At 44.8% G+C, this 72,089-nt stretch overlaps 1 long non-coding RNA gene across 1 annotated transcript; it reads left to right on the top strand.

Moving 5' to 3' along the window:
• Positions 1–44,667: 44,667 nt before the first annotated feature.
• On the top strand, positions 44,668–70,460 carry LOC143990078 (uncharacterized). The gene is made up of 2 exons (XR_013277140.1): positions 44,668–44,875; positions 70,226–70,460. It is a non-coding gene; the product is annotated as an uncharacterized LOC143990078 (long non-coding RNA).
• The last annotated feature ends 1,629 nt before the right edge of the window (positions 70,461–72,089 follow it).

Genomic DNA, 72,089 nt, shown 5'->3' with positions numbered 1-72,089 from the left:
CTCTTCGGTTCTTCTGCCGGGCCACCGCGCCTTCTTATAGCTCTTTTACAGGCGGTGGCCCGGTCTTCTGTCGCCGCCGTAGTCGCCGTCGCCTTCCGTTCTTCTTCTTCTTCTCCAGGAGATGTTGCCTCGACGATCTCTCCGGCCGGAATGCCAGAGCCGCGCTGCACGGCCACTTATATAGTGACAATGGGGCGGTGTCACATGGTATATGTCACATGGGCTGGTCACATGGGTTGATGTCACATGGGGACTAGGACATCGTAAGGGGGCGGGGTCACCATGTGACACCAACCCATGTGACATATACCATGTGACACCGCCCCATTGTCACTATATAAGTGGCCGCGCAGCGCGGCTCTGGCATTCCGGCCGGAGAGATCGTCGAGGCAACCTCTCCTGGAGAAGAAGAAGAAGAAGAAGAACGGAAGGCGACGGCGGCGACAGAAGACCGGGCCACCGCCTGTAAAAGAGCTATAAGAAGGCGCGGTGGCCCGGCAGAAGAACCGAAGAGGGGGACAAGACCCCCGAAGTCAGGAGAAGAGGCCGGCGGGGAGGAAGAAAGCCGGACTCCTCCACTAGTAAAAGAGCTACAAGAAGATAGCGGAGGAGTCCAGCGAGAAGACCCCCGAAGACGGAAGACCCCCGGAGCTGTGCAATAAAATATTTTAACCCTGTGTTGTGGTTTTTTTTTGTACTTTTTTTCACAGGTGAATGGGTAGGGGTACATTGTACCCCATACTCATTCACATAGGGTGGGGGGCCGGTATCCGGGGGCCCCCTTATTAAAGGGGGCTCCCGGATTCCGATAAGCCCCCTGCCCGCAGACCCCGACAACCAACGGCCAGGGTTGTCGGGAAGAGGCCCTTGTCCTCATCAACATGGGGACAAGGTGCTTTGGGGTGGGGGGGCCGCGCGGCCCCCCCTTCCCCAAGGCACCCCCCATGTTAAGGGCACGCGGCCTGGTACGGCTCAGGAGGGGGGGGGGGGGGGCGCTCGCTCGCCCCCTTTCCTGGCCGGCCTTGTAGCGTGCTAGGACAAGGGTCTGTTGTGGACTTGGGGGGGACCCCACGCCGATTTTTTCCGGCGTTGGGGTTCCCCTTTAAGTCCATTCCAGGCGGCGGGGTCAGCGACGTCTCCTTCGCGGGCCCCGCCTACCTGGAGACGCGCTCGAAATGAGCGGACTTTCCTCCGCGTGTGTGGGCGAGTTCGTTCATTTCAAAAGTAGGGCGGATTGTATGGCGGACTTAGTCCGCCGTATTAGTCCGCTCAAAAAGTGCCGTGTGTGGGCAAGTCCGTTCATTCGAAAGTATGACGGACTGTCTGTCGGATTGTCTGACGGACTTAGTTGGCCAGACAGTCCGCCACGTGTGTACGCGGCCTTACACTGAACTTCTGCTATGATCACTAACATCCAGTCAAAACCCATAAAAGTCACCACATGAGGTGTGAAGCAGCCAATCCTGGAGAAGAAAGGAGGAGGGGATCTGAAGTACACAGAATGTCTCTCTCAGGCTCCTGCATGAGATATGTAAATCACCTGTCACTCACAGCAAGGGGGAGAAACTGACTCCTATTTCTCTGTCAGTTTTTATCTCACTGAAAAAAGATAAGAGGACTGCTCAGAGCTGGAATAACTCTTCGTAGCAAGACTGGGCACAGAAGACCTGAAATCCTATACAAGGTGCAAGCCTTAATTAACCACTTCAATACCAGGCACTTAGACACCTTCCTGCCCAGGCCAATTTTCAGCTTTCAGCAGTAACGCAAATTGAATGACAATTGCGCGGTCATCCTACACTGTATCAAAACACATTTTTTATCATTTTGTTCCCACAAATAGAGCTTTATTGTGGTGGTATTTGATCACCTCTGTGATTTTTATTTTTTGCGCAACAAATAAAAAAATACCGAAAATTTAGAAAAGTAACACATTTGGGATGAATTAGAGCGGAGACTGCGAGCCAGGCCTTCTCGTCCAACATCTGTGTCTGACCTCACAAATGCTCCTCTGGAAGAATGGTCAAACATTCCCATAGACACACTCCTAAACCTTGTGGACAGCCTTCCCAGAAGAGTTGAAACTGTTAGGCCGCGTACACACGCGGGGACTGTTCGCCCAACTTTGTCCGTCAAACAGTTTCAGCAAACAGTCCGCTCAAAATTAGCATGGACGGACATGGCCACACACGACGAACGAACAGTTTGCTGAAACCGTGCGCGATGACGTGAACGGCACGTACGACGGGACGAAAAATACGACGTCCTATACACTGCATTATAACTTTCGGCGTGTAAATCCTTTCTGAGCATGCGCGGAACTTAGTTTGACGAACAAGCCTACACACGAGGGGACTGTTCGCTGAAACAAAGTTTCAGCGGACAGTTTTTCGGAATTTCCGAAAAACCTTGTTCAGCGGACTGTTCGCTGAAACTGTCCGCTGAAGCCCACACACGAGCGGACTGTCCGCCGAAACACTGTTCAGCGGACAAAGTTGGGCGAACAGTCCCCGCGTGTGTACGCGGCCTTATAGCTGCAAAGGGTGGGCCAACTCAATATTGTACACTACGGACTGTAAAGGCAGGCGTCCCAATACTGTATAGTGTATGTTTTATTTGCTTTTAAATAAGCGAGAGGCAGGGAGACATATATACAGTATCTCACAAAAGTGAGTACACCCCTCACATTTTTGTAAATATTTTATTATATATTTTCATGTGACAACACTGAACAAATTACACTTTGCTACAATGTAAAGTAGTGAGTGTACAGCTTGTACAACAGTGTAAATTTGCTGTCCCCTCAAAATAACTCAACACACAGCCATTAATGTCTAAACCGCTGGCAACAAAAGTGAGTACACCCCTAAGTGAAAATGTCCAAATTGGGCCCGATTAGCCATTTTCCCTCCCCGCTGTCATGTGACTTGTTAGTGTTACAAGGTCTCAGGTGTGAATGGGGAGCAGGTGTGTTAAATTTGATGTTATCGCTCTCACTGTCTCATACTGGTCACTGGAAGTTCAACATGGCACCTCATGGTAAAGAACTCTCTGAGGATCTGAAAAAAGAATTGTTGCTCTACATAAAGATGGCCTAGGCCAGTGATGGCGAACCTTGGCACCCCAGATGTTTTGGAACTACATTTCCCCTGATGACTCATGCACTCTGCAGTGTAGTGGAGCATCATGGGAAATGTAGTTCCAAAACATCTGGGGTGCCAAGGTTCGCCATCACTGGCCTAGGCTATAAGAAGATTGGCAAGATCCTGAAAAAGAGCTGCAGCATGGTGGCCAAGACCATTCAGCGGTTTAACAGGACAGGTTCCACTCAGAACAGGCCTCACCATGGTTGACCAAAGAAGTTCAGTGCATGTGCTCAGCTTCATATCCAGAGGTTGTCTTTAGCAAATAGGTGTATGAGTGATGCCAGCATTGCTGCAGAGGTTGAAAGGGTGGGGGGAGGGGGGGTCAGCCTGTCAGTGCTCAGACCATACCATGAATGCCAACATGTACTGTGATATACTGAAGCAGAGCATGATCCCATCCCTTGAGGAGGGCAGTATTCCAACATGATAACAACCCCAAAAATACCTCCAAGATGACCACTGCCATGCTAAATAGTGATGGCCGAACGGTTCGCCCGGCGGTCGTTTCGCGGCGAATTTCCGACATTCGCGGTCCGCACGTTCGAACGCCTTTTTCCGTCGTTCGCCGCGGCGGACTTACGTGTTTAATGTATACAAGAACTTTAACCTTTGGTGACACGTTTATCATGTGATACAGGACAGCCAATTGAGACATGACAGCACATGGACACTTGTACATTCCCCCTAACCTATAAATACACCCGATCCGGTGGCCATTTTACATTCTTTCTTCTGTTAAGATAGGGACAGGTTCCTGTGTGGAGTAGGGAGAGATAAACCACTAGCTATTTGGTACACAAAAGTTCTTTTCAGGACTGGTATAGGTGTTAGGTGTTGATAGGTTTGCTGTGCTGCTGATTCTTGCAGCAGCCTGAGTGTCTTTTGTTAGTTTAGAGAAAGGGAAAGGACGGTGTATGCTACAGGGACAGCCAGATTAGTCTTTCATCATCATCATCATCATCATCATCATTAGCTGTTACTATCAAGGTCCACAAAAGAGCTGTTCCAGTAACCACTAATCGTTCTCTTTTTTTGCCAATTTGTATAGGGACAGGAAGGAAGCAGTGTTGTCAGGCAGTGAGGGTAATTTTAAAGACTTGCTGTTATTATTAGTTCCACAAAGGTTCTTTTCAGGACTGGTATCAGTGGTACAGTAATAGGCTTGTACATGTATAATATTCTTTCTTCCAAATATAGAAAGGATATTATACTTGACTGCTGCCCTTCTGCTGCAGTCTGCTAAACATTCACAACTCACTTGTTCCACAAAAGTTCTTATAAGGACTGGTAACTTGGTATAGGGTGCTACGGTACATAGGCTTGAGTGCGGTACAGTCTGCTGTTCTGTAAGGACCGCTATCGGTCCACAATAGATAGGGTTGACGTGCACCACTGCTGACCGCTGCCCTATACTGCAGCAGTCCTTCAGCGGTATAGGGACTGACGTACAGTCTGCTAATCACTAACACACAACCTGCTTGTTCCACAAAAGTTCTTATAAGGACTGGTAACTTGGTATAGGGTGCTACGGTACATAGGCTTGAGTGCGGTACAGTCTGCTGTTCTGTAAGGACCGCTATCGGTCCACAATAGATAGGGTTGACGTGCACCACTGCTGACCGCTGCCCTATACTGCAGCAGTCCTTCAGCGGTATAGGGACTGACGTACAGTCTGCTAATCACTAACACACAACCTGCTTGTTCCACAAAAGTTCTTATAAGGACTGGTAACTTGGTATAGGGTGCTACGGTACATAGGCTTGAGTGCGGTACAGTCTGCTGTTCTGTAAGGACCGCTATCGGTCCACAATAGATAGGGTTGACGTGCACCACTGCTGACCGCTGCCCTATACTGCAGCAGTCCTTCAGCGGTATAGGGACTGACGTACAGTCTGCTAAACACTAATACACAACCTGCTTGGTCCACAAAAGTTCTTATAAGGACTGGTAACTTGGTATAGGGTGCTACGGTACATAGGCTTGAGTGCGGTACAGTCTGCTGTTCTGTAAGGACCGCTATCGGTCCACAATAGATAGGGTTGACGTGCACCACTGCTGACCGCTCACCTATACTGCAGCAGTCCTTCAGCGGTATAGGGACTGACGTACAGTCTGCTAAACACTAATACACAACCTGCTTGGTCCACAAAAGTTCTTATAAGGACTGGTAACTTGGTATAGGGTGCTACGGTACATAGGCTTGAGTGCGGTACAGTCTGCTGTTCTGTAAGGACCGCTATCGGTCCACAATAGATAGGGTTGACGTGCACCACTGCTGACCGCTCACCTATACTGCAGCAGTCCTTCAGCGGTATAGGGACTGACGTACAGTCTGCTAAACACTAATACACAACCTGCTTGGTCCACAAAAGTTCTTATAAGGACTGGTAACTTGGTATAGGGTGCTACGGTACATAGGCTTGAGTGCGGTACAGTCTGCTGTTCTGTAAGGACCGCTATCGGTCCACAATAGATAGGGTTGACGTGCACCACTGCTGACCGCTCACCTATACTGCAGCAGTCCTTCAGCGGTATAGGGACTGACGTACAGTCTGCTAAACACTAATACACAACCTGCTTGGTCCACAAAAGTTCTTATAAGGACTGGTAACTTGGTATAGGGTGCTACGGTACATAGGCTTGAGTGCGGTACAGTCTGCTGTTCTGTAAGGACCGCTATCGGTCCACAATAGATAGGGTTGACGTGCACCACTGCTGACCGCTCACCTATACTGCAGCAGTCCTTCAGCGGTATAGGGACTGACGTACAGTCTGCTAAACACTAATACACAACCTGCTTGGTCCACAAAAGTTCTTATAAGGACTGGTAACTTGGTATAGGGTGCTACGGTACATAGGCTTGAGTGCGGTACAGTCTGCTGTTCTGTAAGGACCGCTATCGGTCCACAATAGATAGGGTTGACGTGCACCACTGCTGACCGCTGCCCTATACTGCAGCAGTCCTTCAGCGGTATAGGGACTGACGTACAGTCTGCTAATCACTAACACACAACCTGCTTGTTCCACAAAAGTTCTTATAAGGACTGGTAACTTGGTATAGGGTGCTACGGTACATAGGCTTGAGTGCGGTACAGTCTGCTGTTCTGTAAGGACCGCTATCGGTCCACAATAGATAGGGTTGACGTGCACCACTGCTGACCGCTGCCCTATACTGCAGCAGTCCTTCAGCGGTATAGGGACTGACGTACAGTCTGCTAATCACTAACACACAACCTGCTTGTTCCACAAAAGTTCTTATAAGGACTGGTAACTTGGTATAGGGTGCTACGGTACATAGGCTTGAGTGCGGTACAGTCTGCTGTTCTGTAAGGACCGCTATCGGTCCACAATAGATAGGGTTGACGTGCACCACTGCTGACCGCTGCCCTATACTGCAGCAGTCCTTCAGCGGTATAGGGACTGACGTACAGTCTGCTAATCACTAACACACAACCTGCTTGTTCCACAAAAGTTCTTATAAGGACTGGTAACTTGGTATAGGGTGCTACGGTACATAGGCTTGAGTGCGGTACAGTCTGCTGTTCTGTAAGGACCGCTATCGGTCCACAATAGATAGGGTTGACGTGCACCACTGCTGACCGCTGCCCTATACTGCAGCAGTCCTTCAGCGGTATAGGGACTGACGTACAGTCTGCTAATCACTAACACACAACCTGCTTGTTCCACAAAAGTTCTTATAAGGACTGGTAACTTGGTATAGGGTGCTACGGTACATAGGCTTGAGTGCGGTACAGTCTGCTGTTCTGTAAGGACCGCTATCGGTCCACAATAGATAGGGTTGACGTGCACCACTGCTGACCGCTGCCCTATACTGCAGCAGTCCTTCAGCGGTATAGGGACTGACGTACAGTCTGCTAAACACTAATACACAACCTGCTTGGTCCACAAAAGTTCTTATAAGGACTGGTAACTTGGTATAGGGTGCTACGGTACATAGGCTTGAGTGCGGTACAGTCTGCTGTTCTGTAAGGACCGCTATCGGTCCACAATAGATAGGGTTGACGTGCACCACTGCTGACCGCTCACCTATACTGCAGCAGTCCTTCAGCGGTATAGGGACTGACGTACAGTCTGCTAATCACTAACACACAACCTGCTTGTTCCACAAAAGTTCTTATAAGGACTGGTAACTTGGTATAGGGTGCTACGGTACATAGGCTTGAGTGCGGTACAGTCTGCTGTTCTGTAAGGACCGCTATCGGTCCACAATAGATAGGGTTGACGTGCACCACTGCTGACCGCTGCCCTATACTGCAGCAGTCCTTCAGCGGTATAGGGACTGACGTACAGTCTGCTAAACACTAATACACAACCTGCTTGGTCCACAAAAGTTCTTATAAGGACTGGTAACTTGGTATAGGGTGCTACGGTACATAGGCTTGAGTGCGGTACAGTCTGCTGTTCTGTAAGGACCGCTATAGGTCCACAATAGATAGGGTTGACGTGCACCACTGCTGACCGCTCACCTATACTGCAGCAGTCCTTCAGCGGTATAGGGACTAAGAGTTTTGTCACAGGGTCATTTAAAAAATGACATGCAGAGGAAGAGGCAGGCCCTTCCGCAGGGGTGGTAGGGGTAGGGCAGGAGCAACAGGCTTGAGCCAAAGTGGGAAGTTGCAGAAGGTGCGTTCAATTACTTTAAAGGATGCACCAGACTTGGTTGAGTGGCTCGCTCAGCCTTACTCTTCTGCACCCTCCTCATCCTCTCGATCTGCACCCTCTTCTTCACTCTCTGCTATGTGCACCCCCAAAGACACTACCACCAACAACACGACCACCACCACCACCACCACATACCTTCCGCTTGAGTCACTGGAATTATTTTCCGATCCATATCAAGAGGACATTTCTGATGCGCAGCCACTCTTGGTATTGGATCAGGAAGAGGAGGTAGCAACAAGCGCTACTCAGCAGTCTGACGCCAGTACCCAGATCAGCCCAAGGAGGAGGTTGGTCCCCGGTGTTGCTGCCTACTCCGAGATCTCTACTTATAGCGGTGGGGAAGGTGACGTTGATGATGACGTGTCTAGTGATGTCACGTGGGTGCCCACAAGAGAGGAAGAGGAGGGGAGTTCAGAGGGAGATATGGACCAGCAGATAGGGAGGAGAAGCAGCAATGACTTACATTGCACAGCAGGGACAAAGCAGACTGCAAATGTATCAGGAGCGAGTCATCGACCATGTACGGTCACATCTGGCGCTCCCAGGACACCGGCACATGGCTCCGCAGTGTGGGCTTTTTTTAACGTGTCCGCTGCTGACAATAGCGTTGCCATCTGCAATCTTTGCAGTCAACGCGTTAGTCGCGGTAAGCCCAATACTCACCTAGGGACGACCGCCTTAAGAAGGCACATGAGCAGCCATCACCGAGCCCAGTGGGAGCAACGGAACACACAAAGCCACACTGCAGGCTCTCACCGTCCAGCCTCGTCTTCTACTTCTCCTTCTCCTCTCTCCTCACAATTGTCCTCCACTCCACCTTCCATCACGCCAAGCTCACATTTTTCTGCAAAAAGGCAGGCTTCCGTGGGCCTAATGTTTGAGCGTAAAAAAATGATGATGCCGGATAACCCTCTTGCCCAACGGTTGGCGGCTGGCTTGTCAGAACTCATAGCCCGCCAACTACTGCCATATAAACTGGTGGACTCGGAGGCCTTTCGCAAATTTGTGGCCATTGGAACACCACAATGGAAGGTCCCAGGAAGGAAGTATTTCTCAGAGAAGGGCATCCCAGAGCTATATGGCCATGTTCAGCGGCAAGTGAATGTATCTCTGGCACACAGTGTCGGTGCCAAGATACATCTGACCACAGACACGTGGTCTAGCAAACACGGGCAGGGAAGGTATATCAGTTTTACTGCCCACTGGGTGAACCTTCTGACGGCCGTCAAGCATGTAACCCGTGGCACCCGTGTAGATTTGGTTTTACCGCCACGGATTGCATGCAGGCCTGACTCTTCTTCTCCTCCTCCTACTCCATCCTCCTCCCTCTCCTCCTCAGCTGCCTCCTCCTTTTCCGCTGCTAGCGTCTCTTCCACTGCACCGCCCAAGCTCCCCAGAACCTATTCCACATGCCAGGTGAGACGTTGCCATGCCGTGCTGCGTCTGTTGTGCCTGGAAGCAAAGAGCCACACTGGCCCGGCACTCCTTTCAGCTTTGCGTTCACAGGCAGATGAGTGGCTAACACCGCTCAATTTGACAGTTGGTAAAGTGGTGTGTGACAACGGTGCCAATCTGCTTAGCGCATTGAAACAGGGCAAAATCACGCACGTGCCGTGCATGGCACACGTCTTAAACTTGGTCGTGCAGCGATTCCTTGTCAAATACCCTGGGGTCCAGGACATCTTGCGGCAGGCAAGGAAAATCTCGGCCCATTTCAGAAGATCTTACACGGCCATGGCTCGCCTTGCTGACATTCAGCGGCGACACCATCTGCCGGTCAGACGTCTTATTTGCGATTGCCCGACGCGATGGAACTCAACCTTCTATATGCTTGATAGGCTGCTCCAGCAGAAACGTGCAGTTAACGTCTACCTGTATGAACTCTGCGAAAGAAACGGTTCTGGGGAGCTGGGTTTTTTTTCACCGCGCCAGTGGCTGCTCATGCGCGACACATGCAGACTTCTGCGGCCATTTGAGGAGATCACCAAACTGGTCAGTCGCAGCCATGGCGCCATCAGTGACATGGTACCTTATGCCTTCTTTCTGGAGCGTGCATTGCGTCGTGTCATTGATCAGGCTGTGGAGGAGCAGGAGCGGGAAGATGAGGAAGTCGCAATGCTGGATGAATTCCCAGGGGGGGCTACTCTATCTGAGACAAGTCAACAACAGGAGTCTGATGAGGAGTCAGAGGAGGATGGTGCCGGGGCGGATGAGCAGGAGCAAGAAGAGCATGCTTTAAACCTTTCTGGGATCCCTGTTGTGCGAGGATGGGGAGAGGAGAATGAAGAGGACGACATTATCCTGGATGATGAGCAGGAGCCAGGCCACCACACCGCTTCCACTTTAGTGCAAATGGGGGCCTTCATGCTCCAGTGTTTTAATAGGGACCCCCGTATAAAAAGCATGAGGGTCAAGGACCAGTACTGGGTGGCAACGTACTTAGACCCCCGGTACAAACACAAAATGGCGGAAATGTTACCGCCGTCGCAGAGGGCTGTCAGAATGCAGCACTTCCAGGCCTTGCTTCGAGAAATGCTGCATTCTGCTTTTGCGTGCGCTGGCAGAGGAGCAATTCCCACTCCCAGAGAAGGATTTGCGGGTACCAATCCAACAGCGCCTGCAAGAAGAGGCCGGTTTGAAGATGTGTTGGTGACTTCGGATATGAGGTCATTCTTTCAGCCGACCCATCGACAGGTGTCATCCGGATCCAGCATCAGGGAACGCCTAGACCGTCAGGTGTCCGACTACATTGGGTTAACGGCCGATGTGGACGCTCTGAGGAGTGATGAACCCCTAGACTACTGGGTGGGCAGGCTTGACCTCTGGCCAGAGCTTGCCCAATTTGCAATCGAACTGTTGGCTTGCCCCTCATCCAGTGTCCTGTCCGAAAGGACGTTCAGCGCAGCAGGGGGGATTGTGACCGATAAGCGTACTCGCCTAGCTCACCACAGTGTTAACTACCTCACATTTCTAAAAATGAATGAGGCATGGATCTCGGAGGAATTCAACACATGTGACCAGTAGACCATGTATATGTCTATAAACTATTTTTTTAATCAAGCACACAGACCTTCTTAATTCATTTGGCTCACTTCCTTGACCCAAAAAAGCACACCGTACTATATGCCCCTACCCTCCTCTTTGAAGAGGTTGAGCGGTGTCATATTTCTACTGGGGCTGCTTATGATATCCCTGTGCTGTGCTGACTTCCTCCTGGGGGTTCTTATTATGAAGGGATCACACTATCCCTGTGCTGTGCTGACTTCCTCCTGGGGGTTCTTATTATGAGGGGATCACACCATCCCTGTGCTGTGCTGACTTCCTCCTGGGGCTGCTTACGGTGCTGCTGTCAGTGCTGTATGTCACGGTGCTGCTGTCAGCGCTGTATGTCACGGTGCTGCTGTCAGCGCTGTATGTCACGGTGCTGCTGTCAGCGCTGTATGTCACGGTGCTGCTGTCAGCGCTGTATGTCACGGTGCTGCTGTCAGCGCTGTATGTCACGGTGCTGCTGTCAGCGCTGTATGTCACGGTGCTGCTGTCAGCGCTGTATGTCACGGTGCTGCTGTCAGCGCTGTATGTCACGGTGCTGCTGTCAGTGCTCTGTATTACGGTGCTGCTGTCAGATGCCTCTATCACGGTGCATGTGTCATTCCGGTATGTCACGCTGCTGGTGATCATCTCCTGCACCCTCTTCTTTGCCTACCCTGGTCCCTGACCTTCCCTCTCCTCCATTGCCTTCATTAGCTCCATAGTCCTGAATTGTTAGAACAATTTCCCAAATAAAATAAAAATGCTTGTAGTTATCGATCCCAAATTCACCTCATACATGTATTATGTCATTGTCCAGATGGTGGGACTACGTTTTACCCCCTAATAATTACCACGTGGCCGCAAATTCGACATGAAGGTTTGCAAAGTTCGCCTCCCATTGAAGTCAATGGGGCCCGCGGCGAACGGTCGGTTTCGCGAACGTTTGGGTCCGTTCGCATTTCGCGTTCGCGAAACGTCCCGTCGGAAGTTCGTCCATCACTAATGCTAAAGAAGCTGAGGGTAAAGGTGATGGATTGGCCAAGCATGTCTCCAGAGCTAAACCCTATTGGGCATCCTCAAATGAAAGGTGGAGGAGCGCAAGGTCTCTAACATCCACCAGCTCCGTGATGTCATCATGGAGGAGTGGAAGAGGACTCTAGTGGCAACCTATGAAGCTCTGGTGAACTCTAAGGCCGCGTACACACGGGCGGACTGTTCGCCCAACTTTGTCCGCTGAACAGTGTTTGGGCGGACAGTCCGCTCGTGTGTGGGCTTTCAGCGGACAGTTTCAGCGGACAGTTGGACGGACAAGGTTTTTCGGAAATTCCGAAAAACTGTCCGCTGAAACCTTGTTTGAGCGAACAGTCCGCCCGTGTGTAGGCTTGTTCGTCAAACAAAGTTGCGCGCATGCTCAGAAAGGATTTTCACGCCGAAAGCTATAATGCAGTGTATAGGACGTCGTATTTTTCGTCCCGTCGTACGTGCCGTTCACGTCATCGCGCACGGTTTCAGCAAACTGTTCGTCCGTCGTGTGTGGCCATGTCCGTCCATGCTAAGTTTGAGCGGACTGTTTGCCGAAACTGTTGGACGGACAAAGTTGGGCGAACAGTCCGCGCGTGTGTACGCGGCCTAAGGCCGCGTACACATGGGCAGATTGTCTGTCCAACTTAGTCCGCTGAACCGTGTTTCAGCGGACAATCCGCTCGTGTGTGGGCTTCAGCGGACTTTTTCAGCGGACAGTCCGACGGACTTTGTCTTTCGGAATTTCCGTAATTTTGTCCGCTGAAACTTGGTTTTGTCCGTCCAAACTTGGTTTCAGCGGACAGTCCGCTCGTGTGTAGGCAAGTTGGACGGACTAAGTATGGCGCATGCTCAGAAAGGGTTTACACGGCCGAAGGTTGCATTGCAGTGTATTGGACGTCGTTTTTCTAGTCCCGTCGTACATGCTGTACACGTCATCGCGCATGTTTTCAGCGGACTGTCTGTTCATCGTGTGTGGTCAAGTCCGTTCATTCAAAAGTTGAACGGACTGTCTGTCGGATTGTCTGACGGACTTAGTTGGGCAGACAATCCGCCCGTGTGTACGTGGCCTAAGAGAAGATTACATACAGGTGTAAGAGCGTGGTCCCTAAGCTGATACACAAACCAGAGGTAAGCAGAGAGACAGGGCATAAAACATTACTGCAGATTCATGACAGTGTGCATATTTTTAGCACTGATCACTGCATTAGTGTCACTGGTCCCCAAAAAAAGTGTCAAAAGTGTCAGTTAGCTGTCCAATTTGTCCGCCGTAATATCACAGTCCCACTATAAATCACTGATCGCCACCATTACTAGTAAAAAATAAATGAATAAATAAAAATTCCATAAATATATCCAATAGTTTGCAGACACTATAACTTTTGTGCAAACCAATCAATATACCCAAATTTGGATTTTTTTTACCAAAAATATGTAGCAGAGTACATATTGGCCTAAATTAATAAAGGAATTAGATTTTTTGCTGTTTTTTTTGTTTTAGAGCAGAAAGTAAAAAAAAAATATTGTTTTTTTTATTCAAAATTTTCTGACTTTTTTGTTTATAGCTCAAAAAAAAAAAAAAAAACAACGCAGAGGTGATCAAATACCACCAAAAGAAAGCTCTATTTGTAAGATAAAAGATCACAAATTTTATTTGGGTACAAGGTCGCATGACCATGCAATTGTCTGTTAAAGTAACACAGTGCCGTATTGCAAAAAAATGGCCTGGTCATGAAGGGGGGTAAATCTGAAGTGGTTAATGTTATTAAAAATTACCTTTCTTTTTCCATTTGCTATTACTGTAATTTTCTGTAAAATTCAATGCATTATGGCAACCTGGAGCCAGTGTTTTGTACACCTTTAGTGTATGCAGCACTCCTAGAAATGTCATTCCTACCTCTGTGATTGGCTCACCGATTTTCCTGTAGTAGGATACAAGACCTGTATTCTATATTGGAGGGGGCAATAGGGATGTGATCCCTTGCAAGCCATTTAACTTTTGGACTCCGCTTTCCCGCTCCCCTTATTGGTAGAGCACAGTGACGTATTCCAGCCACACAAGTCTGGGCCCATCTATGAGGGATATGGGAGAGGCGGTGGACTTCACACTTTAAAGAGGACCTCCCATGTGGACTATATAGGTATTTATTTGTAATGTATATCAATTGCTCACTAGCCATGTAATTATGCTATGTTTGATGTATATTTTGCATACAGCATACTATCTTCAGTTCATTGCAGTATATTATGTATGGATATATATTTATATTTGTCTTTTTTTCTAGAATAGACAATAAACCTTCTGAAGAAGACCCCCGAGAGGGTCGAAACGCGTAAAGGGTTCATATTATCTATTATCCATTTTTTACTGTAATTATAGCTATAATAGGGTTTAAGTGCTATAAATTTTGTACACATATGTAATACCATACATTTTTATCCACATAGTGGAGTTTTGTCCCTGACCATTGTGTCATTTGTTTAATCCTCTTTTTTTATTAATAAAAATTTTGTATTATTAATCATCTGTGTCATGTCGGCATCTATTATATATATTTACTAGCATCTACAGGTAATATATGCTGTTAAAAACCCCACCTTGGGGATATTTTTTCTTTTTTGTTTACAAGACCTGTACTGGTATACTAGGCCACTGCTTGTTCCAGTTTTAAAAGTGTATCTGTGGTAAAATCGTATATTCATTTTCATTGTATTTCAATAATCTCTAGCCTATGCCTAAGGTCACTTTCACACTGAGGTGCTTTACAGGCATTTAAGCAGGGCTTTTTTTTCAGCAGGAACTAGGGGGGACTCAGTTCCACCACCTCTGGCTCAGGTCTTTTGCTCCCTGCTCACCACTAGACATGTGCATTCGTTTTTGTCCGAATGCATTTTCGTCTGAATTTCAGGTATTTTCGTTATGGTTTTGACAAACCATAGCGAAAATACAGAATCCAAAAAAACAAAAGATCCGACGTAAGTAAATGCTTTATTTTCGTTTTGACAGTTCGATACAGATAGGAGATTTGACGTGACTCTGACAATAACAATCTGTGTCTATTGAACTTGTATCATAACAGTCCATTCATTCACACAGGGGCAACACGACTTCCAGCACGACTTTGGGAGGCAACTTGGACACAACTTGAGTGTGAATCACAGCCCGACTTACAACACGACTTTAATGTAAAAAAATTAATAAATGTCATGGATTCCCCTTCAAGAGCATACCAGGCCCTTCAGGTCTGGTATGGATATTAATGGGAACACCGTGCCAAAAAAGAAAAAAAAGGAAGAGGATCAGAGGAAGAAGAAGATAGAGGAAGAAACCGAAGGATGAAGAAAGGAAGAATGAAGAAGACCAGAAGAAAGAAGATGAAAGAAGACTTTAATAAAGGACTTGTCAAAGACCGTCTCCTGTCATTTTTAACACTTTTGTCACTTTTTTGGTGAAATGGTAGGGGTACTTCTGTACCCCCTTACCATTTCACACAGAGGGGGAGGCTGGGATCTGGGGGTTCCCTTGTTAAAGGGGGCTTCCAGATTCCGATAAGCCCCCCGCCCTCAGACCCCCACAACCACCAGCCAGGGTTGTGGGGATGAGGCCCTTGTCCTCATCAACATGGGGGCAAGGTGCTTTGAGGGGCTACCCCAAAAGCATCCTTCCAATGTTGAGGGCATGTGGCCTGGTACGGTTCAGGAGGGGGGGTGCTTTTTTTTCAATTTGACGCAGGGTTCCCCTGAAGGGTCTGGTATGGATATTTAGGGGGAACCCCACGTCAATTTTTTTTTTAAATTTTTTTTTATATCAATGAATGAATTGTCGGCTCCCGTAGTACAGAGAACACTCATTGAGTGTTCTCTGTATTACGGGAGCCGACAATTCATTATAGCCTCAAGTGATTTTAAAAGACTTTTTTTCCTGCAGAAATTACACTTTGTGCAGGGACATTTCTAAACACGGGAAACATGCGCCCCTTTACAGGCATACTATAGACACCCCCCAGGTACAAAATTTAAAGGAATATTACACTTTTATTGTTTCACTTTAATCATTATTAAAATCACTGCTCCTGAAAAAACGGCAGTTTTTAAAACTTTTTTTTGCATTGATCCATGTCGCCTGGGGCAGGACCCAGGTCCCCAAACACTTTTTAGGACAGTAACTTGCATATTAGACTCTAAAATTAGCACTTTAGATTTCTCCCATAGACTTGTACAGGGTGTTTCGGCTTTTCGAATTTGCCGCGAACAGGCAATGTTCGAGTCGAACATGAGTTCGACTCGAACTCGAAACTCATCCCTAGCTGGGAGGTACTACAGCCAGATGGGTGGTTCAGCTTAATAGTGCAACAAAGGTAAGACACGTGGCAGATGGTGAGCTTTTAAGGAGGGGGAAGAAGATGAGGGCAGTGGAGGGAGGGGCTGTATGCAGAGAGAAGAGCTACTATTTGATGCCATTTGGCAGGTATGTGTGTGTAGCGGGCATGATGAGTTCCTGCACCTATTCTCTGAGAAAAAAAGCCCTGCGTTTAAGTGCTAAATATAGTGCCTGCAAAGCGCCTGTAAAGCACCCCTCCTGTCACTCCAGTGTGAAAGCCTGAGAGCATTCACACTGGGGCGGTGCGCTTGCAGGACGAGAAAAAAAGTCCTTCAATCAGCATCTTTGGGGCGGTGCAGGAGTCTTGTATACACTGTTCCTAAACCACCCTGCCCATTGAAATCAATGGGCAACGCTGCTAAAGCGCCTCCAAAGTGCTTCGGCAGCAGCACTTTGTGGGCGCTTTTAACCCCTTTGGGGGTTAAAAGTGCACCACTAGTGGCAGCAAAGCACCGCTTAAACAGCGGTAAAGCGCCGCTAAAACTAGCAGCGCTTTACCGCTACCGTCCCCCACTGCCTCAGTGTGAAAATGCCTTTGCAGTCAGAACAATCCTGTTTAAAAACCTACTTTTTGAAGAATCCCATGCATTAAAGTGGAATTAAACCAAAAACTGTAATATATTGCAGCCTACCAATCATTAGACGTGTTGGCTGCATTCGATTTGGTTTCCCCTGGTTATCTGGCCAGTATCACACCTCCTGTATTAGAGTCACTCCACTCTAAACGAAGGAGCACAGGGGGTACCTTTGGACAGCAGCATTGTCAGTCTGGGGGGAGCAGGGAGTTAGATGTACTAACAGATTTAGATACACTAACAAATTGAAGCTGAACTCCAGCTAACACTTTATAAGCAATTACAGAAAACAGTTTTGTTCTATTTGGGATAAAGGTTTTACATAAATAAATTCAAATTGATCATTGTAAGCACCTCTGTCAGTAGTAATCAGTGTGTCTCAATCATGTAACTGCCACTTCTGCAGGACAGATTGTTCTTTTAAAAAACAACAGATTTATTAATTAGATCATTAATCACTTGCTGACCTGCTCATGCAGATATACTGCAGCAGGTCGGCTCTCCTGTGCAAACTGACATACCTGTACATCAGTCCGTAAAGGCAGGATAGCTGGCACACGGGCTCGACGTCCGCCAGTGGCCAGCGATTACAGCAAGAAGAGGCAGAATGGGGAATTGAGCATTTCCCCATTCTGCCTAGTGATATAACAGGGTTCTACTGTCCCCATTGATCGGGAACAGTGATCTCTGTCATGTCCCAGTGAGCCCATCCCCCCTACAGTTAGAACATGCTGAGGCAACACATTTAACCCCTTGATCCCCCCTAGTGTTAACCCCTTCCCCTGCCAGTGTCATTTTTACATTGATCAGTTAATTTTTATAGCACTGATCAATTTAATAATGTCACGTGGGTGATTTGGGGTCAGAGTTGTCGCAGTCCTGCTAAAAATCACAGTAAAAAGCAATTAAAAATATATAAAAGTCCCTATATCTTTCCCATAGTTTGTAGACATCATAACTTTTGCGCAAATTAATCAATATACGCCTATTGCGATTTTTTTTACCAAAAATATGTAGAATAATATACATCGACCTAAACTGATGAATAAATTCATTTTTTATATTATTTTTGGATATGCATTATAGCAGAAAGTAATTTTTTATTTTTTTTCAAAATTATTTTGCTTATAGCGGAACCCCCCCCCCCCCCCCCGAAAAAAACGCAGAGATGATCAAATACCACCAAAGGAAAGCTCTATTTGTGGGAAAAAAAGGACGCCAATTTTGTTTGGGTACAATGTCTCATGACTGCGCAATTGTCAGTTAAAGTGAAGCAGTGTTGGATCGCAAAAAAATGGCCTGGTCATTAAGGGGGCAAATCCTTCCAGGGGTGAAGTGATTTAAGCGATTGTAAAGGTTAGTTTTTTGTTTTTTTTGTAAAATAAACATGTCATACCTACCTGCTCTGTGCAAGGGTTTTGGAGAGCAGCCCCGATCCTTCTCTTCTGGGGTGTCCTGGTGGTGCTCTTGGCCCCTAATCTTCATCAGATGCCCCCGCTGAGAGACACTTTCCATGGTGGCACTTGTGCGGGTGCGCTCCTGCGTCCTGCTGCTGCGTCCATTGACACAGACAGCAGGACTCGGCCCTGCCCCCAGCTCCCGTGTCACTGGATTTGATTGGCAGCAGCAGGAGCCACTGGTTCCTGCTTCTATCAATCTATCCAATGAGGACCTGAAACAGTGGCTGGAGCTGCTAGGCTGGTGCTCGTCGCTGGAATGATCGGGTCCAGGTAAGAAAAAAAATAGGGTTCTGGGAGGCATCTGCAGCACAAAGTTTTTCACCGTAATGCATTAAATTTTTTTTTTATTTTTTTCAATAATAAAAAAAATGTCCTCTTTAAGACCATTGGGTATAACAGCAAATCTGCTATAGGGTGGTCCTTAACTGGTTAATATCACTTTAACTTCCATAACTTCTGTGGTACATATTCACAATGCCTTTGTGTATATGCGCTGCTTAGGTCATACATTTCACAGAGTCTGCCTTGTGCTATAAGTAGGAGTTTCAGGAGTTGTTCTGACAAAATGTCAAACCTGGCAGAATGAGCAACCCGCGTCACTTCCATTTTCTTTAAACCATCACGAATCGCAGATTTTGACGAATTGCTGTTTATTTTCACAAATTGCTGTTTGAACACAACACTGGCAACCAAATAGAGTCCTGTGCACGATATTATGAGCGGAGATTGTTACTCCGCTCCGAAACTAACCATAAAAATGGCCACCTCCAAGGCAGCGACAACTTTGTCCTCGTTAGCCGCTGTGCTGTGAAAACAGCAAAATCTTCCTGTAGCGGACTATATTCGGTAACTAGTGTTGTGTCCAAACACCAACTCATCCAATTCGGTCAACCAGGCGCTGTGGCCAATCAGGAAACAGGTCTCACAGACCTGCCTCCTGCTTGGCGGGGAGGTACTGTACTTTGATCATAGAGAAAATTCATTCGCAATCGTCACACAAAAGGGTGGGATCGGGACGCAGTGCTCTGCGCCCCCAGTCCACCCTATTTTGAAGCCTATTAGAGCCTCTGGCTCTAATCACGTGCTTCAAAACGCACACACCCCCCGCCTATTCCCGCCATAGTAGCTCATGTGTCCGGCATCCTGAAAAGGGCCCGGCACATGGATAGGGAGGGCAGTGAAGGTGTTGGGGTGGCAGCGCCCGTGCACCCACAATGCATGGGCCCCGCAACTGGTTAAAACAGAGGAACATTTATTTAGAAAAACATTTTTTATGCTTGACACGTTGCCATAAAGCAGTGTTTCTCAAATCCAGTCCTCAGGCCCCCCCAACAGGTCATGTTTTCAGGTTTTCCATTATTTTTCACAGGTGATTTGATCAGTTTCACTGCCTTAGCAATTACCACAGCCGTTTCATCTGAGGGAAATCCTGAAAACATGACCTGTTGGGGGGGCCTGAGGACTGGATTTGAGAAACACTGCCATAAAGGGACTTCATCTGCAGAGGGAAGTTCATCCTTTTGATCTGTAGATGATGAAACAGATGCAAAAAGAAACAATTTCTTTTTACCTCTCTTTTCAGGGCTAAGCAATGTTGTTGATAAACATTGCCCAGCTGCAGTGTCCTGACAAAATAGGCAATTCTGCAGAAAATCCCGCATTGGAGGAGAGTAGGACAGCCCTGCCACTGTAGGAGAGGAGGAGACCCCTGCCACACAGCGGGTAAGTGCCGCTGGACTACGCGCCGGTGCCATGGGTGGTCAGTGGTCCAGCGGGTGTCACTGTGGTCAGAGCCGCGGGTGGTCCAGCGGGGTGCCCCAGGTGGTCAGTGTCGCGGGTGATCCAGCGGCGGGAGGGGGGTGGTTGGTGGATGTTTGCCGCCCTCCGCAAAAGGAGAACCCACCAGCCGCCACTGGTTTTAACCCCTTATTAACCCTTAATTTACTCTAATAAGCCTTAACCGGTTAGCAACCACCCACCATAGATATACTGCGGCAGGGTGGTTGCTTTGTGCCAGATCATGTACCTAGTATGTGATCTGACACTCCCAGGCCTAGGGTGCAAGTCCCGCTTGTGGCCCGCTCCTGCTATGAATGTACACAACCGGAGCCAATCAGCAGGTCCGGCTGATGTGATGTCTGCAAGGGACCCAAGAATCGTTTGTGAGAAAGGTTGAACTGCGGTCTGACAAGACAAACTGTTGTTCTGTGAGAGGGGAATATGATGGTCCTGTGTTCCTGGAACACAGATTTTTTACATTTCCCCAGTCAAAGCACATTCCCACACTTAGTAACTCCTAGGGAACACATTTAACCCTTTGATCACCCCTGATGTTAACCCCTTCCCTGCCAGTGTCATTAATACAGTGACAGTGCATACTTTTCAGCACTGATCACTGTATTAGGGTCACTGGTCCCCAAATAGTTTCAAAAGTGTCAGGTGTCCGATTTGTCTGCGGCAATATCACAGTCCTGCTATAAGTCACTGATCGCCGCCATAACTAGTAAAAAAAAAAAAACAGCAAAAAAATAAATCCTATCGGTTGTAGATGCTACAACTTTTGCGCCAAACAATCAATATACGCATTTTTTTTTTTTTTTTTTTACCAAAAACATGGAGCATAATATATATTGGCCTAAATTGATGAAGGAATTGCATTTTTTTATATTTTTTTATTGGGAATGTTTTATAGCACAAAATAAAAAAATGTTTTTTATTTTGTGTTTTTATTTTATGTTTTAAAAAATGTGTGTTTATTTTATTTAAAAGCTATTTTATATAAAAGTGTTTATTTTATGTTTTAAAAAATGTTTTTTTTTTTTAAATTGTGTGCATTTTTTTGTATACAGCGCAAAAAATAAAAACCACATAGGTGATCAAATACCACCAAAAGAAATCTCTATTTGTGGGGGGGAAAAAAAAGGGCATCAATTTTATCTGAGTACAGCACCGCGCGCCTTCGTAATTGTCAGTTAAATTAACGCAGCGCCATATTGCAAAAAATGGCCTGGTCATGGCAGAGCTGAAGTGGTTAATTAACTCCTTATTCTCCTTCTCCATTTAATTATTATTTTCTCTGTGATTTTGTTGTTGTTCACTTCCATTTTATAAACTATTAATAATTTAAACTTTTTTTTGTTTGTTTTGTTCGTTAATATTTTTACACCTTTAACATATATTTACATATTTCACATTGAAAAAAAAAAAGCGCAAAATAAAATAAATAAATGTATTTCATTTGTAAATAACTTTTCAATGCTTTGTACCATTGCTGACAGCTGAAGTTCAAACAAAACAGTTGCAGTAGGTATTGGTAAATGGTATTGCAGAACACAAAAAAAAAAAGTATCAGTACTCATACTCGGGTAAAGTAACGCAGTGCCATATTGCCAAAAGACCTTCCTGGTCATGAAGGGGAGCTGAAGTGGTTAATTAATACCTTATTCTCCTTCTCCATTTACTTATCTTCCTGCTGATTTTTTTTTTTTTTTTCACTTCCATTTTGTAATCATTTAAACTTTTTTTTTGTTTGCTATGTTCGTTATTATTTTTACACCTTAAACATATATTTACATTGAAAAAAGCACAAAATGAAAAAAATAAATAAATGTATTTAATTTGTAAATAACTTTTCAATGCTTTGTACAATTGCTGACAGCTGAAGTGAAAACAAAACAGTTGTGGTAGGTACTGGTAATTGGTATCGGTGAGTACTAAAAAAATAAATAAAAAAAAAAAAAAAAATATTGTTACTCGTACTCAGGTAAAGTAATGCAGTGACGTATATTTTACACCTTTAAGATATATTTACACTTTTCCCATTGAAAAAAAGCGCAGAATAAAATTAAGAAACGTATTTCATTTGTAAAAAAACGTTTCAATGCTTTGTACCATTGCTGACAGCTGAAGTGCAAACTAGGTATTGGTAATTGGTAATTGGTATCGGCGAGTACTAAAAAATAAATAAATAAATAAATAAATAAAAAAGTAGCGTTACTCGTAAAAAATAAATAAAAAAGAATGGTATTAGTTGGTTGTAGTTTTACACACACATTTAACATACCCACAGGGCTTTAGCATATAAAGACCTCTTAGTATACAGTATATATTATAGTTAGAACATTTTAATAAGCCAAACATGTGCTTTAGCTGGACTCATACATTTGCATTATATTATGAGTATTGGTTTACTGCAGTATTCCTTCTAAATGGCACCCCAATGAACCTTTTGCCCATAAACCTGTGTTGCAGTGCAAAGCAACACACAGTGACTCTAGTCTATACCATATGTTGTAGTGTGTTGAATTGCTAACAATAGTTTATGGGGCATTTTTCATGCATTTTGCTGTATTATGGAGCCCATTGAAATGAACAGTATACCGTATATACTCGAGTATAGGCCGACCCGAATATAAGCCGAGGCCCCCAATTTACCCCCAAAAAAACTGGCAAACTTATTGACTCGTGTATAAGCCGAGGGTGAGACATGCCTGTCCATCCCTGTGTGTGTGTCCGTCCATCCCTGTGTGTCCGTCCATCCCTGTGTGTCCGTCCATCCCTGTGTGTCCGTCCATCCCTGTGTGTCCGTCCATCCATCCCTGTGTGTGTGTGTGTCCATCCATCCATCCATCCCTGTGTGTGTGTGTCTCCATCCATCCATCCCTGTGTGTGTGTGTATCCATCCATCCCTGTGTGTGTGTGTGTCTCCATCCATCCGTGTGTGTGTGTGTGTGTGTGTGTGTGTGTGTGTGTGTGTGTGTGTGTGTGTGTGTCCAGCCTACCTGTGTCCCGAGCCTTTGTCCCGAGCCTCCGTCCCGTGCCTTGCCTCCGTCCCGTGCCGTGCCTTGCCTCCGTCCCGTGTCGTGCCTTGCCTTGCCTCCGTCCCGTCCCGTCCCGTGCCGTGCCTTGCCTTGCCTCTGTGCCGTGCCCTCTTCGTCGGCGCCTCGGCGGCCATTGTAAAATTCAAAAGCCGCGCCTCCGCCTTCGCCTGTGATAGGCGGAACACTGAATTTCCCAGCAGCCTGTGTTCCGCCTATCACGGACATCGTATCATCCTCGTCCGTAGTACGAGGATGATACGATGTCCGTGATAGGCGGAACACAGGCTGCTGGGAAATTCAGTGTTCCGCCTATCACAGGCGAAGGCGGAGCCGGAGGCGCGGCTTTTGAATTATAGAATGGCCGCTGTCTGTCTGCTTGACACGCTGATCGAGCGGGCAGACAGCGATGACTCGAGTATAAGCCGAGGGGGGCACTTTCAGCCTCAAAAAAGAGGCTGAAAATCTCGGCTTATACTCGAGTATATACGGTAATACACACGGTCAGAATTTCGGCCAGCAAAAGATTAATGAGAGCTTTTAGTCGGAAAATGCGACCGTGTGTATGCTTCATCAGAATTTTGCTGGCCAAATTTCCGCCAGCAAAAGATTGATGCTCCGTACACACAATCGGAATTTTGGTCGGAAAAAGCTCTGATGGTTTTCCCGACGGAATTCCGATGGGATTTCGCTCAAGCTGTCTTGCATACACACGTTCACACCAAATTGCGACCTTCAAGAACACGGTGACGTACAACACGTACGACGGGACTAGAAAAAGGAAGTTCAATAGCCAATAGCCAATAGCTTCCGTCTTGTAGTTGAATCTGTGCATGCGCAAGTTTTTGCACGTCGGAATTGCATATAAATGATCGTAATTTCCGATAGAAACTTTTTCCGTCAGAAAAATTGAGAACCTGCTCTCAATCATTTGCGGGTGGAAATGGAGCATACACACGGTCGCATTTTCCGATGAAAAGCTCTCATCGGTCTTTTCCTGGTGGAAATTCCGGTCGTGTGTACGAGGCATAAGAGCAGGTTCTCCATTTTTCATCATGTGTATGCATGTGTATGCAATTCTGACGCGCAAAAACTCTTGACGGTCGGAATTTGGTGTGACCGTGTGTATGCAAGACAGCTTGAGCGAAATCCCATCAGAATTCCGTCGGGAAATCCATCAGAGCTTTTTCCGACCAAAATTCCAATCGTGTGTGTGGGGCATTAGGTGCGTTAATGCACCGCAAAGATAAAAAAAAAGAAGGGGCCTTCATGGTGTTAAAGCCCAATACCTAAAACATTTTATTTTGCACTGGATAGAGCAGGAAAAATACATTTTTACTCCCTGTGCCTTCTTGTCCTGTTGGCACCGGCTCCCCTCATTTCTTTTTCTGGTGGCACAGGGACAGGAAGTAAGAGAAACACTCCCCAGTGGAATCAGAAAGAGAAATACAAACCAAAAAGACATTTTAACTCTCTCCACTCTATCCAAAATTAAGTGAAGTGACTCTGCCATGTTACCGAGATACCAGGAGATAGAAAGACATGTCTAAAAGCAGCTTTAAAATATCATATTTCTGCCCGTCAGTTAATGTCCTATCCTAAGTACCTGAGGAGGTGGATTGGGTTTCAGGGACATATTCTCCATTCAAGTAATAGAAATCTCTGGCAATAATAGTTCAGAAAACAGGGTGGGGAGTTTGAAGCCAATGTATTTTAGAACAGTTGGCACAGGTCTTTATGAAAGATCATTCCAAATCCAATCAATCAATACGCCTTGCACAACTGCTGTACTTAAGTATTACACTGTTGTATTTACTTTGTATATGAATAAACCACTGGCATCTCTGGGATCTCTTTAAAAGAAACAAAAATATTTTATAACAATAAATTAAAAAGGAAAGAAAATGATTTCACAGCTCACAAAAATGGGTATAATAGGGCCCATTTGAAAAGGTGCAAATAAAAATATTTGCTAATTGTTTGCCAATTATTCAATAATTATTTTCTATTCAACTGACTTATAAATGTGTTTTAATCTCCTCTTTTGATGCCTTAATTCCTCTTCATTCCTCAAACTCAGCCATTTAAAAAACACACACACTATATATATATATATATATATATATATATATATATATATACACATACATACATATACATATATATATATATATATATATATATATATATATATATATATATATATATACACACACACACACACACACACATATACTTTATATATATATATACACACACATATACATTATATATATACACAGACACACACACTATATTGGCAAAACTATTGGGACACTTGCACACGCACACGAAATGTAATGGCATCCCAGTCTTAGTCCGTAGTGTTCAATATTGAGTTGGCGCACCTTTTGCAGCTATAACAGCTCTTTTGGGAAAGATGTCCACAGCACTTCCTATTTCTTGTATAATGACTTGTACACACGGTCGGACTTTGACAGAAAATGTGCGATCGAATCTTGTTGTCGGAAAATCCGATCGTGTGTGGGCTCCATCGGATTTTTTCCATTGGAATTTCCGACACACAAAGTTTGAGAGCAGGATCTAAAGTTTTCCGACAAGAAAATCTGATCGTTTAAATTCCGATCGTGTGTAGACAATTCCGACAAAGTGCCACGCATGCTTAGAATAAATTATGAAACAAAAGCTATTGGCTACTGCCCTCTTTATAGTCCTGTCGTACGTGTTCTACACCACCACGTTCTGAACGATCGGATTTTCCGACAACTTTGTGCGACCTTGTGTATGCAAGTCAAGTTTGGGCCAAAATCCGTCAGAAAAACCATGTGATAGGAATATGGAAAAACTTGGCTCGCCATAGACTGGCAACAGTTCTGTTAGATATGACCAAGAAAATATAATTTTCCAAAGGAAGCCACCAATAGCAGCCCACTTATTTCTCTCATGATATTTGTTGCCTCATAATCTGCTGTGATAATAACTGTCAATAGAAAAACAAATAAATTAGATTTGTTTGTGTCTGACAATCCTTTCTTTCATTGTACGATCCTCTCAATAGCAGAACACCTGGTGTATTATTTATACAGTGAATGAAAAATCTTACATAATGTCCAATATACTTGTGTGTAACTGGTCTGCCAAGAGGTTTTACACCAACCTCATCTATGCCAAACATGCTTTTGTATTAAGAGCAAGTCATCTCAACTTTTTTCTTTAGCAATAAGTGCTATCTTTATAAAATGTTGGGAGGACTTGGATTTCTACACCATCTTCATTGAACATATCTCTCTATCCTAAGAAGTGCCATTGCTAAAGAAATTATGTTTTCTCCATATATTAGAATGAAGAAGCACCATTATTCAGCCTAAAGTTGCAATCATTATACAGCCTAAAGTTGTAATGTAGTTACCATAGATAATACACTGTATTACGAAAAGTAGTGGGACGCCTGCCTTTACACGCACGTGAACTTTAATGGCATTCCAGTCTTAATCCATAGGGTTCAGTATTGAGTTGGCAATTTTTTTTTTATTTTGAGAATCTTGCAAACAAAAAACACATTCCAACTTTTTTATACAAAAAATAATTATATATATATTGTAAATAAATATTATATATATATATATATATATATATATATATATATATATATATATATATATATATATATATATATATATATATATATATATATTTTAACAGGGCCAAACTCAATATACTTATATGTGTGTATATCTATCTATCTGTCTGTATGTCTATCTATCTGTCTATTTGTTTGTCCTATCCAATCTATCCCTCTGTCTGTCTATAGGGCCCATCACGGACAAGTGGAGTCACATGGGGGGGGTTTTTTGGTTGGGATTTTGTTAGTGCCCCCTAAAAAAAAAAAATGGAGCACCAGCCACCACCGGAATCTGCTCAGAATTTATTAAACGTAAACCTTCCCTCATAATACGACCTGGGCAATCCCTTAAGGCAAGTAGGCATGAAAGACAGTACTCACAATCTTTTCGCCCAGGAGTCTCCTAGGAAGGGACCTCATATTCTCCGCTGTCACATGCCACCGTTTAAGAATTTTCAGGCACGGCGCAACATAAACCGGGAGCTTACCATGCTTGATCCTTATGCTGCGTACACATGATCGGAATTTCGGCCAGCAAAAGACCAAAGAGAGCTTTTCATTGGAAAATGAGACCGTGTGTAGGCTCCATCAGAATTTAACTGGCCGAATTCCCGCCAGCAAAAATTTTAGAGCATGTTCTCAATTTTCAAGATGGAAAAACTGAAATTCTGATCGCGTGTATGCAATTGCGACGCGCAAAAACTCACACATGCTCAGATTCAACTACGAGATGGAAGCTATTGGCTACTGGCTATTGAACTTCCCTTTTCTAGTTCCGTTGTACATGTTGTATGCCACCGCTTTCTTGACGGTCGAAATTTGGTGTGACCGTGTGTAGGCAAGACAGCTTGAGCGGAATTCCGTCGGAATTCCATTGGGAAAACCATCAGACCTTTTTCCGACCATAATTCTGATCCTGTGTATGCGGTATTAGGCTTTTCACTGGCCCACCACTCTCCCAACAGCCCAGAAAAGGTTTAAACCAGATCTGGAAAATACCTACCCATCCAGGCAGTCTCTCTGCTAGCGTGTTACCAAAATTGTGTTTCAAAAACAGAGAGTATAACACAACCCGGTTGACCAACCGCTAGGCCACCCTTCCACCTAGATAGGTAAGTCACATTCCACTTTACAAGATTCAACCTGTTCCCCCATAATAATTGGAAGAAACAACTATAAATCCTGGTATAGCAGGACTCTGGCAATATGCAAATAAAGCTGACATACAGAAAGGTAGGAATCAGGTAGGTCTTAATCAAGTCCACCCTTTACCTCAAGGAGAACTGCCAACCTTTCCAGCATTTCACCTTTACATCCGCATCATTCAGCCTGGCTTCCCAATTTGACTTACTGTAATCATCAGGACCAAACTCGATGCCTAATACTTTGACTTTCTTCTGAGGCCTTGGGAAGGTGCAAAGCTCTCACCTCCCTCGCTCATACAAAAAAATTCACTTTTATCATGGTTGACCTTGGAGCCTGATGCCTCGGAATACTGTTCTATAACTGAGACCACCTCCTGTGCCTCCTTTGTCCCAGAGATAAAGACAGAAACTTCATCAGCATAGGCTACAACCCTCAATGGCGACTCACCAGTATTGCCCACCGGCACCCCGCACAACGGTCCTTTCTCTAGCCTTCTGATGAAGGGATCGATTGCAAACACATATAGAAAGGGCTCAGCGGACATCCCTGGCGCACCCCTGAACCAACTCCGAAGGGCCGTCCAACCCAACCATTAAGAAGCATGAAGCTCTCTGCCTCTCTATATAAAGTCTTAAGTCATTCAATAAACCCACCCTCCAGGCCATACTTCTCAAAGAGAAGCCAGAGGTACTCATGATCGACACGATCAAAAGCCTTCGCCTGATCCAATGCCAACAAATACTTTCCCCAGCATTCAGCCCTGCAACGTTCCAGGGCCTCCTGGACAGCTAACACCGCTAATAAAGTGCTTCTGCCCTGGACTAAACAGTGCTGCTGACAAGAAAGCAATCTATCTGCTTCTGATGACAAGCGCCAGAAAATGATCTTTGCCAGAATCTTTCTATTGACATTAACCACTTACAGACTGGACCAGTTTGCTGGTCAAAGACCAGACCACTTTTTGCGATTCGGCACTGCGTCGCTTTAACTGACAATTGCGCGGTCGTGCGACGTGGCTCCCAAACAAAATTGACGTCCTTTTTTTCACACAAATAGAGCTTTCTTTTGGTGGTATTTGATCACCCCTGCGGTTTTTATTTTTTGTGCTATAAACAAAAATAGAGCGACAATTTTGAAAAAAACGCATTATTTTCTAATTTTTGTTATAATAAATATCCCCCAAAAATATTTTTTTCCCTCAGTTTAGGCCGATACGTATTCTTCTACATATTTTTGGTAAAAAAAAATCGCAATAAGCGATTATTGATTGGTTTGCGCAAAAGTTATAGCGTTTACAAAATAGGGATAGTTTTATAGCATTTTTATTAATAATTTTTTATTATTTTTTTTTTTACTAGAAATGGCGGCGATCAGCGATTTTTATTGTGACTGCGACATTGTGGGGGACCCATCGGACATTTTTGACACATTTTTGGGACCATTGTCATTTATACAGTAATCACTGCTATATAAATGCAGTGATTCCTGTGTAAATGACACTGGCAGTGAAAGGGTTAACCAGTGGGTGGCAGTGTAGGGGTTAAGTGTTCCTAGGGGTGTGTTACTAACTGTGGGGGGGTTGGGCTTTCATTTAGTGAACACTGATCTCTGCTCCAATCACATGGAGCAGAGATCAGCGTCACTAGTTGCTAGGCAGAATGGAGAAATGCTGTTTACACGGCATTTCCTCCATTCAGCCGTCCCGTGAGACAATCGCGGGTATGCCCGCGGCGATCGAGTCCGCGGGTCCCGCGACCGGACTCACGGGGGTCCCGACCAGCGGCCGGCGGCGCGCTCCCGATGGCAGGGCAGCATTGAAGATTGGACGTACATGTACGCCAATATGCCTGCCCGTGCCATTCTGTCGACGTACATCGTCGTGCGCTGGTCGGGAAGTGGTTAAGAAGGCTGATGGGGCACCAATTCTCAATCATCGAGGGATCCTTGCCTTTTGACAACAGAATCACAGTAGATTGTCTCATGGAGAGAGGGAGCGAACCCTCCTGCAGACAGCTGTTAAATACCTCCACAAGATAAAGGTACCAAGCTGGATTTGAATGTCTTACAAAAAATTCAGCCGTTAATCCGTCTGGCCCAGGGGTTTTCTTAAGCCAGATCATCTATAGCTTTGACTACCTCTTCTTCTGTGATTCCCCCTGTCAAACCTTGCCAGCGGAATGTTATTTACCAAACATGGTGTAGAATACAGAAAACTAGACATCTTTGCCTGATCGAGGTACTTCTCCCGCAGAAGATCCACATAAAAAGACATCAAGACCTCCAGGATCCCTGACCTGGATTTTGTCAAAGAGCCCGTGCTATCCCTCAGCCCAACAACCGTCTTCTGCACTTTGTTTGCAGTTCTGATAAGGGTTGGGCGAGTGATATTTCCCATAGTCCCTTTCCAGAACCAAAGAAGCATGCCAGTCATACTGATACTTTCTAAGGAGAAGTTTCACCTCGGAGATTGCCCCTGGATCTCCACCACTCGAGACAAGGCGATCAAGTTTTCTCTGCAGCTACTGGTAGGCAATGTACTTACCAAGCTGTTTCCTTTTTCCTATAGCCTTGAAAAACCCACTAATCTAGCTTTTGGCAAGATCCCATCACTCCAACTTACTGCTGCAGAAATCCAGGATGGTTACCTGAGCCTGAAAAAAATCCTCAAAAGATTGTCTTACCTCCTCATCATCCAGCAGAACCAAATTCATCCACCAAATACCCTTTCCTTTAGGTGGCATATCTGAAGCATTGAGAATAACAGACAGCAAAAGGTGATCAGAGAACTCCACCATATGACACTCAGGAGCTAAAAAGGCGGTGTCCCCCTTAAAATAAAATCTATCTTTCTATCACAACTGCCTCACTTAAATGTGTACCCCGTGCTGTCTGGGCAATACTTAATATGCGCATCTTCTAGACCTGCTTCCCTGGCTATCCTATTAAGAAAGACACTATCATATCTCAGACTCAGTGCAGCCTTTCCTGTCTTTGGGCCTAGTAACTGTGTTAAAATCTCCTTGAAACACAACTTGCCTAGATGTAAAAAGGAAAGGCTTAATCTTTGTAAAGAGGCATTTCCTCTCCCATCTAGTTTGTGGTCCATAAATATTTATGAAACGCAGATCATGCCCCTTCACAGGACCATACACCTTCCAATCTCTACCTCGATAACCCGCCGACACGTTACCATGCCAGTAAAAAGTACTCCAACTCTGCTGTAAGCCTCAGCCGCAAGAAAGCAGAAGGAGGGCCCATGCCTCCACTCCCTCTTTGCCAGGTGGACATCGGCAAGGCTATTTAGCCAGGTCTCTTGCAAAAATATAATATCAGCATCCATCTCGCTGAGTAAAAATAAGGCCATATTATGAGCCCTTACAGATTTTATGCTGGAAACATTAATCGTTGCCACCTTTATTGGAGTGGGAACTGCTATCAGGATGATTGAGGTAGGCATTTCTTAGCCTGAGCTCCCTCAGCCCTTACTGGAGACCTTGACCTCTTATGGAACACTCTACCTCATCCTCCTCCATCTGAGACACAGAATTTGAAGACTCCTCCTCCCCCTCAGATAAGGACCCAAACTTGTTTCCCAGAGGTAGATTATCTACCTCTAAAGATGAAACTGAGGAGGCAGAGGTCAGGACTACCATATTCCTCCGTCTCCCCACCTTGGTCCACTCTCCCTCCTCCCCTGAAACATTACCCTGAAAGACCTCATCTACATCATTAGCAGTGGCAACTTCCCCCTTCTTCACCTTAGAACCTCCACTAGAGGTCTTATGCTGCCTTAGGGAAGGCCCTGGTGAAGCTGCCACCTCAGATATGCACAAATCTGCCCCTTTGGCAGCATCAGCCAATCTGGATGACTTATTTACATTTGGAACACTGGGCACCTGAAACACTGGGGAAGAACACACAACAGAAGTAGACACCGACACAGTAGGGAGCACACACAAGAGGAGTCACACCTTCAGGTTGGGAAACTGACACCTGGGGGGGCCCTCAGGACTAGCTGAAACAGCTCCACCAACCCTTTGCTGCACCCCCCCATGTTCCTCCTCCTCCATCCTCAGCAGTTCTTCCACCACCTCTGGCTGATTATGGAGGGCTTCAGGGCAAAGGCTAGAGGGGTGACATAACTTGTTACAAAAGATTACAACAAATACTATTGCATTCTTTTGCAACATGCCCCGAGCCCTGACAAAGGGAACATTTCTGCACAGAACATGAGCTTGAAAAATGCCCCTTTTCATCACAGCGATGACACAACTTTGGTTGCCCTGCATAAAAAGTAATCATCCTATCATGACCTATAAAGGCAGACGAAGGGATGTGCTTAACAACATTACCCGTGACATGCAGTTTTACCAACACTGTCCATCCTCCTGTCCATATCCCCCTATCATCTACAACTTTCCTCAAGGGGGCTTGGACATCCGCATATCTCCCCAACCACACCACCAGATCCGCAGCAGGAATGGGCTCATTACGTACCAGAACAGGGATGTTCTTATATAATGGCTGGCTGGAGACTACATTGGGTGACAAACCTGACCAACTTGGGGACTCCTTCCACCTCTGCTCATACCTCTTCCAAAAGACATCTAATCCTTCTGCCTTGACAAAGCAGAGGTCATACTCATATGACCCAACTGGGCTGATAAGGGCAAAAATCTCCTCCGCTTTAAAACCTATCCTCAGAATATGGTCCACCACATCTCTCCTATTTGGGAGAAGCCTTCTCCAGTCCACCTAAATTGGGCCACAATGCAGAATTTAACCACTTAAGCCCTGGACCAATTTGCAGCCAAAGGACCAGGCCCCTTTTTGCGATTCGGCACTGCGCTACTTTAACTGACAATTGCGTGGTCGTGCGACGTGGTTACCAAACAAAATTGGTGTCCTTTTATAGAGCTTTCTTTTGGTGGTATTTGATCACCTCTGCGGTTTTTATTTTTTGCGCTATAAACAAAAACAGAGCGACAGTTTTGAAAAAATGCAATATTTTTTACTTTTTGCTATAATAAATATCCCCAAAAAATATATAAAAAAAACATTTTTGTTCCTCAGTTTAGGCCGATACGTATTCTTCTACATATTTTTGGTAAAAAAAAAAAATCGCAATTAGCGATTATTGATTGGTTTGCGCAAAATTTATAGCGTTTACAAAATAGGGGATAGTTTTATAGCATTCTTATTAATATATATTTTTTTACTAGTAATGGCGGCGATCAGCAATTTTTATTGTGACTGCTACATTATGGAGGACACATCGGACATTTTTGACACATTTTTGGGACCATTGTCATTTATACAGCAATCAGTGCTATTTAAATGCACTGATTCCTGTGTAAATGACACTGGCAGTGAAGGAGTCAACCACTAGGGGGCGGGGAGGGGTTAAGTGTGACGTGTGTGTGTTTTTTTACTGTTGGGGCGTGGCTTGGCATGTGACTTCACTGATCGTGTTTCCCTATAACAGGGAACAGACGATCAGTGACAGCCACTCTAGGAAGCACGGGGAGAGGTTTGTTTACACATACCTCTCTTCGTTCTTCAGCTCTATGACCGGATACCGGGACACCAGCAGCGATCGGGTCCGTGGGTCCCTGGACCAAGCTCAGGACCGGGTCGCGAGCGTGACCCACGGCTGGGCACTTAAAGAGCAACGTACCTGTACGTTGGTCTGCCCAGCCGTGCCATTCTGCCGATGTAAATGTGCAGGAGGCGGTCCTTAAGCGGTTAAAAGAGCTGCCAGATGATGCCAGATTGGCTTGACCTTCGCTGACATCAATCCTAGTGACCACAGAATAACTGGCCTACTCACCCAGGTGCAGCCAGCGCTGCAGCATAGGAAATAACCTCACTCCTTGCAACATCCCGTACATCACTTTTAGTTACAGACCCCTCTTTAGAAAAGGTAGAAACAACTTTATCATCAGGAACAGATGGAGCAGAGACTTCTGACACAGAAATATAATTTACATTACCCGTGGTAATCCTTACTTCATTACTAATAACTAAGGGTTACCAACAGTGGAGATGTCCTTATCAGCACTCTTCACAGGCTTTCTGTACACAGATGGGAGTCTCAGCCAGGCGATGAACTTGCTCTCCACTGCCCTCTACTGCACCATCCATAGGAACTACAATCCTATTATATTGTATAGGCAAGGCATGAACAAAAATAGCTTTTTCTGCCACATGTTGTTTCAAAAGTTTTGGGGGGACATCATTATCCTCTTCTTCATCCTCAGATGATCCAGACACGGCAAACTTGCGACCATACAAAGGTGATTCCATTTCTGTGATTAACTTTAACATACCTGCTCCCTCCGCAGGCTCAGATGGATCATCTTGCGCCATAGCCTCCTGCTGCAGTCACAAGGGCACAGAACTTCCTTGGCCCAATGACATATTGCCAGTCAAAACACCTGAATGCTGATCACCCGCAGCCTGCTTTCTCCAATTTCTGCAGGCATACTGATACTTGTCTCGGAATGTAAAGATTTTCCAGCGTGTTGGCCAGAAACACAGTCCAAGCCCACAGTAACTTTTTTGCTTTGCACTGACCTTGGCTTCTCGATCTCTGGTGATACCTGTCCTCCACTGGCCTCTATGGTTCCTCTACGCATTGCACGCAATTGTCATACTTCTCCTTGGACACTCCGCTGGTTTCTTTCAATGCGGCCACCAGCAGACTCTGCTTTTCCACTTTGACCTCCAAAGCCATTAACTCAGGCCGCATCTGTCTTCTCTTGGAACTGTGAAGTCATTTGCAATTTTTTTATGCTTGAAGTCAAACTTTAACTTTGCCAGTACTTCTTCCTCCTTGGCAATTCTCGCAAACCTTCTTTCTGTAGGCTGACAGGCTTTCACCTTTAACTGGGCCATTTCCCAGGTCCTCAAACACTGGTATGGGAGGACCAGTACTCTGGCCATCCGGGTGATCCTCCCCTGGGTTCAACCTAGATTCCTGCATCCACTCTGGGTATATGGAATAATCAAGCTCCCTGGATCAGTAGGCCTCACTGAAGCTCAGGAGAGCAGAAGTAGTGCAGCCACACCCTTTGCAGCTATAACAGCTTCAACTCTTCTGGGAAGGCTGACCACAAAGTTTAGGAGTGTGTTTATGGGAATGTTTGACCATTCTTCCAGAAGTGCATTTGTGAGGTCAGGCACTGATGTAGGACAAGAAGGCCTGGCTTGCAGTCTCCAATTTAAATCATCCCAAAGGTGCTCTATCGGGGTGAGGTGCGGGCCAGTCAAGTTCCTCCACCCCAAACTCACTTATCCATGGCCTAATGGACCTTGCTTTGTGTACTGGTTCAAATCATTTGGTGGAGGGGGGATTATGGCATGGGGTTGTTTTTCAGGGGTTGGGCTTGGCCCCTTAGTTCCAGTGAAGGGAACTCTTAAGGCGTCAGCATACCAAGACATTTTGGACAATTTCATGCTCCCAACTTTGTAGGAACAGTTTGGGGATGGCCTCTTCTTGTTCCAACATGACTGTGCACCAGTGCAGAAAACATCGTCCTTAAAGACATGGATGAGTGAGTTTTGGGTGGAGGAACTTGACTGGCTTGCACAGGGTCCTGACTTTAACCCGATAGAACACCTTTGGGATGAAATAGAGCAGAGACTGCGAGCCAGACCTTTTTGTCCAACATCGGTACCTGACCTCACAAATGCGCTTTTGGGATAATGGACAAACGTTCCCATAGACACACTCCTAAACCTTGTGGACAGCCTTCCCAGAAGAGTTGAAGCTGTTATAGATGCAAAAGGTGGACCAACTCAATATTGATCCCTGCGGACTAAGACTGGTATGCCATTAAAGTTCATGTGCGTGTAAAAGCAGGCGTCCCAATACATTTGGTAATATAGTGTAAGTAGAGGTAAAGGTTGCCATACACATTAGATGACAATTTCCTAATCTGACTTGGCCCAAAAAGGACAATGACTGTTCTTGGACCACTAAACAATCAGGCTAGTTAAAATCCAAGCAAGTACAACAACAATGGTCAATCCTGTGATACATTGGTGCACTCCCTGTGGCCCTCCCACTACCTGTCAAAAACATGTAAAACAAGAGGGATTTTATGTGTGATAGAAGTTTGTCCAGAATTCAAGATGAGGTCAGATGTGGAGGACTGATGTCCATGCCCATGTTGAAATTGGCACATTGGGATGTACCTGTAAATCCCCAGAAAGGTTTGAAAATCTGGCAGGTTATAGAATCTGCTGGTGTCTAATTAAAGTACCACAGAGACCCATCCTTTACAAATGTACAAACTCACATGTCGGCAACCTCTACAACATCCACAGTTCGCATTTTCCACACTTCAGTAGCTTCTGTTTTAGATTACCCTATTTTATGCAGGAACCCTTTTAAAGCTCACAAATTCTCTCAAACAAGCAGAATTGCAGGCATATGTTTTAGTTAATTGAAAGATAAAGCCATGCTGTTGAATATCTTTCTCAGTATTTCTCTTTTTACATCCTCTTATATGGAACATTTTGTTACAATGATTGAACAATGAAAGCTTGCGTGGATAGTAAAAGCATTCATATATTTTCTTATAGATCACCTTTATAGGTTATAACAATAAAACAGCACTGATTTATTTTCTGTGTCCCTTTAGGCTAACTGTCTTGTACCCCAGTAGGGATGGTAGCCAACTAAGTTATAAAAGTCATGCCAGAGCTGGGAAAATATGCTGAATCAATTTAATAGTTTTTTTTTTTTACTATACTTACCTCCTCAGTGGTTTTGCATAGAGCACTATCCCCCTCTTCTTGGGTCCCCCTCCGGAGCTCCTGGCCTTCCTCCTTGTTGAACGTCCCCATAGAAAGCCACTGGTTATGTTGGCACTTGCGTGTGCTTACTCCCGGGCCACCTCTGTGTGTCCATAAGGCTGCATTCACACCTTAGCATTTTGAATCTCAAGCAGATTTGCAGCGATTCTGACAGTGATTTAAAGCGGGAGTCCGCCGGGACTCCGCGTTTTTTTTTTTTTAAAAGCCAGCAGCTACAAATACTGCAGCTGCTGACTTTTAAAATAGTGACACTTACCTGTCCAGCGCGCCCGCGATGTCGGCACCCGAAGCCGATCTCTAGATCGTCTCTCGGGTCCTGCCGCCGCCATCTTGGGTATGGGAATCAGGAAATGGAGCCTTTTGGCTTCATTTCCCGGTTCCCTACTGCGCATGCGCGAGTCGTGCTGCGCAATAAGGACGGTCCCCGCTGCCCCTGGGATCTGTGTGTTTCCCAGCAGGCAGCGAGGCACTTGCGGAAAGGGGCGGGCACTTGCGGAAAGGGGCGTAATCTACGCCCCTTTCCGCAGAGAGCTATCCCGGAAGTGGGTGCAGATACCTGTACTGTACAGGTATCTGCACCCCCCTCCCCCCTGAAAGGTGCCAATTGTGGCGCCGGAGGGGGGGAGGGTTCCGATGAGCGGAAGGTCCACTTTAGGGTGGACCTCCGCTTTAAAAACGCCCAGGCAGGGCTGGTGCTAGGATTTTTGACACCCTAAGCGAAACCTGATTTTGCTGCCCCCTTGGCTCCACCCCCTTTTCCCTCTATGCCCATCTATACCCCATTTTTTTAATGAAGCACCCATCAAATGCAGCCTCACCAGTGTCCATCAAATGCAGACTCACCAGCACCCATCAACGGCAGTCTCACCAGCGCCCATCAATGCAGCCTCACCAGCGCCCATCAAATGCAATCTCACCAGCACCCATCACTGCAGTCTCACCAGCGCCCATCAATGCAGCCTCACCAGTGCCCATCAAATGCAGCCTCATCAGCGCCCATCAAATGCAGCCTCACCAGCGCCCATCAAATGCAGCCTCACCAGCGCCCATCAAATGCAGCCTCACCAGCGCCCATCAATGCAGCCTCACCAGCGCCCATCAAATCCAGACCACCAGCACCCATCAATGCAGTCTCACCAGCACCCATCAAATGCAGCCTCACCAGCGCCCATCAAATGCAGACTTATCAGCGCCCATCAAATGCAGCCTACCAGCGCCCATCAAATGCAGCCTCACCAGCGCCCATCAAATGCAACCTACCAGCGCCCTTCAAATGCAGCCTCACCAGCGCCCATCAAATGCAGCCTCTCCAGCGCCCATCAAATGCAGCCTCTCCAGCACCCATCAAATGCAGCCTATCAGTGCCCATCAAATGCAGCTTCACCAGCGCCCATCAATGCAGTCTACCAGTGCCTATCAATGAATGTTTGTTTGCCTCTATTCATTCGGGAGTCGGGACACAGACAGACACAGTCCTTCATCGCCACTGTGCCTCTACACTATGTGCAAATGGAGTGAACTTAGTTGCTTGCTGCACAGAGAAGAGAGTAGGAACACCAGTGGCCGGGCGCCATAGGCAGCAGTGCAATCTAGGCGGCTGCCTAGTTTGCCTAGTGGTAGCACCGGCCCTGTACCCAGGTGGGAATGCCAAATCACAGAATGCACATTTGAGATGCTATTCATCTGAATGGCACCTAAAATCATGGTGCTATTCTGTCGCAATTGTCACGGGATAAATCGTGCTGCTTTTGCTGCAAACTGCATCACATGAAGCTAGTCATCCCAGAAAAGTTCAGTAGCTGCTTTTGGGTGACATTCTTCACGCAATGTGGTTTGCTGCAAATGCAGTGTGATTTATCACACGACAATCACGGCAGAACCACACCGCAATTTTAGGCGCCATTCTCAAATGTGCGTTCTGTGATTTGTCATTCACACCAGGGCTTTTGAAATTGCAGGCAGAATCATAGCAAATCTGTGTTTCAAAACACTGAGGTGTGAATGCAGCCTAGGACACAAAGGCTCGGTCCCAGTCCCCACTCCCTCCTCATTGGCTGTGATTGACAGCAATGGGTTTTAATGGCTCCCTTTGCTGTTTTTCAGCCAATGAGGAGGGAGAAACCTGGGAGAAATGCTGCTACTGTTCACACTGCTGGATCAAGATGGAGTTTGGGTAAGTATTGGGGGGGGGGGGGGGTGCTGCACACAGAAGATTTTATCAATGCATTATTGTGGTTGTAAAGGCTGAAGGTTTTTGACCTTCAGCCTTTACAACCTAGTTCTATACACTTCTATGCATGAAGTTAAAAATTCTTCAGCCTTTACAACCACTTTAGATGCATTTATTATACAGTATCAACAGTCAACCCCTGGTAGGACAGTACATGGTACACTAATCCATAATGGCTGTGCAAAGTGAGCAACAGTGAGGGCCCTCCCTGGTGGCACTGGTATGCAGTGATGCAATCTGGAACCTTGCAGCAATGTGTAGGCATCTATGTACCACCCCTGGCAGGCATGCCACCCTTTTTAATAAAAAAAAACTCCTTATTCCAGTTGCAAGGCATCACATGTCCTTTTCCTCATCTTTTTCCTCCAGAGCTAGGCATAATGAGGTGGTGCCACTTTCTTTGGGAATTTCCTCTAATTTCTGGTCTAATGACTCACCCCCAAGGGGCTGGTCTATGACAGCCAGAGCTCACAAAAAGTGGGTTGAATGATGGTGTGTGTGTGATTCAACCCAAAAACATGACTGGTACCAAAGAGGAGCTGGGTAATGCAGATGATTTGTAGACATGCGCAATTTGTTTAGTTCTGAATTCGTTTTTTAACATATTTTGACAAATTTTCGAATTGTTACAAATTCTGAAATTTCTAATTTTCAGAATTTTCTAATTTCGGAAATTTCAAATTTCGGGATTTGAAAAATTAGGAATTTCGGAAATTTGAAATTCGGAAATTCAAAATTTTGGAAATTTGAAATTCGGAAATTTGAAATTTTGGAATTTCGGAAATTGGAAATTCAGAAATTGGAATTTCGTAAATTTCGGAAATGGTAAAATTTCTGAGAATTTCGAGAATTTGGAAATTCGAAATTCAGAAATTCGAAAATGAGAAATTTGGAAATTCGAAATTTCAAAAATCCAAAATGTCATAAATTCAAAATTTCAGAAATTAGAAAATTTCGGAAATTTTTAATTACAAATTAGAAAATTCAAAATTTCGGAAATTCGAAATTAGGAAATTCGAAAATTCGAAATGAGCAAATTCAAAAAGTTGGAAACTTGAAAACCCAAACAAAAACGATGAAAATCTGAACATTCAAAAGAATGAAAATCTGAAAATTCGAAAACCCGAAAATCTGACATAATAACCCGAAAATCTGACATAATAACTAACTGTTAAATATTAAATGATAGGTATTGAAATTTCCTTTCAAATTTGGCTGTTAGTGAACGTATTTGAACGAATTATCTGAAATAATGAATGTCGTATCTAAACACATGGAATGTAAGGATCTAATAATAATATTTAGTTAATATTAGTTAGTTATTTCAAATTTTTACAGATTTTTTATTTTTTAAGATTTTTTATTTTCTAAGATTTTGAAATTTTTGGATTTTCGAATCTCTGAATTTCCGAATTTTCAAATTCCTAAAATCAGAAAATTCGGAAATTCGGAATTCAAAAATTAGAAAATTCCGAAATTCCGAAATTTGAAAAATTCGGAAATTCTGAAATTTCGAAAATCGAAATTCGGAAATTCGGAAATGTGAAAATTAGAAAATCCGAATTTTAGAATTTCCGAATTTTCACATTTTCCAATTTCCGAAAAAAGAAAAAAAAACGAATGAAACAAAAACGAACAAAATTGCACATGTCTAATGATTTGTTTTTAATTTATCAATGGCTGGGCTATTTTTTAAATATAAGTTTAATTAGCTGGAGTTGGCTTTTACAGGGTCATTTCACTTTTATTATAGTGATTCTTTAAATCACCACCCTCCTAACAATTTTTATACTTACCAGTCCTCACTATGCAAAGATGTATGCTGTGTGGCATGCTAGAATCTGCACGTCTATTGCTTCAGATCTACATATCTCCCAGCCAGCATTTGTTCTATGTATATTCAGAACAACATCTATTCATTCCTATGGAGAGGACATCTATTATGCATTCCAATGGTGGATAGCCTCCCTGTAGAACTTGGATGTTTTTCTGCCTAGGAGCAAAAAAGAGAACATGACTGGGAGATTCTGCATCAGTGGCTATGTAGTTCCCAATAAGCCCCTGAGCTTAGATCAGAGGAGCGATGTCAGGTGACTATAAGATTTTGGGAGTTTGCTGGATAAGGAGGTGATTAATTAACCACTTTCAGACCGGACCATTTTGCTGGTAAATGACCAGAGGTCTTTTTACACTTTGGCACTGCGCTGCTTTAACTGGTAATTGCGCGGTCATGCAATGTTGTACCCAAACAAAATTTGCGTCCTTTTCTTCCCACAAATAGAGCTTTCTTTTGATGGTATTTGATTGCCTCTGCGATTTTTATTTTTTGCGATATAAACGTAAAAAGACCGCAAATTTTGAAAAAAAATGATATTTTCTACTTTTTGTTATTAGAAAAATCCAATAAACTCAATTTTAGTCATACATTTAGGCCAAAATGTATTCAGCCACATGTCTTTGGTAAAAAAAAAGTCAATAATTGTATATTTATTGGTTTGCGCAAAAGTTGTCACATCTACAAACTAAGGTACGTTTTCTGGAATTTACGCAGCTTTTAGTTTACGACTGCCTATCTCATTTCTTGAGGTGCTAAAATGGCAGGGCAGTACAAAACCCCCCCAAATGACCCCATTTTGGAAAGTAGACCCCCTAAGGAAATTGATAAGAGGCATGTTGAGCCCATTGAATATTTTATTTTTTTGCCTCAAGCGATTGAATAATGACAAAAAAAAAAATTTTTTTTTTTTTTTACACAAAGTTGTCACTAAATGATATATTGCTCACACATGCTATGGGCGTATGTGAAATGACACCCCAAAATAAATTCTGCTGCTTCTCCTGAGTATGGGGATACCACATATGTGGGACTTTTTGGGAGCCTAGCCGCGTACGGGGCCCCGAAAACCAAGCACCGCCTTCAGGCTTTCTAAGGGCGTAAATTTTTGAGTTCACTTCTCACTACCTATTACAGTTTTGAAGGCCATAAAATGCCAAGATGGCACAAAACCCCCACAAATGACCCCATTTTAGAAAGTAGACACCCCAAGCTATTTGCTGAGAGGCATGTTGAGTTCATGGAATATTTTATATTTTGCCACAAGTTGCGGGAAAATTACAAACTTTTTTTTTTTTTTTTTTTTTTTAACAAAGTTGTCACTAAATGATATATTGCTCATGCATGCCATGGGCATATGTGAAATGACACCCCAAAATAAATTCTGCTGCTTCTCCTGAGTACGAGGATACCACATATGTGGGACTTTTTGGGAGCCTAGCCGCGTACGGGGCCCCGAAAACCAAGCACCGCCTTCAGGCTTTCTAAGGGCGTAAATTTTTGAGTTCACTTCTCACTACCTATTACAGTTTTGAAGGCCATAAAATGCCAAGATGGCACAAAACCCCCACAAATGACCCCATTTTAGAAAGTAGACACCCCAAGCTATTTGCTGAGAGGCATGTTGAGTCCATGGAATATTTTATATTTTGCCACAAGTTGCGGGAAAATTACAAACTTTTTTTTTTTTTTTTTTTTTTTCACAAAGTTGTCACTAAATGATATATTGCTCACGCATGCCATGGGCATATGTGAAATGACACCCCAAAATAAATTGTGCTGCTTCTCCTGAGTATGGGGATACCACATATGTGGGACTTTTTGGGAGCCTAGCCGCGTACGGGGCCCCGAAAACCAAGCACCGCCTTCAGGCTTTCTAAGGGCGTTACAGTTTTGAAGGCCATAAAATGCCAAGATGGCACAAACCCCCCCCAAATGACCCCATTTTGGAAAGTAGACACCCCTAAATTTAGGGGTACACTAGTGAGACTAGGTAATAAATGGCGGGTGCCCTGAAACTATAAAAAAATAACTAACCAACCAGCGTCACCTGTAACAGTTATATGGTGATCACTGGTGAAAGGGTTAACTAGGGGGCAATTAGGGGGCTTTATGCGGTAGTATATGGGGGTCCCTGGCGCTATAAAAAGCTGCAGCGAACCTAAATACCTACCTGCCTAACTAGCGTCACCTGTGACACTAATACAGCGATCAGAAAAACGATCGCTTATTAGGCTGGGTTCACACTGGAGCGATGCGGGAACGCCACGAATGCGCGGCGGGTTCCCGCATCGCATGCCTCCCGGCGGCAGTTCACACTGCCCTATGCGAACTGCTGGGAGTGTCAGTGAAATGTTACTGACACCCCCAGATCAGTTCGCATATCGCAGTGCGATCTGCAAACTCGGATCGCATGGTGTGAACACCCATGCGATCCGATTCTGCTGCGGGCCAAAAAAAGGGTCCCGTGCGAATTTGCGGCGGGTGCGGCGAATGGCTGAACTCGAATCGCACAGAGATCGGATGTGATTTGCACTGCAGTGCGGTGCGAATCACATCCGTTCTCATAAACCGCTGCAATGTGAACCCAGCCTTAGTGACACTGGCGACGGGGGGTGATCACGGGGTTAAACCTTTATTGGGGGGGTTAGGGGGGTACCTTAGAACTAAAGGGGGCTAACCCTAACTGCCCTAACAGTTATTAGTCACAAATGACACCCGCCGGGTGATCAGGGGGTTAAACCTTTATTAGGTAATAAATGGCGGGTGCCCTGAAACTATAAAAAAATAACTAACCAACCAGCGTCACCTGTAACAGTTATATGGTGATCACTGGTGAAAGGGTTAACTAGGGGGCAATCAGGGGGCTTTATGCGGTAGTATATGGGGGTCCCTGGCGCTATAAAAAGCTGCGGCGAACCTAAATACCTACCTGCATAACTAGCGTCACCTGTGACACTAATACGGCGATCAGAAAAATGATCGCTTATTAGGCTGGGTTCACACTGGAGCGATGCGGAAACGCCGCGAATCCGCGGCGGGTTCCCGCATCGCATGCCTCCCGGCGGCAGTTCACACTGCCCTATGCGAACTGCTGGGAGTGTCAGTGAAATGTTACTGACACCCCCAGATCAGTTCGCATATCGCAGTGCGATCTGCAAACTCGGATCGCATGGTGTGAACACCCATGCGATCCGATTCTGCTGCGGGCCAAAAAAGGGTCCCGTGCAAATTTGCGGCGGGTGCGGCGGGTGTGGCGGGTGCGGCGGGTGCGGCGAATGGCTGAACTCGAATCGCACAGAGATCGGATGTGATTTGCACTGCAGTGCGGTGCGAATCACATTCGTTCTCATAAACCGCTGCAATGTGAACCCAGCCTTAGTGACACTGGCGACTGGGGGTGATCACGGGGTTAAACCTTTATTGGGGGGGTTAGGGGGGTACATTAGAACTAAAGGGGGCTAACTCTAACTGCCCTAACAGTTATTATAGTCACAAATGACACCAATGCAAAAAAAAAAAAAAAATGACATTGGTGTCACTGTGACTGGGGGGCAGGGGTAATTGGGGGGGTGATCGGGGGGTAAAGGGGGGGTGTGAGTGTGCCTGGCATGTTCTACTGTGTGTGTAGAGTGTTGGTGCAACTTACTGATCCGCTCTCCTCCGTGTCGGAACGAAAAATACCGACACGGAGGAGAGAATACATCACTTCCTCTCCTGTGTTTACATTACAGGAGAGGAAGTGATGTCACCGGGGATTTCTATTCGTCGGGAGCGATCGCGAGGGGGTGGCCATGAATGAATGGCCGTCCCCTCGTCCGGGATCGCTCCCGTACGAATACCGACCGCCGCAGGCACCGGGCGGGGGCCCGATCGGGCCCCCGACCCGCGGGAGGCAAGGGACGTACATGTATGTCCTTATGCCTGCCCGTGCCATTGTACCGACGTACATCGGCGTGCGGCGGTCGGCAACTGGTTAAAGGATAACTGTACTAAAAGCAGAATATAGTTGGTTTTACCACAATGCCCTAAAGTATAACTGACATTTTCTTACATTTTTTTCTTTTTAGGTTTGAACAGAACACAGAGGGAGTACAACACCTGTCAGGTTTGTATTGCTTTCTGTACCCCCATCAGAGAGATATACCCTCTCTATTTGTCTACCACTATCACACAGAGTGAAAATGAAAGAAAATCCAGAATTTTCAGTTGTCAGCAAAACAAGAATAGAGGGGAAATCTTCTAATGGGGACGCAATGGTGCTCCTGGTGACACCAAGGAACTTCTGCACTTTGGAGGGGTTTCCTCACACTTTTTCTTTTGGATACAGGCCACCCTTCTGCCTCCTTCTGCCCCCTCGCCATTCACAAAACTCATATTACTACTATCCTCCTTCAGTGAATGGGCTCTGAAATCCTTTCATGCAACTGTTCCTCCACAGCTTACAGAACGCAATGCATTGTGGGAGATTAGCAATATGAGATCTGTGACTGGTGGACAGGGCAGGAGGGGAAGGACATCTGGCAGACCTTTCTCAAATGTCATATTCCTCATACGTGCCTGCTGTACCTTGTACTTGTATGAGAAAGTATCCTGTTCTTTTCTTATTGCTTCTTTTATGTGAAATCCTTGGCATTCCTGCTAGTCCCCTTGCTTTCCGATTAAAAACTGACCACAATAAGCAGGAAAGCACACTGTAGTCAGTTCTCTAATGCCCTGTACACACGGTTGGACTTTCCGACGGAAAATGTGCGATCGGATCTTGTTGTCGGAAAATCCGATCGTGTGTGGGCTCCATCTGACTTTTTCCGTCTGAATTTCTGACACACAAAGTTTGAGAGCTGGATCTAAAATTTTCCAACAACAAAATCCGATCATTTAAATTCCGATCGTGTGTAGATAATTCCAATGGACTCAGAATAATTTACGAGACGAAAGCTATTGCCTACTGCCCTCTTTATGTCCCGTCGTACGTGTTCTACGTCACCGCGTTCTGAACGATCGGATTTCTCTGACAACTTTGTGCAACCGTGTGTATGCAAGACAAGTTTGGGCCAAAATCCGTCGGAAAAAAACAGATGGATTTTGACGTCGGAATGTCCGACCGTGTGTACGGGATTAAAAATAGTCAATGTTGAATGAAATAGTGACGTTCCACTTTAATGTTTTTTGGAATGAAAGATTTTGAACAAACTAAACAAACTTTGGGAAAAAGAAAAAGCTGGGAAGAAAAAAGCTGGCCAAAGAGTGACTTCAGCCAATCAGCTACAGTCACAGTTTGGGTGCCAGCTGTCAGAACACAATAGCTGACAGCAGAGATTTGTCCATTTATCAGCTATTTAGTGTGGATAGGAAAATGTATGGATTTCATTGCTCACAGTAAATAGCAAGTCACTGCTCACCTGTTATGGATGGATGCGGTGCAATGGAAAGCTGCTGTCAGCTTCTAATTCTTCCATACAGATAGATGCATCCAGCACCCACTTCGGAGACATTTGCAATACTTTATTTTATAAAAATCAATACAGTACTAAAACTAGAGAGTGTAAAATCTGGTGCAGCTGTGCATGGTAGCCAATCAGCTTCTAACTTCAGCTTTGACAAAAAAACTGGAAGCTGAGTGGTTTCTATGCACCAGATCCTGCACTCCAGTTTCAACAAATCAACCAAATGGTGTCATAGCACAAAGTGGTGCCCTAAATGTATGCTGGGCTGTACAATAGGGCCTCTTTTGTCATAAAATGCCCAACTGTCAGCTTTTTTTTTTTTAGGTTTCATTCCATGTCATACATGGCATAGCTGATTTAACCTCCCTGGCGGTATGATTAGTTCTGGTTTTAGGTGCTGAAAGTGGTACAATTATTTTTCATGGAAATTTGGTGTTTTAAATGGTAGGCCTGCAAGGAATAACTCTCTTAAATCTGTTCAAACCAGAGTCTAGCAGACATCCCGGGTATGATAAAATTTATAATATAATAAATAATAATAAAAATTATTCAATAATGTAATCAAATCCAAAAACACAGAAATTTGCTCATTTGCAGAATTGTCGCTGTCATTAGATTTAGTGTTTGATGACGAATTTCCCCACAAATCGCTATCGCTCAATTCTGCAAGTGATTATAATTTAATTATCGCTGTTTTCTAGTTGGTCTGGTTGGTCTAAAATCACTTTTGACATAAAGGGGTTGCTATGGACAATCTCCAAATTCCAGGCAGAAAAAACAGTATTTATAATATAAAAGTGCATGCAGGGCACTGGACAGACCACTAGGGACAAAGGGGATGTGTATTTTTTTTTTATACAGCACTGTAATCTGTAAGATTACAGTACTGTGTGTGTTTTGTGTGTTTTTACTTTTTTGAATTTGGCACCGATCTCCGCTCTCGTGCGCCGTAACGTCGCAGGGAACGGAGCTCAGCAGCATTCGGCACTGTGTGAATCGAGCGGAGGACAGCTCGATCACACAGCGCGGAGGACATCGCTGGATCCAGGGAACAAGGTAAGTAACTCTCCCTGTATACAGCAATGCGATCACGAGTCTGGCTCGGGGTTACCGCTTATGGTACTGAAATCCCAACCCGAGCCAGACTCGGGATCACCACCAGGGAGGTTAATAAAGGAGTAGAGCATTTTCACTTTGCAAATCAAATTTTCCTTTAGCCTGGTGAATGAGGTGAAGCTGTTTTGACTTTAATAATCCAATCATGTGCGTGGCAAAAAAAAATAAAAAAATTTCATGAACGTGGGTATTCTTTGCAAAGCAAATTTTTATTTTGCTCCATCTCATTCACTGAGCTAAATGAAAATTCACTCTGCAAAGTGCACAAGCTTTTAGTAAATTAGCCATACAGGGGTTGATTTACTAAAGGCAAATTCACTTTGCACTACAAGTACAACTACAAGTACAAAAAGCTCTGATGGTTTTCCCAAAGGAATTCCGCTCAAGCTGTCTTGCCTACACATGGCCACATCAAATTCCGATCATGTAGAACACGACGTACAAAACGTACGATGGGACTAGACAAATTAAGTTCAATAGCCAGTAGCCAATAGCAACCGTCTCGTAAATGAATCTGAGCATGCGTGATTTTTGGCATGTTGGAATTGCATACATACGATTGGAATTTCCGATAGAAAGTTTTTCCGTTGGGAAAATTGAGAACATGCTATAAATTTTTGGCTGACGGAAATTCGGACGGTTAAATTCCGATAGAGCATACGCACGGTCGCATTTTCCGATGAAAAGTTCTCATCTGTCTTTTTCTGTCCGGAATTCCGATGGTGTGTACACGGCATAAGTGTATTTGCAGTGCACTGTGGATTTGCCTTTAGTAAATCAACCCTAATGTTTTCATATCTGCCCCCATCATATGATCCGTTTGCACTCTGTATACTGCTTCATATCATCAAAATTAAAAATCATACACTTCAGGGCATATTTATAAAGCAGTGAATCTGATATTCACTAAACGTGTACTGCAGGTCAATCTTCCTGGTTTTAAATGGCAGTGATTGATTTACCACTATTGAATGTTTGTTAAATATCACATTCATTGATGTATTAACATGACCTTATGGGGTTGATTTACTAAAGGCAAATAGACTGTACTTTTTGCAAAGTGCAGTTGCACACTGCAAGATCAGTTGCTCCAGACCTTAGTAAATAAGCAGAAGTTCTGCTGACTTCCATCATCCAATCACATGAAAGTAAAAAATTTTTTTTTTTCATTTCCCATACATATGATTGGGTATTCTTTGCAAAGTGAAACTTTACTTCATTTACTAAGCTCTGGAACAACTACACTTGCAGAGTGCACAGTCTATTTGAATTTAAGTGCATCAACCCCAATGTTCCAAATACTGCGGGAATGTTTTACAAACCCAGTTCAGAAGCAAAACTGAAAAGTCTGTGTACAATGATACTAATGTATGATACTATTAAAGTGATGGGGGAGCCATAAATTGAAAACGGCATGGGATTTGCGGTACATATATTCTACAGTTGTAACAGATCATTATAGAATGTTTAAGATAAAATAAAAATATATACTAATAAACAAATGCTAGAAAATATGTTCTGTAATTCAGTATATAAATATGATTATGTTTAATTATATATATTACCATAGCAGAATTGACCAAATCCAGGCATCTGCATTGTAAATACTGATACATTGTATATAGCATCAGACCAGTCTCAGGGCCATGGTTGGAACAATAGAGCCAGTCCTTGCTGCAAACAGTTGGTGGGTTCCCTCTGCTGGTCAGCACAATCTAAAAATGCCAATATAGTCACTGCACAGCAAGATATGTTAGCCAGCATTATAATTCACCTGTAACTTCTGCTCATAAAGACCTTTTTCTTGTAAAGCGTTCAAAATCTGTTATTGAAACCAGGTACTTAGAGATCCACTGGCTAATAATACTAGTAATAATGTTAAAGTAGATCTAGATCCAAATCACTAAAAATCTCACATAATCTTGAACATACTAATGCAAATTCAAAAGTTTTTATTATTTTATTATACAACTGCAACTTTCATTAAAATAATAGCTGGTGATCCTACCATACAGATCCTTGTTTGGGCACTTTATTTTATGGTGTAGAAAGGAAGGTAAAGTATGGCGCTTCTGTCAGGACTTTTCTACAATAAGCTGTACCAGAAAACTTCACATTACTGTCAGCATCAGCATCAATGGTAAAGTAGGTGAAGACCTGAATAGCACTTGCAATAGCATTTCAAGGAGGAGAAGCAGCTCTGATGTGGATAAGAAAAGAGAACAAAATACATGATCAGTATTTTGTTCGCTTACATCTTATATCTGTTTTATGGTGACATTATCAGGCTCCATGCACACTGGAGCTAAAAAAAGCTTTTTCTGGATGCCAGATTGCTGGCAGAAAACACTGGTTGAAAAACGTGATTTTACCAGCGTTTTTTACCAGCGTTTTTTACCAGCGTTTTTTACCAGCGTTTATGCGCGTTTTTTATCGTTAGCGTTTATGGGCGTTTTAAATAAAAATACACAGAGGACACGCCAAAAATCTCACGATGCATTCTAAAAACTTCCACAATGTTTTGAAAAATAGAACGCTGAACTCTAATTAACGCACGTTTATGGGCATTTATCGGTGTTCAGTGTTTTTTTTTTAGTTTTTTGTGGTCAGAAAAACGGCACTTTGAATGTGATTTTATGGTGTTCAGAGAACAGCCCATAAACTCCACTGCTGAAAAAAAACTAAAAAACATCCATGTGTGCATGGACACATAGGATAGCATAGAGTGGAGTTTATGGGCTCCACTCTATAAAAAAAAACGCCAACTCCAAAAACAGACATTTATGAGCTCCAGTGTGCATGGAGCCTCAAACCAAAATGGTAATGTGCTATTTTTTTTAAATATCTGCAAAATCTAATAAAAATCTTTGAATTGGAGAAAAGAGACAGAAGGCGCTTCTAAGTACAGTATTCAACAGAATACAAAAATACAGACTCAATTCCATATCTTAGCCAACATTCAAGAATTTAAAAAAACTAAAAAATAGTCATAATATGAACTCTATGGTTATAAACAATAGTACACATACATATAAGAACCCATCCTTAAAGCAGAACTATAGGCAAAGATTTTTTTTCCATTTTGTATAGAGCAAGGGAGGGTTATAACCCCTGTCCAATTTATTTTTGCCATCTGTGTCTCATTGTAGAGATTTCCCTTCATTTCCTGTCCCATAGCCAAACAGGAAGTGCAAGGAAATCCCTGCAAATAATGGGAATTCCTTGGGGACCCTCAGATCAGAACTAGTGTCCATATTGGAAAATGTTCCCTTACTTTTCTTGCGACAACCAAAATTTGGGATTTTATTTTACTTTCACAATGACTATGGTAAACAAGACAATTAGAGAGGGTGAATCTATGTAACAGACAGCAATAATAACCTGGCAGATGTTCTAATCCATCTCCCCTCTAGCGAAAACTAAAAAAAAAGTTTTGACTTTAGCTATACTTTAATTCTTTGTACTGATTAGGAGTAATCAGATTTGAGGTGGTCATACAGTATCAGCTCATTTTGTATTTGTGATATCAAAGAATTTATATATAAAATTGATAATGGAACAGTAAGTCTTAAATAAAAATTGACCGTGCAAGGGAACCATACCAAGCAAGGTAATAAAGATACTATCCTAGGGTGACAAATACTCAGTATCAGAGAGAATAGATATATACGGTATGTATGTTAACATGCATGTATATTGCTAGCCAGTCACCATACTGTGTATAAGCCAGCCAAAACCAATGGTGGTATGTACATAAATTATTATTCATCCGTTTTTTTCACTTACTGGTGATATGTCAGAGATATACCGAATACCCCATTAACCAATAAGAATGCCCGTTGGGAACAAATATCAGAGGTGTTAATGGGCAGGTATGATGGCATTATGAATATAGTACAATTGGTCAGTAGGGATGGCCGAACGGTTTGCCCGGCGGGCGGTTCGCCCCCGAATTTCGGCTGTTCACGGTCCGCCCGATCGGCGGACTATTGCCTCTGTTTGCCCAGCGGACTTCCATGTTTACTGTGTAAAAGAACTTTGACCTATGATGACACATCCATCATGTGATACAGGACAGTCAATTGAGACATTACAGCACATGGACACTTGGACATTCCCCCTAACTTATAAATAGACCCGATCCGGCGGCCATTTTACATTCTTTCGTAAGTCACTATAGGGAGAGGTTGCTGTGTGGAGCAGGGAGAGACTGCAGTGACCCAAATCGCTAGCTATTAGGTCCACAAAAGTTATTTTAAGGACTGGTATGGTATAGGTGTTAGGTGTAGTTCAAGATATAGGTTTGAGGCACTGCTATTCAAGTCATTGTTGCAGCAGCCTGTCTTTTTGTCAGTGTAGAGAGAGGGACAGGACGCTGTGTGCAGCAGGGACAGTCAGTTTAATCATTAGCTGTTACTATTAGGTCCACAAAAGTCCTTTTCAGGACTGGTATGGTAAAGTAGCACAGGATATAGTTTTGAGTGCTATTCAAGTTATTGTTACAGCAGCCTGTGTTTTGTCAGTTTAAATAGGGACAGGCAGGAAGCTGTGTGTGGCAGTGAGGAACAGTCAGTTTAATCAGTAGCTGTTACTATTAGGTCCACAAAGGTTCTTTTCAGGACTGGTATGGTAATAGGCTTGTACACGTATAATATTCTTTCTTCCAAATATAGAAAGAATATTATACCTGACTGCTGCCCTTATGTTGCAGTAGTCCTTTATGAGTATAAGGACTGAGGTACAGTCTGCTAATCACAACCTACTAGTTGCACAAAGGTCCTTCTAAGGACTGGTACGGTATAGCGTACTAGAGTATATAGGGTTGAGTGAGGTACAGTCTGCTAATCCTTAAAGCGGAGGTCCACCCTAAAGTGGACCTTCCGCTCATCGGAACCCCCCCCCCCTCCGGCGCCACAATTGGCACCTTTCAGGGGGGAGGGGGGGTGCAGATACCTGTACAGTACAAGTATCTGCACCCACTTCCGGGATAGCTCTCTGCGGAAAGGGGTGTAGATTACGCCCCTTTCCGCAAGTGCCTGCCCCTTTCCGCAAGTGCCCCGCTGCCTGCTGGGAAACACACAGATCCCAGAGGCAGCGGGGACCGTCCGACTCGTGCATGTGCAGTAGGGAACCGGGAAATGAAGCCGAAAGGCTCCATTTCCTGATTCCCATACCCAAGATGGCGGCGGCAGCACCCGAGAGACGATCTAGAGATCGGCTTCGGGTGCCGACATCGCGGGCGCGCTGGACAGGTAAGTGTCACTATTTTAAAAGTCAGCAGCTGCAGTATTTGTAGCTGCTGGCTTTAAAAAAAAATAAAAAATGTGGAGTCCCGGCGGACTCCCGCTTTACGGACTGGTATAGGTCCACAATATATAGGGTTGAGGTGCACTACTGCTAACTGCTGCCCTATTCTGCAGTAGTCCTTTATGAGTATAAGGACTGAGGTACAGTCTGCTAATCACAACCTACTAGTTGCACAAAGGTCCTTCTAAGGACTGGTACGGTATAGCGTACTAGAGTATATAGGGTTGAGTGAGGTACAGTCTGCTAATCCTTAAAGCGGAGGTCCACCCTAAAGTGGACCTTCCGCTCATCGGAACCCCCCCCCCCTCCGGCGCCACAATTGGCACCTTTCAGGGGGGAGGGGGGGTGCAGATACCTGTACAGTACAAGTATCTGCACCCACTTCCGGGATAGCTCTCTGCGGAAAGGGGTGTAGATTACGCCCCTTTCCGCAAGTGCCTGCCCCTTTCCGCAAGTGCCCCGCTGCCTGCTGGGAAACACACAGATCCCAGAGGCAGCGGGGACCGTCTGACTCGTGCATGTGCAGTAGGGAACCGGGAAATGAAGCCGAAAGGCTCCATTTCCTGATTCCCATACCCAAGATGGCGGCGGCAGCACCCGAGAGACGATCTAGAGATCGGCTTCGGGTGCCGACATCGCGGGCGCGCTGGACAGGTAAGTGTCACTATTTTAAAAGTCAGCAGCTGCAGTATTTGTAGCTGCTGGCTTTAAAAAAAAATAAAAAATGTGGAGTCCCGGCGGACTCCCGCTTTACGGACTGGTATAGGTCCACAATATATAGGGTTGAGGTGCACTACTGCTAACTGCTGCCCTATTCTGCAGCAGTCCTTTATCAGTATAGGGACTGAGGTGCAGTCTGCTAATCACAACCTACTAGTTCCACAAAGGTCCTTATAAGGACTGGTAAGGTATAGAGTACTACAGTATATAGGGTTGAGTGAGGTACAGTCTGCTAATCCTTAAGGACTGGTATAGGTCCACAATATATAGGGTTGAGGTGCACTACTGCTGACTACTGCCCTATTCTGCAGCAGTCCTTTATCAGTATAGGGACTGAGGTGCAGTCTGCTAATCACAACCTACTAGTTCCACAAAGGTCCTTATAAGGACTGGTAAGGTATAGAGTACTACAGTATATAGGGTTGAGTGAGGTACAGTCTGCTAATCCTTAAGGACTGGTATAGGTCCACAATATATAGGGTTGAGGTGCACTACTGCTGACTACTGCCCTATTCTGCAGCAGTCCTTTATCAGTATAGGAACTGAGGTACAGTCTGCTAATCACAACCTACTAGTTCCACAAAGGTCCTTATAAGGACTGGTAAGGTATAGTGTACTACAGTACATAGGGTTGAGTGAGGTACAGTCTGCTATTCCTTAAGGACTGGTATAGGTCCACAATATATAGGGTTGAGGTGCACTACTGCTGACTGCTGCCCTATTCTGCAGCAGTCCTTTATCAGTATAGGGACTGAGGTACAGTCTGCTAATCACAACCTACTAGTTCCACAAAGCTCCTTATAAGGACTATTAAGGTATAGTGTACTACAGTACATAGGGTTGAGTGAGGTACAGTCTGCTAATCCTTAAGGACTGGTATAGGTCCACAATATATAGGGTTGAGGTGCCCTACTGCTGACTGCTGCCCTATTCTGCAGCAGTCCTTTATCAGTATAGGGACTGAGAGTTTTGTCACAGGGTCATTTAAAAAATGACAGGCAGAGGAAGAGGCAGGCCCTTCCGCAGGGGTGGTAGGGGTAGGGCAGGAGCAACAGGCTTGAGCCAAAGTGGGAAGTTGCAGAAGGTGCGTTCAATTACTTTAAAGGACGCACCAGACTTGGTTGCGTGGCTCACTCAGCCTTAATCTTCTGCACCCTCCTCATCCTCTCGATCTGCACCCTCTTCTTCACTCTCTGCTATGTGCACCCCCAAAGACACTACCACCAACAACACCACCACCACCACCACCACATACCTTCCGCTTGAGTCACAGGAATTATTTTCCGATCCATATCAAGACATTTCTGATGCGCAGCCACTCATGGCATTGGATCAGGAAGAGGAGGTAGCAACAACCGCCACTCAGCAGTCTGACGACAGTACCCAGATCAGCCCAAGGAGGAGGTTGGTCCCTGGTGTTGCTGCCTACTCTGAGATCTCTACTTATAGTGGTGGGGAAGGTGACGTTGATGATGACGTGTCTAGTGATGTCACGTGGGTGTCCACAAGAGAGGAAGAGGAGGGGAGTTCAGAGGGAGATATGGACCAGCAGATAGGGAGGAGAGGCAGGAATAACTTACATTGCACAGGAGGGACAAAGCAGACTGCTAATGTATCAGGAGCGAGTCATCGACCATGTACGGTTACATCTGGCGCTCCCAGGACGCCGGCACATGGCTCCGCAGTGTGGGCTTTTTTTAACGTGTCCGCTGCTGACAATAGTGTTGCCATCTGCAATCTTTGCAGTCAACGCATTAGTCGCGGTAAGCCAAACACTCACCTAGGGACGACCGCCTTAAGAAGGCACATGAGCAGCCATCACCGAGCCCAGTGGGAGCAATGGAACACACAAAGCCACACTCCAGGCTCTCACCGTCCAGCCTCGTCTTCTACTTCTTCTCCTCTCTCCTCACCATTGTCCTCCACTCCACCTTCCATCACGCCAAGCTCACGTTTTTCTGCAAAAAGGCAGGCTTCTGTGGGCCTAATGTTCGAGCGTAAAAAAAATGATGACGCCGGATAACCCTCTTGCCCAACGGTTGACGGCTGGCTTGTCAGAACTGATAGCCCGCCAACTACTGCCATATAAACTGGTGGACTCGGAGGCCTTTTGAAAATTTGTGGCCATTGGAACACCACAATGGAAGGTCCCAGGAAGGAAGTATTTCTCAGAGAAGGGCATCCCAGAGCTATATGGCCATGTTCAGCGGCAAGTGAATGTATCTCTGGCACACAGTGTCGGTGCCAAGATACATCTGACCACAGACACGTGGTCTAGCAAACACGGGCAGGGAAGGTATATCTTTTTTACTGCCCACTGGGTGAACCTTCTGATGGCCGTCAAGCATGTAACCCGTGGCACCCGTGTAGATTTGGTTTTACTGCCACGGATTGCATGCAGGCCTGGCTCTTCTTCTCCGCCTCTTCCTACTCCATCCTCCTCCCTCTCTTCCTCGGCTGACTCCTCCTTTTCCGCTGCTAGCGTCTCTTCCGCTGCACCGCCCAAGCTCCCCAGAACCTATTCGACATGCCAGGTGAGACGTTGCCATGCTGTGCTGCGTCTGTTGTGCCTGGAAGCCAAGAGCCACACTGGCCCGGCACTCCTTTCAGCTTTGCGTTCACAGGCAGATCAGTGGCTAACACCGCTCAATTTGACAGTTGGTAAAGTGGTGTGTGACAACGGTGCCAATCTGCTTAGCGCATTGAAACAGGGCAAAATTACGCACGTGCCATGCATGGCACACGTCTTAAACTTGGTCGTGCAGCGTTTCGTTGTCAAATACCCTGGGGTCCAGGACATCTTGCGGCAGGCAAGGAAAATCTCGGCCCATTTCAGACGATCTTACACGGCCATGGCTCGCCTTGCTGACATTCAGCGGCGACACAATCTGCCGGTCAGACGTCTTATTTGCGATTGCCTCACGCGATGGAACTCAACCTTCTATATGCTTGATAGGCTGCTCCAGCAGAAACGTGCAGTTAACGTCTACCTGTATGAACTCTGCGGCAGAACAGGTTCTGGGGAGCTGGGTTTTTTTTCACCGCGGCAGTGGCTGCTCATGCGCGACGCATGCAGACTTCTGCGGCCATTTGAGGAGATCACCAAACTGGTCAGTCGCAGCCATGGCGCCATCAGTGACATGGTACCTTATGCCTTCTTTATGGAGCGTGCATTGCGTCGTGTCATTGATCAAGCTGTGGAGAAGCAGGAGCGGGAAGATGAGGAAGTCGCAATGCTGGATGAATTCCCAGGGGGGGCTACTCTATCTGAGACAAGTGAACAACAGGAGTCTGAAGAGGAGTCAGAGGAGGATGGTGCCGGAGCGGATGAGGAGGAGCAAGAGGAGCATGCTTTAAACCTTTCTGGGAGCGTGGATGGGGAGAGGCGAATGAAGAGGATGACATTATCCTGGATGATGAGCAGGGGCCAGACCACAACACCGCTTCCAGTTTAGTGCAAATGGGGGCCTTCATGCTCCAGTGTTTTAATAGGGACCCCCGTATAAAAAGCATAAGGGTCAAGGACCGGTACTTAGACCCCCGGTACAAACACAAAATGGCGGAAATGCTACCACCGTCACAGAGGGCTGTCAGAATGGAGCACTTCCAGGCCTTGCTTTGAGAAATGCTGCATTCTGCTTTTGCGTGCGCTGGCAGAGGAGCAGTTCCCACTCCCAGAGAAGGAGTTGCGGGTACCAATCCAACAGCACCTGCAAGAAGAGGCCGGTTTGAAGATGTGTTGGTGACTTCTGATATGAGGTCATTCTTTCAGCTGACCCATCGACAGGTGTCATCCGGATCCAGCATCAGGGAACGCCTAGACCGTCTACATCGGGTTAACGGCCGATGTGGACTCTCTGAGGAGTGATGAACCCCTGGACTACTGGGTGGGCAGGCTTGACCTCTGGCCAGAGCTTGCCCAATTTGCAATCGAACTGTTGGCTTGCCCCTCGTCCAGTGTCCTGTCTGAAAGGACGTTCAGCGCAGCAGGGGGGATCGTGACCGATAAGCGTACTCGCCTAGCTCACGACAGTGTTAACTACCTCACATTTCTAAAAATGAATGAGGCATGGATCTCGGAGGAATTCAACACATGTGACCAGTAGACCATGTATATGTCTATAAACGATTTTGTTAATCGAGCACACAGACCTTCTTTCTTCATTTGGCTCACTTCCTTGTCCAAAAAAGCACACCGTACTATATGCCCGTACCCTCCTGTTTGAAGAGGTTGAGCGGTGTCATATTTCTACTGGGGCTGCTTATTATGAGGGGCTCCCACCATCCCTGTGCTGTGCTGACTTCCTCCTGGGGCTGCTTATTATGAGGGGCTCCCACCATCCCTGTGCTGTGCTGACTTCCTCCTGGGGCTGTACCTCTGCTGTGCATATTATGAGGGGCTCCCACCATCCCTGTGCTATGTTCATTATGAGGGGCTCCCACCATCCCTGTGCTGTGCTGACTTCCTCCTGGGGCTTCTTATTATGAGGGGTTCCCACCATCCCTGTGCTATGCTGACATCCTCCTGGGGCTGCTTATTATGAGGGGCTCCCACCATCCCTGTGCTGTGCTGACTTCCTCCTGGGGCTGTACCTCTGCTGTGCATATTATGAGGGGCTCCCACCATCCCTGTGCTATGCTTATTATGAGGGGCTCCCACCATCCCTGTGCTATGCTGACTTCCTCCTGGGGCTGCTTACGGTGCAGGTGTCAGTGCTGTATATTACGGTGCTGGTGTCAGTGCTGTATATCACGGTGCTGGTGTCAGTGCTGTATGTCACGCTGCTGATGTCAGTGCTCTCTATCACGGTGCTGGTGTCAGATCACTCTATCATGGTGCAGGTGTCATTGCTGTATGTCACGCTGCTGATGTCAGTGCTCTCTATCACGGGGCTGGTGTAAGTGCTGTATATCACGGTGCTGGTGTCAGTGCTTTATGTCACGCTGCTGATGTCAGTGCTCTCTATCACGGTGCTGGTGTCAGATCACTCTATCACGGTGCAGGTGTCATTGCTGTATGTCACGCTGCAGGTGTCAGTGCTGTATATCACGGTGCTGGTGTCAGTGCTGTATATCACGGTGCTGGTGTCAGTGCTGTATGTCACGCTGCTGATGTCAGTGCTCTCTATCACGGTGCTGGTGTCAGATCACTTTATCACGGTGCAGGTGTCATTGCTGTATGTCACGCTGCTGATGTCAGTGCTCTCTATCACGGTGCTGGTGTTAGTGCTGTATATCACGGTGCTGGTGTCAGTGCTTTATGTCACGCTGCTGATGTGTGTGCTCTCTATCATGGTGCTGCTGTCAGATCACTCTATCACGGTGCAGGTGTCAGGGCTGTATGTCACGCTGCTGATGCCAGTGCTCTCTATCACGGTGCTGGTGTCAGTGCTGTATATCACAGTGCTGGTGTCAGTGCTTTATGTCACGCTGCTGATGTCAGTGCTCTCTATCACGGTGCAGGTGTCATTGCTGTATGTCACGCTGCTGATGTCAGTGCTCTCTATCACAGTGCTGGTGTCAGTGCTGTATATCACGGTGCTGGTGTCAGTGCTTTATGCCACGCTGCTAATGTCAGTGCTCTCTATCACGGTGCTGGTGTCAGATCACTCTACAACGGTGCAGGTGTCATTGCTGTATGTCACGCTGCTGATGTCAGTGCTCTCTATCACGGTGCTGGTGTCAGATCACTCTATCACGGTGCAGGTGTCATTGCTGTATGTCACGCTGCTGATGTCAGTGCTCTCTATCACGGTGCTGGTGTCAGATCACTCTATCACGGTGCAGGTGTCATTGCTGTATGTCACGCTGCTCATGTTAGTGCTCTCTATCACGGTGCTGGTGTCAGTGCTGTATATCATGGTGCTGGTGTCAGTGCTTTATGTCACGCTGCTGATGTCAGTGCTCTCTATCACGGTGCTGGTGTCAGATCACTCTATCACGGTGCAGGTGTCATTGCTGTATGTCACGCTGCAGGTGTCAGTGCTGTATATCACGGTGCTGGTGTCAGTGCTGTATATCACGGTGCTGGTGTCAGTGCTTTATGTCACGCTGCTGATGTCAGTGCTCTCTATCACGGTGCTGGTGTCAGATCACTTTATCACGGTGCAGGTGTCATTGCTGTATGTCACGCTGCTGATGTCAGTGCTCTCTATCACGGTGCTGGTGTCAGTGCTGTATATCACGGTGCTGGTGTCAGTGCTTTATGTCACGCTGCTGATGTGTGTGCTCTCCATCATGGTGCTGGTGTCAGATCACTCTTCTTTGCCTACCCTGACCTTCCCTCTCCTCCATTGCCTTCATGCGCTCCACAGTCCTGAATTGTCACAATTTCACATATAAAAAAAGAATGCTTGTAGTTGTCGATCCCAGATTCACCTCATACATGTGTTATGTCATTGGCCATGTGGTGGGACTATGTTTGCACAGCTAGTAATTATTTTGTGGCTGCAAATTTGACCTGTAGGTTTGCAAAGTTCGCCTCCCATTGAGGTCAATGGGGCCCGCCGTGAACGTTACGGTTCGCAAACTATCGGCCGCGTTCACGGTCCACATTCGTGAAACGTCCCGTCAGAAGTTCGTCCATCACTATTGGTCAGTTTACAGACTAGTGCTAATCTCCCACTCCTCATTCATACCTCCTGGGGACAACACATCCAGGGCATAAATCCAATATGTCTCCTTTTGGCAGAGACACTGAAATCTCTCTGCCTTAGGGAGACCACCAGGGATATCTTCAATAATCCAAATTTTTAATCCATTTGTAGATATATTATGATACTTGGCAAAATGTCTAGGGACACTATGCTTGTCCCTGCCATCCTCAATAAACCGGCGATGTTCACAGAATCATTTACGCAAGGTGCATATAGTTCTGCCTACATAGTGAAGACCGCAGGGGCAAGACAGACAACATACCATACAATACCACATATTCTGAAGAGCATGTGTAAAACTCTTTGATCCTATATTTGATCCCTTTTACAGTGAACTCCTTTTGTCTATGTTGGACAAAGCCACAGGTTAAGTAGACTAGCTTACAGCACTGATACATGCTGACGATAGAGAAAAAGGTGATATATGCTTTTTAAATTGATATTGGGCGCCTTTCTATAAGAGAACTTGGGTTTTACACATATTATTTCTTTTAAATGAGTGTCCTGTAACAGTATAGATAAATGTTTCTGCACGTTCTGTATGCTTGTGGGGGTTCTGAAACTGCTATATTTTTAGCTCTGATCATTGTATTGGTGTCATTGGTCCCCAAAAAGCATCCCTTAGTGTCCAATTTGTCTGCCACAACGTTGCAGTCCTGCTTTAAGTCGCTGGTCTCCACCATTACTAGTGAAAAAAAATGAATAAAAATTCCGTTAATCTATCTCATAGTTTGTAGACGCTATAGCTTTCGCGCAAACCAATCAATATACACTTATTATGATTTTTTTTTACCAAAAACATGTAGCATAATACATTTTGGTCTAAACTGATGAAGAAATTTGATTTTTTTCCATTTTTTATTGGATTTGTTTTATAGCAGAAAGTAAGAAATATTGTTTTTTTTTTTTAATTGGCGGCCTTTATTTGTTTATAGAGCAAAAAATAAAAACCACAGAGGTGATCAAATACCACTAAAAGCAATCTCTATATGTGGGAAAAAAGGATATACATTTTATTTGGGTAACGCAGTGCCTTATTGCAAAAAATGCCCAGGGATATGCTTTAAAGTCACCTGTCAAAAGAAAAAAAATGCCAAGGCAAGTTTATTCCCATAGCGTCACTCCCACCAAATGACAGGGCACTGGGGATCACAGTGAAGTCACTGACCATATATGTTCATGTTCATATATGGTTAATGATGTCACCCAGGAGACCCTGTCCCTTTGTACATATTAGCTGTCATCCACCTGTCATTCAGCAGGACTGAAGCAATGGCACAGACCAGTGTCTCTGGGTTCTTTCCTTTGGTGAGTCAGCAGACATTGAACATCATGATTGACATAGATCTACATTGCTGGATGACGTGATTGATTGTGAAAGTACAGTACATCATGGAACTTTTTTTTTTTTCATGAAAGCAGTATTAAACCCAAAAGCAAACATTTACTTTATTGCAGTGTACAAATTCTTAGATGTATAATGGCTGCATTCATTTTCTATTTTAGGCATTTTGATCTGGTGATCCACCCAGTAAGTGTCTTGTTTTTCAAAAGAATAAGTTCCCCTACAAATGTATCAATTACAGGGATGAGACAAACCATTTACCACTGATAGGGGTACTTAAAATTATCGTCTTGTACTTATTTATGTAAAAACTTTATCACAAAAAGAAAAACACTATTTGCTGTAACTGCTTATAAATTATTAGTTGAACTCAGTATCATTTTATTGGTGTATTTAAATTTGTTAATGCATCTAACATTGCATCTAACCTATCCCCTGACAATGCTACGGTCAAGACTTGTCCCCCCTGTGCTCCTTCATCCAGAGTGAGGACACTCTAATACAGGAGGTGTGTTACTGGCTAGATCACCAGGTGAAAACAAAGGGAAAAAAACCTGAAAAAGAAAACGGATGCAGCCTCCACATCTTATGACTGGTAACATGCAATATATTACATTTTTGGTTTTGGTAAAAAACAGTCTCTTTCTTTATTTACACTTTACATATATTTTGTGAATGAGTAGGGGTACACTTTACTTGCTCACATGGGGGGCATGGTTTATGAGAGGAAGCACATGCTAATCGCTTTTCCTGACCAGGCTGCATGCCAAGATAGGGATCAGGTATGGATTTTTTGGAGGACCCTTATGCTTTCTTTTACTTGATGTTTGAGTGGTGCCGCCCCCCCCCCCCCCCCCCAAAAAAAAAATCCATTCCAGGCCTGAAGGGTCTTTTATAGAATTTGACCTATATTTTTTTTTTTTTTTTGCATGGGGCATCCAAACTGCCTGAAATGAATAAGAGGCAAACCCCACTTTTTTTCTGTGATAGTCGATCAACATCTACACCAGACCCTCATTTAGGACAAGAGTCTGGCACAGAAGAATGGAATCCCTGGTTGCTTTGTTTATAAACAAACCAAAAGGTCCAGGAACTGTCATTTTGCTGGCAGTTTAAGCAATCTCTCTCAATGTCAGTTTTGCTGTAGCAGGTTTTAAACATCACACTGATGCACTACGTCACACGCTTGGTCAGGACACCCCTAGACATTTTATTATCCATCGTTATGCTGTTTATAAACAACATAAGTTTGAAGACGTTATATCGGGATCATGGTTGAGGCTACAGCCATGATTCAGGTATTATTTTTATTAGATGATTATTACCTTCAATGCAAAAGTGATCTAAGCGGCTATAGAGCCTTTGGATCACTTTTTGAGGTAGTGGAGGAATGTTCTCCCTAAATAAGGTATGTCTATACACAGCATAGGCATGGTTATAATTATAGCTCAACACAGATTCTGCTATGCCTTTTGAGTATAAGGACACCACATGTAAGAGACTTTATCACAGTCTAGTTGCACAGAGGGGCCAAAAATCCAAGCAGCCCCTTTGGGCTTTTAAGGCGTATTTCTTGACTACCTTTTATATTTTTGGAGGCCCTGGAGCACTAGGACAATGGAAACATCATGTCCCCATAACCCCATTTTGGAAAGCAAACACTCCAAGGTATTTTCTAGAAGGCTTAATAAATTTTTTTAAATGCCACAAGTTTTTTGGAAAATGCAGGAAAGAAAATTAACATTTATTTTTTTAAACAAAGTTGTCAACTAATAAGATATTTCAAACACATGTCATAGGCATACTTAGAATTATACCCCAAAACCCATTCTGCTACTCCTCTCGAGTATGGGGATGCCATATGTGTCAGACTTTTTCACAGCCTAGCCACGCAGAGGGGCCCAAAACCCAAGGACCACCTTCATGCTTTTTAGGAGCATAAATTCAAATTTTTTTCAAAGAGGGCCATATTTGATGAAGTGAACATAGGTGAGGGCCGACCATTTTGCCTGACATTCTTTGAACCATTAACAATCGGTCTGTGTGTTCGTTCGAGCACTAATACACGGCCCAACAAGAATTCTCTTGCCTTTGTCGCACTAGTTCCCGACACACAGACGAGTGCTCTGCTCTTAAGGGGTACCGTTAATTCTTAATGGTACCCCACACATTGGAAAATGTGGGGTGCTTTTGGTGCAGTGCAGTTTAAAAAAAAAAGCTCAGGGACTTCTTTCCCTGCATTTTTGTGGGTAGGGAAGCCTATTGAAATGAATGAGCTGCCCTTCACAGGCAGCCACACAGATGTGAACCAAGGGCTTGTTCACATGTCAGGTTGGAGGGGCAGTAAAACCACATGGTTAAGCTGTTTTTACCGCCCCCAAATTCTCCCCCTTTAGCTGCAGAGGGAGCAGCTGGGGTTGTACACATGCTGTGGCTGCAGCTGGAGGATTGCACAGTTGCGGTATAGTGATGCTGCATTTACGGGATTAAAACAGGTGGTAAGGAGGCAATGCCTCTTTACTGCCTTTCAAATGCCTCTGAAAAGCGATATGTGTATGGATTACTTTTCAGAGGAGCAGCAGTCCCGGCACACACAAGTCCTACAAAAGCATTTCTGATGACGGCTGTAATGTGGCAGCACAGTGGTGTAGTGGTTAGCACTCTCACCTAGCAGTAAGAAGGGTCGCTGGTTCAAATCCCAACCACGACACTACCTGCCTGGAGTTTGCATGTTCTCCCTGTGCCTGCGTGGGTTTCCTCCGGGTACTCCGGTTTCCTCCCACAATCCAAAGACATGCAGGTAGGTTAATTGGCTTCGGTCAAAAAAAATTGGCCATAGTATATGAATGAGGACCTTGAATTGTGGGCTCCTTAAGGTTAGGGACCGATGTGAGTGTGCAATGTACAGGGATAGGGACAATTGTAGACACTCAGGTTGAACTTGATGGACTGGTGTCTTTATTCAACCTAACAAACTATGAAACTATGAATTGTCTGGTCTCGGCAATATAGATACAATTAATTGAAAAAAACAGCATTGGGTTCCCCCCCCAGTGCATTAACAGGCCCTTTGGGTCTGGTATGAATATTAAGGGAAACCCTGGACCAGAAATAAAAATAAAAATTGCCCTTAAGGTCTGGTATGGATATTAAGGGAAACACTGTGCCAAATTGAAAAAAGAATGGCATAGGGGTCCCCCCAAAATCCATACCAGATCTGAAGTCTGGTATGGATTTTAAGGGGAAACCTGCACCAAAATAAAAAAATGGTGTAGGGGTCCCCCCAAAATCCATACCAGACCCTTATTCGAGCACGCAACCTGGCAGGCCACAGGAAAAGAGGGGGGACGAAAGAGCGCCCCCCCCCTCCTGAACCGTACAAGGCCACATGCCCTCAACATAGGGAGGATGCTTCAGAGTAGCCCCCCAAAGCATCTTGTCCCCATGTTGATGGAGACAAGGGCCTCATCCCCACAACCCTTGCCCAGTGGTTGTGGGGGTCTGTGGACGGGGAGCTTATCAGAATCTTTAAGCCCTCTTTACCAAATAGACACCCAGATCGCGGCCCCCCCTCATGTAAATTAGTAACGGGTACATTGTGGCCCTACCATTTCACAAAAAAAATTGTCAAAAATAGTAAAAAAGACAGGAGACGCTTTGGGACAAGTCCTTTATTAAAAAATTCATAAATTAAAAAATAAAAATGTCCCGTGATGTAGATCCATCTCACGCCGCCCGATGGACTGAAAAGATAAAAATAAAAAGCCGCAATAGCTCCATCTCCATGGGAGGCTCCCGCCAAGTGATGCTTCTTCTCGACAACAGCTGTTATATAGCTGAGGGTGGGGCCACCCGGTGACGTAAACGGGTGACCCTGCCCCCCGCTGAGGCCACGTGATGTCAAAGGAAGGCGGGGTCGCCCGTTAATCGCGTCTACAAACTACGGGATGGATTTAGGGACTTTATTTTTTTGTTTTTATTGTTTTTACTGGTAATGGTGGCGATCTGCGATTTTTAGTGGGACTGCAACATCGCGGTGGACAAATTTGACCCTAAGGGGGTTATTTACAAATGGCAAATCCACGTTGCACTACAAATGCAAACTACAAGTGCAAAGTGCAAAGTGCACTTGAAATTGCACTGAAAGTGCACTTGGAAGTGCAGTCGCTGTAGATCCGAGGGGGACATGCAAGGAAAATAAAAAACAGCATTTTAGCTTGCAAATGATTGGATGATAAAATCAGCAGAGCTTCCCATCATTTCAGATCTACCTCTCAGATTTACAGCGACTGCACTTCCAAGTGCACTTTCAAAAAATAGTAAATCATTAGTAAAAAAATAAATAGATAGTAAAAAAAAAAAACGGCGTGACGGCAGAGGAGGCATTCGACAGTCAGCCGTCAATGACTGCGGAATGGTTTTTTTTCCTTTTTCAGGTGCGGCAGGCATCGTGATTACCAATGAATTTAGATCAGGGGAGGGGATACAGTTTTTTTATTTTTTTAATAATGATATTGGTCAGAAACTCTCTCTGTGTTTTTATTACTTTTTGACACTTTTATGGTGAATGGTTAGGATACTATGTACCCCATACTCATTCACATGGGGGGGGGATCTGGGGGCCCCTTCTTAAAGGGGGTTTCCAGATTCCGATAAGCCCCCTGCCCACAGCCCAGGGTTGTAGGGAAGAGACTCTTGTCCTAATCAACATGGAGACAAGGTGCTTTGGGGTACCAAAGCACCTCCCATGTTGAGGGCGTGTGGCCTGGTATGGTTCAGGGGGGGTCGCTTGTTTGTTTCCCCTCTTTCCTGACCTGCCAGGCTGCATGCTTGGATAAGGGTCTGGTATTTATTTTGGGGGGACCCCATGTCTAAATTAAAAAAAAAACGGCATGGCCCCCCCCCAAAATAAATACGGGTGCCAGAAAATGCATGCGCAAGTTAATTTAAATGTGTTTTGACTATTAAATTTCTTTAGAAATTTTATTTTTGCTGCAGCATGTTCTATATATGCTACAGATGCGCCACTTTACAGGCAGACTAAGAGGACTAAGGGGTATAAGGGGACTAAGGGGACCCCCAGGCACCATATTTAAATGAATTTTTCATTTTTATTGTTGCACTTTAAGCATAATTAAAATCACTGCTCCTTTAAAAACAATCTTTTAACAAAAAAAAATGTTTGCATTGATACATGTCCCCCAGGGCAGTACCCAGACCCTCATTCCCTTTTTATGGCTAATTAGTTGCATATAAGCCTTCAAAATGGGAACTTTTGACTTTTCAAGTACGGCCCCCATAGACTTCAATGGAGCATAAATGACATATAGTTTTCTTGGCAACCTATCTTTTTTGAAGGCCCTTCATATTTCTAACACATAGCATGTACATACCAAGAATTACAATCCAAAATAAATTCTATTGTGGAAAGGGTAAAAAAAAAAAGCATTACCTGTGTAGTATCCACCAGAGCGCTGGTCCAGGCAGCAGGCAGGGATGTGCTTAGCGACAGCAATGGTAATTATCAAGGCAGCCGGCAGGAATATTGTCTATAGTCAGCACAAGGATATTGTCAGCACGGCAGTCCATAGAAATTGTCCAGGCAGAGACAGCCAGCACAGCCATAATATTGGTCCTGGTACACTGTTACCTGCAGACACTCATTATCGCACCGCTCTCCAGCCCTTCATAAACATACTGCCTCTTGCTACAGCTAATTATTTGCATAGTCCAGGTAGCGGTGTGGTCCATTCATGCGGCAGGCAGAGGCATGGTGGCAGTAAGTCAGCGGCAGGCTGAGGGCCGCAATCACATAAGACCTGTGCACAGGGGCACAGGGGTAGAGGCTTCGACCCACCCAAATCTCTAAGAAGCCTCCAGACTCCAGACCCTATTCCGAAAACTGGAAAAAACAATAAAAATTGTTTCCTCCATCCGGAAAAACATTTCTGGAGCCCCTCACATGTGAGACCCCTGTGTCCTAGAGTAGCAGGGCAACAGATCAGTCCAAGCGGTAGGCAAAAGTATAGTCCATAAAACAGGCCAGGGTCAGATGACGTGGAAGCAGTCCAAGCGGTAGGCATAAGCGTAGTTGGTAAAACAGGCCAGGGTCAGTTCACGTGGAAGCAATCTAAACGGTAGGCAAAGGCATAGTCACAAAACAGGCCAGGGTCAGTTCATGTAGAAGCAGTCTAAACAGTAGGCAGAGGCATAGTCAAAAAACAGGCCAGGGTCAGTTCACGTGGAAGGCAGTGGCATGGTTATTTGGGGAAGCATGATAAATGGTCAGCACAGATAATGAAAATGGGGAAATGGTTACAAATTTGGGCTAATATTTTAGGGATGTATGATAAAGTTTGAAGCATTCACCAATGCAAAGGCCAGGTTGGGAGGGACAATCGGGACAATGGTAGCTGATATCTTTTCGAAACCCTTTTTTGGTGCACACACAACATTTTTTTGCTGTCTTCGGCGTTTCAGATGGTGCAATTCTGAAGGGGAAGTGGCGCTCACGAAGTCGGCAAACAGCCTCAGAGCGAAGGTCTTCTGGGGGGGGGGGGTCTTTGGTGATAGATGAGGGACATGACAACTTCTTTGATGAATTTTAGGAAGGGGGCGGGGCTTTCCATGGATTTGGTGTAGACTATGTAGGAATTATAAATGGCCAAATGGATTAGATAGATTGCTATTTTCTTGTACCAGAATCGGGACCTCCTTATTGACAAATAGGGCTGAATCATTTGATCATTGAAATCCACTCCCCCCATGTAGAGATTATAATCTTGGACACACGTTGGCTTTTCAGTGGGACCTTGTCTTCTTTGAACATCAATTGTAGTGTCCTCATGGATGGTGGACATCATGTACACTTCCCTTTTATCCTTCCACCTCAAGGCCAGCACTTCGTTGCATCTCAGTGATGCTCTTTCCCCCCTTCGCAGCTTTTTGTTTGCCAGTGATTGTGGGAAGCCCTTTCTATTTTTTCTGCAGGTTCCACAGGCCAGGGTTTTTGCAAGGTATAAGTGTCTGAAAAGGGGCAGGCTGGTGTAAAAGTTATCAAGGTATATGTGATATCCTTTGTTCAGAAGTGGGTATGCCAGGTCCCATACAATCTTTCCAGTTGTGCCCATGTAGGCTGGGCACTCAGGGGGCTGGAGCTGGGAATCTCTTCCTTCATATATGCGGAACGCATACAGATATCCCGTGGCTCTCTCACACAGCTTGTATAATTTTATTCCATATCTGGCCCTTTTGCTAGGTATATATTGCTTTATTCCTAGCCGGCCTGCAAAGTCTCTGACTGTCTCCTGTATCATGGCCGCACAGTCTCTGACCATCTCCTGTATCATGGCTGCACAATCTCAGACCGTCTCCTGTATCATTGTCTGCACATTCTCTCAGGATTTAAGTTAGTATATGCATTTATACAGTTAATTTTTATCGTTTTTATAATATTTTTCCCATTATGGGCGTGAGTGGGGCCTCATGTCTAAGTTTTACCTAAGGCCTCACAAAGTCTAGAGCCAAGGGTCATTATGGTGATTTTGTATTGGGGTGCCTAGTGATCAGGGGTATAAGCTGGTAGTCTGATGACACTGTATGCCAGTGCAGCCAGTCAGTGTCCCTGATCACTAGCCACACCAGTACAGAATCAATTTACTAGTGCAGCCAGCAAATGTCTCTGATCGCTAGCCACCTAATAACAATGTCACCATATCAGTGCAGCCAACCAGTGTACCTGATCACAACTGTACCAGTACAGTATTACCAGACCAGGGCAGCCGGCAACAGGGTTCCTAATCACCCCCCACATGTGTCCCAGCGTCGCTAAACCAGTGTAAGCCAGTAATGGTGGTCCTGATTGCCACCACAAAAGTCCCAGTGTCACCAGACCATTGTAAGCCAGCAACAGTGTTCCTGATCACAGGCACACCAGTCCCAGTGTCGCCAGAATAGTTTATGCCAGCAACAGTGCTCCTGATTGCCACAACCCCAGTCTTACTGTCACCAGACCAGTGCAGTCAGCAACATTGTTCCTGATCGCTGCTACACCAGTGTCACTAGACCATTGTAAGACAGCAGCATTGTTCCTGATCGCTGCTAAACCAGTGTCACCAGACCAGTAAGCCATCAACAGTTTCATGATCACTGCCACACCAGTATTACATAAGCAGTGACTTTACACCAGATTTAGTAACATTGTTCCTGCTCGCTGCCACATTAAATCGCATATTACTTACTGTTTAAAGAAAACTTTAAAAAACTTGTTTCCAGGGGTTACCCCTTACTTTGAGCACTTTCTGTACTGTTAACCAAGCCTCCTTCTCAATCCAACGTTTCTATGGCAACCCTGCTTCCCTGTTCATAGCTGACTTGTTTTATTTCATAGTATTTACTTGTGCCGATTATCTAATGTTTGCCTGTGTCAGTCTTATCAGTTTCAGCTGATAAGACTGCAGTAATGGCCAGGTTTACACTGCATGTGATGTCACATGGTCACATGGGGGTGTAGGAGGAAGCTCTGAGTGATTAAGCAGCCTCCTGGGATTTCAGTGGTGTGCTGTAGGTAGTCCTGATAACAGATAGACAAGCACATAGAGAGTGTGCCGTAAATTAGGGGAGATCTGGGCATGCTCAGTGATGTCATTCTAAAGAACAAAAGGATTACAACAATACTATGCAAGTAAGGAGATATCTACAAGCGGTGTTCATTAGGATTTTTTTATGCTGATTTACATGGGACAAAGTTGTGGGGGAAAGTTTACAACCACTTTAATCTTAATGTTAGAGTGATTTATTTTTTATGTATTTTGTATATTTGGATTACTTTCGTATATTATTTGTTTTGAATCAATTTGTATTTTCAGGAGTTCTGTTATTCTTTTGGAAGATTTGGAAGATTGGCCATATCCCTGCTAGTCCAATCCACAAAGAGAAATAGAATGAGCTGGTTGGACAATATTGAACTGAGCCATTGGGATGCAAGCGTTACAAATGGAATAAAATTAATTTTGGATCGATTTGTTATGTTATTATTCGAAGATTCTGATAGATCCACCTCCATCCAACTCAAACATAATAAGAAGGAATCATATTATTTCACTTTTATGTATTACTGTATTTATTTCAACATGTTTCCATTTATATGTCATAATGTTCGGTATTCGTGAACGGACGAACATCTGGCTCATCCCTAGTCACCAGACCAGTGTAAGCCAGCAATAGTGTTCCTGATCATCACTATACCAGTCCCAGTGTCACCAGACCAGTGTAAGCAAGCAACAATGTTCCTGATCACTGCAACACCACTCTCAGTGTTGCCAGACCAGTGCATCAGCAACATTGTTCCCAATCCCTGCAATACCACTGCAAGTGTCCCAGACCACTGCAGCCAGCAATGGTGTTCCTAATTGCTGCTGTTGCCGAACAGACCCATGTGCTTATCCCACTGACTAAGTTCCTGTGAGACACTAGTTCCACCATTCCCTGTGGACATCAGCACTCCTGGAATCCTGAGGACTCTTTTGTTCTTTATTGTGTCCTGTATTTTTAGCTATTGAGCATAGAATTCCTGGGGCAGCCATGTACCAGTGGGCTAGACATGCTTGGCTCATAGGTATCGAGACTGCAATAGGTGATGTTATACTAAGCTATATTTCCTGACGACTCATACAGAGGCAAGCATTACTGTTTTTTTTAATAAAACTTTGCTTGATGTTTGTGATACACAAGACACAATCTCCAGGACATATTCAGTCAAGGCATTAAAAAAGACACACACGTGTGATATCCCCATAATCAGGAGCAGGAGCAGGAGCAGAATGTGTTTTTGGGAGTAATATAAGTATTCCCATATCTTACAACTTGTAAAAATACATTTTCATTTTTCTCTGCATTTTCCATAATCTTGAAATGTAAATTTTCAAGAGACTCACCATGTCTATTAAAAAAACACCTTGGTGTGTCTGCTTTCCAAAATGTGGGTATTTCTATTGTCTATTGTATTTGCTCAAGGGCATCCAAATGTGTGATAGGTAAATTAAATGCCTAATATATGCCCCTTGAAAGCATAAAGGTGTGCTTTGGATTTTTTGTTCCCCATGCGTCTAGGCTACCAAAAAAATCTCACAAATATGGTATACTCATACTTGGGAGGAATAGCAGAGAGGGCTTTTGTGATCTTCAAAATACTCACTATAACTTGAATTACATTACAGGGTCTACATTGCAAAATGTGGTTGTTCTGTGGCTGTTCGTCCTGGCCCTTCAGAGTCTCAGGAAATGTGATAGATAGTTGGGAAATCAGATGCATTATTAATGTCCCTTAAAAAAAGCCTAAATGTGCTCCTTGGATTTTGTGCCCCTCTATGTATCTAGGAAGCAAAAAAAAAAGTCTTGCACATATGGTATCCCCATACTCAGGTGAAGTAGCAAAATGTGTTTTGGGGTGTAATTGGAAGTGTCCCTATGCTATGAGTGAGAAATAAATTGTTAAAATTACAACTTTGTGAAATAAAACAACATTTTATTTAGTTAATTTTCCAAAAAAGTGGCAAAATGTCAACTTCAAAAAATCACTATGCATCTTACTAAATACATTGGGGTGTCTACTTTTCAAAAACATGTACATTTTGGCGTGTTTGTACTGTCCTGCCATTTTAGGGCCTCAAGAAATAAGATAGGCAGTCAGAACATTAGGGTTGATACCTTTCAAATATACAGTATATACTG

Source organism: Lithobates pipiens, unplaced genomic scaffold (genome assembly GCF_037356315.1).
Source record: "Lithobates pipiens isolate NorthernLeopardFrog02 unplaced genomic scaffold, aLitPip1_a1.2 Scaffold_18, whole genome shotgun sequence".
Taxonomy (NCBI): Eukaryota; Metazoa; Chordata; class Amphibia; order Anura; family Ranidae; genus Lithobates; species Lithobates pipiens.
The sequence above is the reverse complement of the archived record's forward strand: the minus strand, read 5'-3'. Positions and strand labels throughout refer to the sequence as shown.